The sequence below is a fragment of the Pyrus communis genome, chromosome 15 (assembly GCF_041283825.1).
Source record: "Pyrus communis isolate YQ-2024b chromosome 15, ASM4128382v1, whole genome shotgun sequence".
Classification (NCBI taxonomy): Eukaryota; Viridiplantae; Streptophyta; class Magnoliopsida; order Rosales; family Rosaceae; genus Pyrus; species Pyrus communis.
This window is the reverse complement of record NC_142579.1, coordinates 8,764,143-8,836,231: the sequence shown is the minus strand read 5'-3', so window position 1 is coordinate 8,836,231 and position 72,089 is coordinate 8,764,143. Positions and strand designations below refer to the sequence as shown.

Here is a 72,089-nt window from a genome sequence, read left to right as displayed (position 1 = left end):
CTTTGACCGCGGCCGCGGTCGTGGTGGATATGGAGGGAGAGTTGGCGGAGGCGGTTATGGAAGGTTTGGTGGAGACCCTGGAGGGTATAATGTAGCGAGAGGCGGCGGAAGGCGTGGCGGCTACGGCGGAGGTCGTGGGGGCGGCGGCGGTGAGTGCTACAACTGCGGTGGTATTGGACATTTGGCAAGGGACTGTACTCAGAGTGGTGGTGTGACTGGCGTCCCGAAATTTGGCGGCGGTGGACGCGGTGGTCGGGGATATGGTGGTAGAGGCGGCGGCAGGCGTGGTGGTGAATGTTATAATTGTGGAGAGGAAGGGCATTTGGCAAGGGAATGTCCCAATGATCAGAAATGATGATTTGGTGTGCGAATTCCTGTGGTTTCCCGCGCTTTTGTGTGGTTGGAGATTGCTTTTTTCACGAATCGTTGCTTCTTCTTGGGTAATTTTGTTAAGTTTTGCATGACTTGGGTGATTGTTCTGCATATATTAGATTAGATGGTAGTTTGTTTCTCCTTCTCCCATTCATTATTTTGGGTTCCTCAATTTTTATATCTATTCTTGTTGTTCAAATATGGAACCTGTGAAGGCTGAAATTAATGATCATGTTTTGGTGTCATTTACCACTTGCATTCGTTTAGTGTTTGAATTAGTTTTCGTTTTTCGTTCTTTGATTAGTGTTTAACTGGATTTTTGTTGGACCTTATAGATTATACTTGGAGCAATGTTATTTAGACACAAAATTGGCTGCACTCTTTAGGCAAGTCGCATATACAATGGTACGAGTCACATTAGAGAGTGTATCAACAATGTTATCAGTGTTGGATGTCTATAGGTTTGATGCATTTGAGTATTCGTAGTTTGACACCACGTACTGATTTTATCTATGTTCCGCTAGGATATCTCTATATTAAGTCTTAACAACAAAAATTGGCCCTCCTTTTGAAAGGGACGTTTAACTGTTATCACGGCCTTCTCATTTTTCTGGCTAGTAGTTGCGGATATAATATCTCATCCTTTGAATTGTTGTGGATGTTGTGGTCGCTGCTCAAATTTTGTCGTTGGAGGACGATTTTATGGTTTAGCTGTTCTATTGAGTTATCATCAATTGAATGGTAGCGGAAGGGCGGACCAACAACATGCTCATTAATTCATTTCATCCGCTTCCTTTGGAAAGAATAAGAACCACTTATCCTAGTTGATAATCCATGAGAGGTTAATATTTGACGAGTCGAGATTAGATTTTTCCCTTTTCGGCATGATCAACATCACTTTAAGTGATTGCCTCAAGTGTCCTTGTTCATCTCAAAATCTTAATATTTCATGACACGTCATTTTCCTTCGCATTGAACATTCACTGTCCCTTTTTTTTTAAACGGACACAGAGATGTATCCACAATTCCATGTGTGTATATCTATCAGAGTAGGGTGTGTAAGTGAAAGGCTATTTGCTGCGATAACTTGGTATTCGTAGGTTCAAGTCGAATGTTCAAGCTGCATGGTAGGTACATAGTTATGATGATCTGATCACGATAACAAACTTCAAGAACATTTTCGATCATCCGTCAAAGAGCTTGTGCTAATGTATGTACTTGCTGATGCCCTTCTAGAGCTACTTATCGTGAAGATGCACCTGCAAGTGTTGTTAATGTGTAAATTGATGAATTGATCAAAGAGGATTACAAGGTTACTTAGTGTTGTGTCTTAGCTTATAGGCTGAGATTGAGTGATCAAATTGTAATGTGCTAGTTAAGTCTTATAGGGCTTGATAGTGGACAAGTGTCTTAATCTAAATGGTGTATAAATGGATGGTTGAGATTGAATTGAGGATCTCTCTCTCTCTCTCCTCCGATGGTTATTTTGTTGGTATGTGAGCTCACATGCTCAGTGAGCACATTCTGAGATATATGAAAGAAGTTGCAGAGTAACATTCTCTGCGTTTTTTGTTCGAAATTCCTTGCTTCTTTTCTTCTTCTTCTTATCTGAGTAATCTGCATTTTTCTTAGTCACTAACATGGCCTCAAAGCCAGGTTGGGTCTAAATTTATGGGCGTCGTGTTTGTTAGGGTTAAGCTCAGATTCACAGCAACAAGATTATTGCAGTGATTCAAGCTCATATCAGTGATCGAGTCTAACATGGCTAGATCTAGAGGATGAGAACTTAGAGCGCCAGTCTTCAATGGCGAGAATTTTGATTTCTAGCAAATCAAAATGAAGACCATTTTCCGTTCACACAAACTGTGGGGTCTGGTTAAAAATGGGTACGAAACTCTGATGAAGAAGAATGAGGAGCTCACGGAGACAGAGAAGAAGCTGATGCATGAGAATGTGGTCAAGGATGCTAGAGAACTTGGAATCATCCAAGGTGCCGTTTCAGATCAAATTTTCCCAAAGATTGCAACACAGGAAAGTGCAAAGGCTGCGTGGGACATTTTGAAACAAGAATTTGTTGGTGATAAGCAAGTAAGATATGTGAAACTTTAAGGTCTTAGGCGAGATTTTGAATATACTCGCATGAATGATAATGATTCTCTCTGTGTGTATATTGTTAAACTGTTTGATCTGATTAATCAAATGAGAAGCTATAATGAAGATCTGAGTAATCAAATAATTTTTCAGAAGTTATTAATCAATCTACCTAAGTCATATGATAGTATTGCACCTGTGATAGAGAATACTAAGGACTTAGACACCATACATGCATAGGATGTAGTTGCTATCTTGAAGGGTTATGAACAAAGACTTGATAGACATGGGGAAAGTAGTATGGAGAAGGCATTTGCTAGTTTGAATATTACACCGAAATCAAACAGGTTTAATGATTAGACAAACAGTAGGAAACACCAGAAGAATTTTAAGCCAAAAGGGAAACAGTGGGGAAACAAGGCTGATTAGGGTAATAAGGCTAGTTTTCCTGTGAAGAATGATGCAAATAAGAATGGAGATAAGTGTAAATTCTGTGATAGATTACACTATGGGGAATGTTGGGTAAAGAACAAATTCAAGTGTCACAAGTGTAGCAAAATTGGTCATATTGCAAGATACTGCAATACAAACAAGGTTGTGCAACAAGTGAATTTTGTTAATCAGGTAGAGGAAACTAGAAATCTATTTTATGCTAACCATTCTGGGGAAATGAAGAAGATAAGTGATGAATGGTACATAGATAGTGGATATGAATGAAAGGCAAAAGATACATAAGAGAAGTAATGCTTGTACCTAGTCTTGCAGAAAACTTACTCAATGTAGGACAAATGACAGAGCATGGTTATTTTCTGTTGTTTGGAGATTATAAAGTGGATGTGTTTGATGATAGGTCTCTAAGAAATCTTGTGGTTAGTGTGAAATAGAAGGGAAATAGGTGTTTTCCTTTGATTCTCAATACCAACAAAGAACTAGCATTGACAAGAAATGTGCAAGAAGATGCAAAGATATGGCACAAAAGATATTGGCACCTAAATTTCAGGTGCCTCAAGTTATTACAGAGTCAAGGAATGGTATTGGGGATGCCTAAGATAGTGATGGTGTATGTCAAGTTGTGTACTTGGGAAGCATCTTAGGGAGCCATTTTCCAAGGAGAGCACAGGAACCATTGAAGCTGATACATTCTGATGTATGTGGACCTATAAAGGTTTCAAGCACAAGTGGGAACAGATACTTCCTCACATTCATTGATATTCACGGATGTGTTGGATCTATTTTATGAGGAATAAATCAGAGTTGTTTGGGATATTCAAAAAGTTTAGAGCAATGGCTAAACTGCAATGTGGTTACTCGTTGAAGAAATTGAGAAGTGATAGAGGTGTAGAATTCACTTCCACTGAGTTTAATGCATTTTATGAATCAATTAAGATGGAAAGACAACTCACTATGCCCTATACTCCACAGCAAAACAGAGTTGCAGAAAGAAAGAATAGAAAAATAGTGGAAATAGCTAAAAGCATGCTGCATGAGGAATGACTACCCTACAAACTATTGGGAGAGGCAATCAACACTGCAGTCTACTTATTGAACAGATGTCTTACAAGTGCATTAGACTGTGTTACAGCATTTGAAGCCTATAATGGAAGAAGACCAGGGATTAAACATCTCAAGGTATTTGGAGCTGTATGTTATTCTCTAATACCTGGAGATTTGAGACATAAACTGGAAGCATCAAGTGTAAAATGAGTCTTTATTGGATATGGAGCTTGTGAAAAAGGATATAGAATTCTAAATTCAACCACAATGAAGGTGATTGTGTCTAGAGATGTGGTGTTTGATGAGAATGGGAAGTGAGATTGGGATGAAAACAAAGTGGGGGAAATCTGTGTTCCTCTAGTTCCACCTGAGTTTAAAGAAACAAATGTTAGTGAAGTTAGATAAGATATCATCTCCTATTTCTTGTGAAAGATCAAGTGCTTAGGGTGCAAGTGTACAAATACATTCTGTGGAAACTGAAGCATTTGACTTAACTCCTTTGAAATAGAGAAATCTGAGTGAGTTATATGAACATTGTAATCTGTGCATTGTTGAACCTGAAAGCTTTGATGAGGCTGCACAAGATGAAGCTTGGAAGGTTGCAATGCAAGATGAAATTAATATGATAAAGAAAAATCCCACAAGATGAAGCTTGGAAGGTTGCAATGCAAGATGAAATTAATATGATAAAGAAAAATCAGACCTGGAACTTGGTGAATAGACCACTTGACAAGCCAATGATTGGGGTAAAATGGGTATACAAGACAAAGCTGAATTTAGATGGATCTATGCAGAAACACAAAGCAAGGTTAGTAACCAAGGGATATGCACAAAAGCCTGGTGTGGATTACTACGAGACATTTGCTCTAGCTGCAAAGAACAATTGGCAGCTATTTCAACTAGATGTTAAGTCTGCTTTCTTGAATGGTGTACACCAAGAATAGGTGTATGTGGATCAACCAAATGGATTTATTGTACAAGGGGAAGAAGACAAGGTGTACAAGTTGCATAGAGCTTTTTTATGGACTGAAACAAGCACCAAGGGCTTGGTACAGTGAAATTGATGCTCATTTTGAAGAGTGTGGTTTCAAGAAGAGTGGTAATGAAGTAACTTTGTATACAAAAGGAAATAAGGGTAAAGGAATACTCATTGTGTCAATTCATGTTGATGATATCATTTATACTGGCAGTAATATTGAAATGATAGAAGAATTCAAGGCTGATATGATGCATAAGTATGAAATGACAGATTTGCGTTTGCTGCACCATTTTCTTGGAATGGGGGTTATGCAAACTGAAAGCAGCATTTTCATTCATCAAAAGAAGTATGCTACTTCGCTACTTAAGAAATTTGGATTACAGGATTGTAAACCTATTAGTATTCCACTTGTTCCAGGTGATAAACTGAGAAAGGATAATGATAATAGAGCTGTTGATGTAGCACAGTTCAGAAAAATTGTTGGCAGTTTGTTGTATCTTACTGCAACTAGGCCAGATATCATGTATGCTTCTTGCTTATTAGCAAGGTTTATGCATTGCTCAACTAATAAGCATTATGGAACTGCAAAAAGGGTGTTGAGGTACATACAAGGAACCTTAAACTATGGTTTGGAGTACAAGAAAGGTCAAGGTGCCATGTCATTTGGATTATGTGACAATGACTGGAGTGGATCCGAAGATGATATGAGAAACACTTCAGGATATGCATTTACCTTTGGAAGTGGAGTATTTTCTTGGTCCTTAGTCAAGCAACATTGTGTTGCATTATCCACGGCTAAAGCAGAGTACATCAGTGCAGCAGAAGCTACTGCACAAGCAACTTGGCTAAGGTTTGTGTTGGAGGATTTTGGTGAAACACAGACTGTAGCAACACCTTTGAATTGTGATAGCACCTTTGCTATTGCAATCACTAAGAATCCCATTTTTCACCAGAAAACTAAGCACATCAACCGAAGGTATCATTTTATCAAGGAGGCTTTGCAAAATGGAATCATTGATTTAATGTATTGTCCAACCAAAGACCAAGTAGCAGACATATTCACAAAGGCACTGGCCAAGGAACAATTTTATCATCTCAGAGAGCAATTGGGAGTAAGATCAGTTCACAATTTAGAGGGAGTGTTAATGTGTAAATTGATGAATTGATCAAAGAGGATTACAAGGTTACTTAGTGTTGTGTCTTAGCTTATAGGCTAAGATTGAGTGATCAAATTCTAATGTGCTACTTAAGTCTTATAGGGCTTGATAGTGGACAAGTGTCTTAATCTAAATAGTGTATAAATGGATGGTTGAGATTGAATTGAGGATCTCTCTCTCTCTCTCTCTCTCTCTCCCTCCCCTCCAACAGTTATTTTGTTGGTATGTGAGCTCACATGCTCAGTGAGCAGATTCTAAGATATATGAAAGAAGTTGCAAAGTAACATTCTCTGTGTTTTTTGTTCGAAATTCCTTGCTTCTTTTCTTCTTCTTCTTCTTATCTGAGTAATCTGCATTTTTCGTAGTCGCTAACAAGTGTTACTGAAACTTCGCATCTCATTGTCTTTTTTATCCATTTTAACTCCACAGCTCCACAGCTTGAATGAAAACTACCTCCAAAAATAATCCGAACGAAAATTTTGCTGACTGATGGAAGTCACCTTTCGTATTGAGAACAGAATAGTGTTTTGATGTTAGCTATTCTTATTAACAATACCTTTTTTATCGATCATCCAATGGAGTTCAGCGATGAAATATTCTTGAAGTTTCACTTATTGTTGATGCGAACTAAGACATTAAGGGAAAATGGGTGTGGATCTGTCTAATTCTTCATGCGCCTACTACAGCCATATTCCTATTACGCATCCAGTTTGAGTTTGTTGATTTTGACGCTTGGTAAATCAGAATGATCTTTAATGCCTCCTATGATTCTTATTTTTCTTTGTGATCTTTAGTGCCTTTTTACTAGGATGGAAAGAAGGCGTGACCTGGACGTGATCGTGAACAATTTGATTCTTCGTGATCTTTATGATCGTATAAAGGGAACAGGATTTGTTGCTAGCTACTCTTACAGGAGACGTTGAAGAGGGATACGCCGAGCGCTAGTGAATGGTGATTCATAATAAGCAGAAATGTAGAGGAAGTTTGTGTAATTAGGTCAAATATTGTGTCCATCTTTGGTAATGTGATCGAAGAGGAGAGGGATTAATAGATGTCTGAAAATATATCTGCAGCTCGTGCAAATATGAAATGAGTTCCTTACTACTTACTAGTGAATCATGTATGAAACAAAGGGTGTTAATTGATCAATTGTCCAACGGCCCAAATGGATGCCTCACTAGGCCTGGCAAACGGGTCGTGTCTGTCGTGTTCGTGTCGTTTTCGTGTAACACCTGTTATCTTAACGGGTCATGTCGTGTCACACCCGTTATCTTAACAGGTCGGGTCACTTTACCCAACAGGTAAAGTGACCAGACCCGTTATGACCCGCTATGACCCGTTAAGAAAAATGTTTTTTTTTCTTAAATTTGCACATACCACACATTGCCACAGAAATATTACTTCAAAACATTAAAACACATTTATCATTTAAGCACTACATCTACACTTGAAAATAAGAGTCTAATAAACAAACATTCATACACTACTAATCTAGTACAAAATATTCAATGTGCAAGGATATGCAAAATGAAAAAGTTTTTGTTTTCAAGGTTGTGAAGCCTTTCTCAAAAGTTTAAACCTTGCCAATGGAACTCAGAGCTTGCATGTTATTCCTTTTACAAAATCCTCAATTTTCATCGATTATCATGACATAAGATTTTGTGGTATCAATAGTGTAAATATTTTAAATTGAAGATCGAATTCATCTCTGAATGTTTGGTTTTTGCGATTTTTGGCGTATGCAATCTTGAAGTATATACAAACAAGTTTGACGGTTGGATCATTGAAATTATTTTCGTAGAATGTGTATCCCATCAAAACGATAGATTCATTAAGACTTGGAGTTTATTTATACTTTCATTAAGTATAACATAAGATTTTGTGGTATTTACTAGGGTAAATATTTTAAATTGAAGATCGAATTCATTCATTGTATTCATATAGGGTCAAGGACTGTAACTGTAAAAAATCATCAAAATCAGAGTTAAAATAACCGTTAAATCGTGATTTTTCATTGATAACCGTCAAAAAGTTTTGTCCCATTACTTGATCTCTGAACGTTTGTTTTTTGAAATTTTTGGCGTATGCGATCTCAAAGTATATACAAACATGTTTGACGGTTGGATCGTTAAAACTAGTTTCATAGTATGCATATCCCATCAAAACAATAGATTCACTAACACTTAAGAATTTATTCATACTTTCATTAAACATAACATAAGATTTTGTGGTATCCACTTGTGTAAATATTTTAAATTGAAGATCGAGTTTAGTCATTGTATTTGTATAGGGTCAAGGAGTGTAGCTATAAAAAAAACATCAAAATCGGAGTTAAAATAACCGTTAAATCGTGATTTTTCATTTATAACCGTCGAAAGGTTTTGTCCCTTTACTTGATCTCTAAATGTTTCTTTTTTTGCGATTTTTAGCGTATACAATCTTGAAATATATACAAACAACTTTGACGGTTGAATCGTTGAAATTAATTTTGTAGAACGCGTATCCCATCAAAATGATAGATTCACTAACACTTAAGAGTTTATTTATACTTTCATTAAGTATAACATAAGATTTTATAGTATCCACTAGTGTAAATATTTTAAATTGAAGATCAAATTCATTCATTGTATTCACATAGTGACACACCCCGACCGAGATCGGAGCGTGCTGGCCGTCACACGAAGGTGACGTAGCCATGTGCACGTGCGGAAGCTAATTAAGTAGTAATATAAAAGTACGAATAAATTAAAAACTAGCATACAAAGTGTTAAGACAAGTGCTAGTAAGTGAAATACAAAATCAGAGCAGGTCTATAACAGTCCAAAGGAAAAGTTGCGATAAAAGTACACCCGAAGGTGACCCTACGCTGGTGAGTATCTGTCAGAAAACCGGGAGAATCCTCTGGGAAAACCACCGAACTGCTAATCAACTAGAACCTGGAGAGGCGCAAAACAAAAGCGTGAGTGGGCAAAAACAAAGCTTTCGAAAACCATTTATAAAATACTTTCTAACCCCTCGCCGTAAAACCTGTATACTTCCCAGAAGATATATACACATAATACATATGCCAAACATGCTCAAATAATATGCCATGCCAAAATCTCATAATGATATGCATGTGCCCAGGTATAAACATATCAATATCATGTAATCTGGCAGCCGGAGTCACCTAACGTGACCTGTACGGCTGCATTTAGAGCTCAAATCTCAATCTCAATATCTAAACCTGCCCATGAGTCGGAACCACCTAAAGTGGTCTGTACGACAGGCCTGGGTGTAAATAAGTGCTACGATCACGTGAAGACTGGGCGAATAATCGCGGGTCACCTACGAGTCGGAACCACCTAAAGTGGTCTGTACGACAGGACTGTGCACCTACCTTAAATCCAAGGTGAGTATAAGGTGCGGGAGGTGAACATCACGTGAAGGACTGTGCCCTGGCCACGGGCGGGAGCACTAACACCGGGGGTGCAGGTTATGAGCTCTCTAACTATCTCAAACCATTACTGAAACATAAACGTGAATAACGCTTACCTGGCACTTACCTATGCGTCCACAGCACCCAATATGCATATGTATAAATATATGCAACTAATAACGTACTCAACGATGCACGAAAAACGATAATGTAATGCATGGCATAATGAATAAACATTTATTCAAGTTCTGGGAAAATATAGTATATAGGTATATACGGAAAACCAAAAGCCCACTCACTGGTATGTAGAAGGGTCGTAGCCCCCCTGCCTCGCGTGTGCACGCTCGTCCTCGGGGTACGTGTCACCTATATGCGAAAAAGCTATAAAAACGTTAACTTTAAAGCACATACCCAACTTCTCGTAATAACTTCTCATACATTGCTCAAAATGGACAAATGAATATACCAACGTGCTCTACACAACCTCAGGATCACAACCATATTTTTAAAATAATTTTTGGACCCCTCACGCGCCCCCATGCGCCAAAATAGGCACGGTTCTACGCGCCCCCACGCGCGGCCACGTGCCATGCACACTGACGGTGTCAACTGACGCCGTCAGGAATATTCCGTTAAAATTCCAGAATATTCTGTTAAACTTAACTGGATACCGTTACTGCCGTTAGGAATATTCCGTTAAACTTAACGGAATATTCCTGTTTCTTCTCCGGCCTACCCTCGCCGGACTCCGATCACCGGAAAAACTGGGAAACTTAAAACTCACTATTCTCCTTCGTTTTTCATCCATTTTTCACGTACATTATACCAAAATGAAGCCCTAATCATAATCTACCACGTTGGACAAGTTTTAGGGCCTAAAAACAACGGAAACAAACTTTTCAAAAACATGAAAATTTGGCCAAACTTACAGTTCTTGGTTCCGACGTCCAAATCCGTCCAACGATGCACTCCCAAGCTCCTTGGGACCTCACCAACACATCTACCAGCTTCAAAAGTCTAAAAACTAACTAGATTAATCTTGCATGAACAGTGCTCAAAACTGCCATTGTCGAAACGACGTGAAAACGTTAGAGTTCCTACCTTAAAATGGTATGGCTGCGCTCGTCTCGACCTCACGAGTCCAATGGTACCCTTAGTTTCTTCAATCTGTGAGAATTTGGTGGGTTATGGGTTTGTCCATACGTCGAAGGAAGAAGAAGAAGGAAGGGAGAGAGAGACATGGGACAAGGACAGAGGGAGAGTGAGAGTGTGACAGTGTGTGTGTGTGTGTGTGTGTGTGTGGTCCAACACATGCCACACCACACAAACAACCAAAAACGTGATAAAAACGAACTAGGGGCAATAATGTAATTTCACGCGTGCATTCTAATAATCCCGGGACGGGATGTCACACATAGGGTCAAAAAGTGTGGTTGTAAAAAATCATCAAAATCGGAGTTAAAATATTCGTTAAATCATGATTTTTCAATGATATCCATCGAAAACTTTTGTCCCGTTACTTGATATCTGAATGTTTGTTTTTTGCAATTTTGGTTTATGTGATCTCGAAGTATATACAAACATGTTTGACGGTTGGATTGTTGAAATTAGTTTCGTAGAATGCGTATCCCATTAAAATGATAAATTCGCTAACACTTAAAAGTTTATTCATACTTTCATTAAGTATAACATAAGATTTTATGGTATCCACTAGTTTAAATATTTTAAATTGAAGATCGAGTTCATTCATGATATTCATATAGGGTCAAGGAGTGTAGCTGTAAAAAATCATTAAAATCGGAGTTAAAATAACCGTTAAGTCATGATTTTTCGTTGATAACCGTTGAAAAGTTTTGTCCCGTTACTTGATCTCTGAATGTTTATTTTTTGAAATTTTTGGCGTATGCGATCTCGAAGCATATACAAACATGTTTGACGGTTGGATCGTTGAAACTAGTTTCGTATAATGCGTATCTTATCAAAACAATAGATTCACTAACACTTAAGAATTTATTTATATTTTCATTAAACATAACATAAGATTTTGTGATATCCACTTGTGTAAATATTTTAAATTGAAGATCGAATTCATTCATTGTATTCATATAGGGTCAAGGAGTGTAGTTGTAAAAAATCATCAAAATCGGAGTTAAAATAACCGTTAAATCATGATTTTTCATTGATAACCGTCGAAAAGTTTTGGCCCGTTACTTGATCTCTGAATGTTTGTTTTTTGAAATTGTGACGTATGCGACCTCGAAGCATATAAAAACATATTTGACGGTTGGATCGTTGAAACTAGTTTCATAGAATGCATATCCTATCAAAACAATAGATTCACTAACACTTTTATTTTATTTATACTTTCATTAAGTATAACATAAGATTTTGTGGTATCCACTAGTGTAAATATTTTAAATTGAAGATCGAGTTCATTCATTATATTCGTATAGGGTCAAGGAGTGTAGCTGTAAAAAATCATCAAAATCGGAGTTAAAATAACCGTTAAATCATGATTTTTCGTTTATAGTCGTGGAAAAGTTTTGTCCCGTTACTTGATCTCTAAATGTTTGTTTTTTGCGATTTTTTGCTGATGTGATCTCGAAGCATATTCAAACAAGTTTAATGGTTATGATCGTTGAAATTAGTTTCAGAGAATTTGTATCCCATCAAAACGATAGATTGACTAACACTTAAAGTTTATTTATACTTTCATTAAGTATAATATAAAACTTTGTGGTATCCACTTGTGTAAATATTTTAAATTGAAGATCGAATTCATTCATTGTATTCATATAGGGTCAAGGAGTGTACTTGTAAAAAATCATCAAAATCAGAGTTAAAGTAACCGTTAAATCGTGATTTTTCGTTTATAACCGTCGAAAAGCTTTGTCCTGTTACTTGATCTCTGAATGTTTGTTTTTTGTGATTTTTTGCCGATGTGATCTCAAAGCATATATAAACAAGTTTGATGGTTGGGATCGTTGAAATTAGTTTCGGATAATTCGTATCCCATCAAAACGATAGATTGACTAACACTTAGAGTTTATTTATACCTTCATTAAGTATAACATAAGATTTTGTGGTATTCACTTGTGTAAATATTTTAAATTGAAGATCGAATTTATTCATTGTATTCATATAGGGTCAAGGAGTGTAGTTGTAAAAAATCATCAAAATCGGAGTTAAAATAACCGTTAAATCATGATTTTTCATTTATAACCGTCAAAAAGTTTTGTCTCGTTACTTGATCTCTGAATGTTTGTTTTTTGTGATTTTTTGCCGATGTGATCTCAAAGCATATACAAACAAGTTTGACGGTTGGGATCGTTGAAATTAGTTTCGGAGAATTCGTGTCCCATAAAAACAATAGATTGACTAACACTTAGAGTTTCTTTATACTTTCATCAAGTATAACATAAGATTTTGTGGTATCCACTTGTGTAAATATTTTAAATTGAAGATCAAATTCATTCATTGTATTCATATAGGGTCAATGATATGTAGCTGTAAAAAATCATCAAAATCAAAGTTAAAATAATTGTTAAATCGTGATTTTTCGTTTATAACCGTCAAAAAGCTTTGTCTCGTTACTTGATATCTGAATGTTTGTTTTTTGCGATTTTTTGCTGATGTGATCTCGAAGGATATACAAACAAGTTTGACGGTTGGGATCGTTGAAATTAGTTTCGGAGAATTCGTATCCCATCAAGTTCAATGGTGTGTGTGTGTGTATATATATATATATATATTTATTTATTAAGTAGATTTAAATCTATTTATTTTGTACGTATAATTGATTGTTATGCGGAGTAGTACATCACGTGAGTCATTATAAAAATAGTGAGATATGTCATATACGTGATAAAAAGTTAATAACTTAAAAAAAAAAACAACAAAAAAAAATTCTCACCACTTCTATTAATTTTCATTTTTCCCTCTCCTTTTTGTTTCCTTTTCAACTTTTCTTATAATTTTCACTTTTCCCTCCGACAGTCTACGATGTCTACCCATCTTTCCCTAATTCCCTCTCTTTTTTGTTTCCTTTTCAACTTTTCTTATCACTTTCATTTTCCCTCCCTTTTTCTTCAAAAAGGGCAGCACTGCAGGGAATGGAATGGAATTATCAATTGTGGAATCAAATCAATGAATGCATATTAATTAATAATTATTATAGTTTTTATAAAATTTAATTCAAAATTTAATATATATATATATATATATATATAATTATAGATAGTTAATATTTTGGGGTTATAATTATTATAGTTAATTTAATATATATATATATATATAATTATTTATTTATTATAGTTTTTAGGGGTATAAAATTGTTAAATTAATATATATAATTATTACAGTATTTTTTTAAGGTTATAAAATTATAAAAATGATATTCTGCTTATCGTGTATCGTGTTACCCACATGTATACCCAAATCAACCCGTTATCTTAACAGGTGTTTATAGGGTTACCCGATAACGACCCGATTCGTTATCGTGTCGACCCGAACACCTGTTAATTTCGTGTCGTGTCGTGTCAGGAATTGCTAGGCCTATGCCTGACCAACAAGAAACCTCTCTTTAAAAGGAGAAGGAAATTGGTGACTATTTGGCTGACCTAAGTATAAAACAATGATCGGTGCTAAGGTCACGAGCTAGCGTATGGGTGACCAACTGTAGCATTCTTCATAAAATAATATATCTTAGATTAATCATTTTTTTTAAGTAGAATTGGTATTTCGATCTTTCTTGGTTGTATAGTTAGTGTTAATCAAGAGAAATAATTTTCGCACACTTTATTCTCCTTTTGCACATATCTATTTATGTCTCCTTGATTTATTCAATCAAAACACACAAAAAAAAAAAAATTGACAATTATCATGAATGATCAGTGTTTAAGATTTTGGTTGCAGAGTTGATCAACTTTAGTAATGACAACATATTGATGACTCAACGATGGTATAATAACCATGCAATGATGTTGTAATGATGACATAATAAATATTGATCATTTCTGCAATCAAATTGTCAAAAACTAATCATTCTTACTAATCGTCTAAAATAAATAACGGTATACAGGGAAAACAATATATACGAGCATGGGCATGGCCAGTCCAAGCGCACAAAAAAGCTGGAGTAAGGGCAAGATTTCATTTTTGTTGAGAAGTCAATGATATCATTCCTGATATCTTGGCTTAGTTTTAGGAAACTATCTTGTAAATTGTTTGTAATTTATTTGTGATTATCTGTAAACCCTAGAATGTAGGATAGGTTACTTCTTCGGCAAGTACTCTCTTTGTATAAAGTCTCTTAGTATCAATTGAAGAAATTAATCTTCTGCAAAATATTCTTTGCACTTTTTTTCATGGTATCGAGAGCTAGGCTGAAAACCCAGTTCCTTCCGCTGCCTTTTGTTTCTCTGTTCTTTTCCGTCGTTTGCCATGGCTACCGACGCTGTTTCTGGAAGCAATTCCGATGCAAAGGCTAATGTTTCCAATCTTTTTTTTATTCATCATTCTGATCATCCAGCCATGATGCTGGTTTCAAAGCCCTTGAATGGGGATAATTATTCAACTTGGTCTCGTGCTATGAAGATCTCCTTGAGTGCCAAAAACAAACTTTGTTTTGTTGATGGCACTGTCCTTCAACCTTCTGTCAAGACCAAGTCGTACGATCACGCTTCATGGCAGAGATGCAACGACATGATTGTAGCATGGATTATTAATTCCATTGACTCAGATATTGCTGACAGTATCCTTTATATGACTGATGCTCATGCAATTTGGGAAGAATTATGTGAGCGCTATTGCCAAAGTAATGCTCCTCGAATTTTTCAACTACAACGGGACATTGCTTCACTTACACAAGATCAACTCTCTATTGCTGCATATTATACGAAGATGAAAAGTTTATGGGATGAGTTGTCGTCTTACAGTGACTCCGTTTCTTGCACTTGTGGAGCACAGAATGAGAGGAACAAGTTGATGCAGTTTCTCATGGGACTTAACTACTCCTATAGTGCTGTTCAAGGGCAGCTTCTATTGATGAATCCTCTTCTAACTGTTCGTCAAGCCTATGCATCGATTTCCCAGGAGGAGAAGCAAAGAAGCCTTGCTTCTTCCCGAGTTACTACAGGCACAGTAGCCATGGCTGTGCGTCACAGTGGTTCGAAATCTTCTAATCGCAAACCCTTGCATTGTACTCATTGTGATCAAGACTACCATACCATTGATACCTGCTATCAACTTCATGGGTATCCACCAGGACACCATTTGCATAAGGTTAAGCCACAGAAAGGGAACCATCGTCCTAAGACGGAGTGGGGTTCTTCCTCGGCAAATCATGTCTCGAAAAATGCAGCCACCAAAGAGGAGATGCAGTCAGTTATGTCTAGGCTCTCTGATGCCCATTTTCAACAGATTCTTCAAATCATGAATGGTCAGGGTAGTGATGAACAGCCACAGGCCAATGCCAATGTCGCCAAGACAGGTTTGTCGAATCCCTCTTTGCATCTCCATCAATGGATAATCGATAGTGGTGCAACAGATCATATCACTTCCTCACCAGAATTGTTAACTAATGGTGTTGAAAATAAGAAACTGTCACCTGTTTTGTTACCTAGTGGAGAGACAGCCCGCATACTTTCCACTAGTCATATTCCTTTGAGTTCTACTTTTAGATTGCAAGATGTGCTATGTGTGCCTACCTTTAAAGTAGATTTGATGTCAGTAAGTCGTATTACGAGTGGATTGCATTGTTCAGTAACTTTATTTCCTTCTTGGTGTGTTATGCAGGACCTAACGACGAGGACGGTGATTGGTTTGGGTAAGCGAAGAGGCGGGCTGTACTACTTGGTGGCCTTGGCTCCTGCGCAATCTCAACATCCTCGGCGATTCTGCAACCTTGTGCTTTCACCTACGGAGCTATGGCATCGGCGTTTGGGTCACTTGTCAGCCCCTCGTTTAGATTTCATGTCCAAACAATTGTTACATTTCCCTTTTGCATCTAATAATGCTTGTGATGTTTGCCCTTTAGCCAAGCAACATCGATTACCTTTTCATGTTAGTTCTATTTCTTCTAATAAACCTTTTGTTTTGATTCATTGTAGACAATTATTCTCGCTTCACATGGATTTTCCTTATGCAACACAAAAATGAAACACAATCTATTCTCAAGAATTTTTTTTCATTTGTCAAAACTCAATTTAACACTTCTATTCGTCAAATCCGTGTGGACAATGGTGGGGAATTGTTTTTCTCTTCGTGACTTCTTTAAAGATCATGGAGTGATTTACCAACATTCTTGCGTTTATACGCCTCAACAAAATGGGGTCGTAGAACGCAAGCATCGCCATATACTTGAAACCGCTCGTGCCTTGCGTTTTCAAGCTAATCTTCCCCTCCATTTTTGGGGTGAATGTGTGCTCACAGCCGTTCATCTCATTAACCGTCTTCCCACACCCATTCTTTCCAAGAAAACGCCTTTTGAACGTTTATATTCTACACCTCCTACTTTTTCACACCTTAGAGTCTTTGGTTGCCTTGCTTTTGCCACTGATGTTAATGTGAATCACAAATTTTCTCCCCGTGCCCACCAATGCATTTTTATAGGATATCCTATTGGTCAGAAAGCCTACAAGTTATATAACCTCACCACTCACCAAATCTTTAATAGTCGTGATGTTATCTTCCATGAAAACATATTTCCTTATCAAACCTCGCCTTCTTCCCCTCAACCTGTGTTTTCACTTGTCCTACTTATTTCACCTCACTTACCTGATCCTGTGTCACCCCCCCCCCCGACCCTATGATTCCCCTTGAGTCGTCCCCTTCCGCTGATGCCGGCTCTCCCACGCCTCCTACACCGCTTCCTGCATCTACCGTTTCTGACCTCCCAACGTCAGCGCCTGCTCCTGCCCCGGTGCCCCGTCGCTCTAGCCGTCATTCTTCTCCGCCACCCAAGTTACGTGATTATGATTGTCCTACTCTCAAGCTTACCCAACCACATCCTCCATCATCTTCGTTGTCTGGTCACACTCCAGGTACACGGTATCCACTCACTAATTACCTTACTTACCATCGTTTCTCACCTACACAACAATCTTTCCTTGCCCATATTACTCAACAGGTTGAACCCCGGAGTTACGAGGAAGCTGCTCGTTTTCCTCATTGGCAAGCTGTCATGGCTTCTGAATTAGAGGCATTGGAAGCTAACCAAACTTGGTCTCTTACTTCCCTTCCCCGTGGCAAAACTCCCATTGGTTGCCGTTGGGTTTACAAGATTAAGCACCGTTCTGATGGCTCTATTGAGCGCTATAAGGCATGTTTGGTTGCCAAGGGCTATACCCAGCTTGAAGGTGTTGACTTCCATGACACGTTTTCTCCTACTGCCAAGATGGTCACTGTTCGGTGTTTATTGGCTCTTGCTGCTTCACGACAGTGGTCTCTTCATCAGTTAGACGTTAACAACGTTTTTCTTCATGGTAACCTTCATGAAGAAATTTATATGACTCCTCCTCCAGGTTTTCGGCGACAGGGGGAAAATGATGCGAGAATTATACGCACACAAATTAAACCCTCTTTTTGTCAAATTGTAGTAAGTATGTAAGTAGGGATCGTTCTGGACCGGGGATTATGAGGGATTTTTAATCACTTGGATTTGACTCAAAAACGTAAAAACACAATATAAAACACTATACTAGACTCAAAGAATGCAAAACTAAACTTTAAAACACTAAGACAAACCAAAAGACTCAAAACAAGTTCAAAAGACTCAAAACTGCCTAAAAACACTAACTAGGTAGTTTCTGACCTTAAACCCAATTTTGGACGAATTTAATATTATGGCTTGATTCAAAACACTTTAAAACATAAACTAAACAGATTCTAAGCACTAAAGAACAAGAAAGTAAAGGGGGGTTTTGATTTGACGAAAATTGAAATAACGAAACAAGTTAATAAACTAGGCAGAATGTAAATATGAATTTGTGATAGAATTGAATGGATGGATGCTAGCCAAGGGGTTCATCTCCACACATGTTATACTTGCATATAAAAAGATTTCCAATTGCTTTTCAATAAACCATGAATTCTCAATGCTCCAAGTTAATTAGATCCACTTAAATTAACTTTCAGATTTCCCTAGATTCATTGGATTGAATGGAATACGCATTACAACCAAATTATTCCTAATCAAAGTCCCTAACTATGGAATACGCATGATAGAGACATTCGACAAAGATCATTAAGTTCAACGGAAATCATAAACATCGACTAGGCATTCATAACTATGGAATACGCATGAAACTTATGCCAAGAATTCGTTTAACGCGATTGTTTATAAGCAACCTCCACTACTTGTGAATATAAGTTCATAACTATTAGGTGAAACTCACTTATATTCTAGCGTCATATTCATGCATGAAAATTAAGCGTGCACTCTCAATAAACATTCATAAATAAGTTATCAATCAAACAGTTAAACAAATTGAATTCACAACTTATGAAAGTAATTAGAAGTAATCAAATCATAATGCAAGCATAAACATATATTTCGAATCCCCCCCTAGCCAAGGGGGGTTTAGTTCCTCATACGTACAAAACAAAGAGAATTGAAATTAAACATTGAATTCAAAGGAAAAGAAACACCTAAACATTCCAACAACTCAAACTTGAATTGTATGAACGTTTAGGCCCGCTTCTCTTCCTCTTTGTTGTAGCACAAGGTCTAAGGATTTGTGTGGAGTGAGAGGCACGGCAATGGAGAGAAAAGATGCAGAAAATGGAATGGATTTACTCGGCATTGGTTGTGTGATTGTGATGGTGTGTTGTGTGATGATTTTCTGAATTGAATCCCCCCCTTGTGGCTGCAATGGATGTTTATTTATAGGTGAAAAAGAGGGAATATGACAGCTAGGAACTTGGTGGAAAGTTGGAAATGCAAAAGGGGAATGCATGTGGCTGATTTATGAAGGGAATGCATGTGCAAAACAGCTAGGAAAAGTTGTGGAAATCTGGAAATGGGATGGGAGTGTGCACGGCAGAGATGGGAATGAATGTTTGAATGTGCATGGCTGGAATGAATGTGTTTGCATGTGAATTAAAGCTAGGGTGAATGATGATAAATGCATGTGGATTAAAGAGTGAATGCATGTGTTGAATGATTTCTTGGTGAGGGGATGCACGGCATGGGTGTTGTTGTTGGTGTGTGAATGGAAATGCAATCTGAAATGGGAGAGCATGTGGGTGGAAATGCATGTGGGTGAATGTTTGAATGATTAAAGGGGCATGTGGGTTGGAAATGCATGTGGAGTGGCTGGAATGAAGTGTGTATGCACGGCAATGATGGGTATTTTCTGCAATGGTTGCAATGATGAAATGGATGGGAGTGCATGTGGCTGCAATGAATTAAAGAGTGGGAGTGCATGTGGCTTGGGTGCATGTGGAGTGGCTTGTGCAGCTAGGTTATGATGATGAATGCATGTGGATTACAGCTATGGTGGGAAAGATATGTGAATGTGGCTGATGAGAAGAATAGGGTGAATGGTATGCACGGTTTTGGGAGAGAATGGGAGAGAATGGTGAAGAGTTGTGGCTGAATGAATTAGGTTCTTGGGTTATGGGAGTGACGGCTTAGAGAATTAGGTTGAGGGTGGCTGGATGAATAGAATGAACGAATGAAATTCTAGGGTGAAAAATAGAGGGTACGGCTAGATGTGGAACTAGGTTTATTAGGGAGAATGAATGGGTGGCAACATGGTTGTGTTGGTGATGAATGTGAACTCTTTGTTCTTCATTTTCATTTCTTCATCTCTTTATTTATTCCTAGCCTCCTTTGGTCTTCAATTTCGTCCATCTACTTGGCCTAAAGCATATGCAATCCATTTAATGCCCCAAACTACTCCAAAATGCACCAAAATGCACTTTCTTGCTCCTTTAGCCCTTTGGACCTACAAACACACGAAAATAGCTTAAAGTACTAAAATTACTAAGTACTAGCAACATAAATGCAAGAAAACAAGCAAACTAAGGCGCATAAATATGCTCCTATCAAATTCGCCCACACTTAGCTTTTGCTAGTCCTCGAGCAAAACAAAACAAAAGAAACCAAAAACAAAACAAAATGAACAAAACACAACCTATACCTTCCAACAATTGCCTCAAGGATTTCCAATGCACATGACAAGTTAAAAATCATCATTCCCATAGATTTTAGTCATCTTCACACTTAAGTACATTCTTAATCATAGTCACCACATACTAGTTCACAATTAAGCATTTAAAACCATGTTTTGAATGTAGTAACATGCCTTAGAGAATTTGCTCAAATCCTTACAAGATATGCACTCAATTTTCACACAGATTTTCTAACTCCACACCCTACACTAGTTACATGTGAGAAGATTGATGTAAACATGAAAACGAACACTCACATATATGTATCATAAAGAGAGCAATTTCTGGAGTTAATAAGCATGTTTAGGTATGATCTCATGAATGGATTGCTACTACTTAGAAGCGAGAACCAGTGACACCATATGCTCATACCAAGTTCAAACTCCACAAATTGAAATACATAACACTCAAGATTGAAGTCACGGGTTGTAATGGGGCTTGGGGTGTGTGGATAACAAAGAAGGGATATGGAAAACAAAGGTTCTTAAAGAAATAGTGAGCAAAGCACTTGAATCAACTTAGAATTCACTTTTGAATGAAAAATCAACTTTTGAACAACAAAGGGGAACAAGCTCTTTTTCCTTTCTTTTCTGTTTTTTTCTTTTTCATATGTTTTTCACACTTTTTTTTTTCTTTTGAATCTCAAAACATACATATAAATTTAAGAACAAACATTCCTTCCCCCACACTCATTTTCTTGCATAATGTAACTCAAAAGGAATTCATTTAAGTCATGCTCACTATCTTTTAAGAACAAGGGTGTGGACAATCCTAAACTAGGCTAGGTGAGGATAATGTGGGTTAACAAAGAATAAAGACTAAACAAAGCTCAACGGGGGTGAAACTTACAACATATACGAAATATGGGAAGTAAGGCTATTTGGCTATGGTGGCAACTACACAACTTCATCTTGATATATGTTATGCAATTCAATGTCATGCTTTGAATGAAACGGATATAAGTTCTAGCATTTAGTTCTATCATGATATAATTGCATTCTAAGTAGCAATCAAGCAAGGAATAATGAGATCATGCAACAACTTTAGAAAACAAAGAATCACATATTATAACTCTCCAAAGAAGGTAATGGCTCGAGTCTCACAGGGTTGTAGCGTTTGTTTGAGTTCCTTCCTTCAAGCATGTTACAAAAAAGAATTTTTCTTTTATGATTGCATGTGAAGTCATACATTATAACCATAACCAAGCATATACCAAGAGTATATCAAACTTTTCTCTATGTTTATAACTCTTTTTAACAGTCATGCAATTACAAACCAAATCCTTATCATTGTGTTGGAAGGTACCCTAAGACACAAACACACAAAAACGACTCAAAACACTCTTTTTAGGCTTTTCAAAACATGTTTTTCAAATTTTTATGTGATTTTCAGAGTTATCAAAACAAAACATACTAAAACACTCTAAAACAACTTAAAAATACCTTAAAACAGCAAGGAACAACATTTGAAGTTATGGGTGATAAAATCCCACGAATTTGCATCAAATATACTTAGTTACCCCCCCCCCCCCCCACACTTAAATCACACATTGTCCTCAATGTTTTAAGCATAGATTTACATAAAACATAAGTAAACACACAAACAGCATTTATACATACTAAACATGGCAGAATGTAACTAACAAAGAGAAGAGTTTAGGGACGCAAATCTGGAATTGGAGTGCTTTCTCGGTCTTCCTTTGTTGAATGCATGGGTTGATCTTGGTGATTCCACAGGCTAAATCTTGAACTGGTTTCCTCCCATCGTTGATTTTCCACAGGCTACTCTTGAACTGGGCTGCAGGATTCTTTTAGTCTCCCCCGAAGGTCTGAGCTTACCCCTTTTATCTGTTTCTTTGTTCAATCTTTCCAATTCGTATTGAAGAGGGTTAGAGGATAGCTCAGCATATGCAGTTGTTGCTTGTCTCCACATGCTTCAATGTATCATTTTCACTTGCCTTACTTGCTCCCCTTTGCAGAAGTGGTCCCTTCTCTGGAAGTGTATCAACCGTTGAAGATGACTACTCGAGAGCAACGCTAGGTAAGCAACCAGGAATAGATTCCAGGCAGTCGGTTCCAGATCGGAAGACTGACTCCAAGTGCCGGCTGATTGCTTCTTTCACTTTGCCATGCGAGTAAGAACAAGGACAAAGAAAAAGACAGGGAAAGAGCATGATATGAGATACTTTTGCTTTTGACCTTGATGATATGAGATACCTTTGCTTTTGAAGAAGCGGTGAATGAATCAGCACATGTATTTGTTGTGCTTGTCTCCACATGCTTCAATCTACCGTTTCCTCCTAGGTCATCTGTACTTCAGGCATCTGGTATCATATTTGGGGAAGAAGAAAAAATTGAGTATTTCGAAAGGCTTTGCTGGGAGTGCGCCCTCAGAGGTGAGGAAGAGTTGGGCATTTTCTTCAGGTCTGCCTTGCCATAAAAGATGAAGGTCGATATATATAGGGATTTCCCAATAGAAAGTGGTGGTACTGTTCTTTTACCATTGTCGACAAAAAATTTTGATCCAGCAAATCCGGCTTTTTGAAAAAGAGTGATGACTCTTCGATTTCTGAACGAACGCCTATTTGCTTTCTGAGCTAGCGCCTCTTCGATTTCTGAACGAACGCCTCTTTGCTTTCTGAACGACACGTCTCTTCGATTTCTGAATGACACGTAGTAGTGAGGATGCGGCTCTGTCAGAGATCTTTTGACAAAGTTGCACGCGTTTTCTGAAAAGCAGAGAAAGCGTCGCCGAACTTTACGCTTGTCGGCAAAAGTGTGCAGTTGTGATGATGACCTCCACGTGTTTTCAACTTTCTCAGAGATCTTTTGACAAAGTTGAACGCGTTTTCTGAAAAGCCGAGAGATCGTCGCCGAACTTTACGCAGGAAAATCCGGATCTTTGAATCGGTGGTCGTGTCGCCTTGGCTTTTTATAGAGGTATCGATCACCACCAACATGCACACTCTGAAGATTTCCCATTCTTGAAAATTGTCTCCGGCCCTTTGAAATTTTACTCCATCCAACCCTTCTCTTTGAACACCTTTGAAAAATGACTAACCCATCGAACCTTTGCTTAGATTTGAGTCTCAGCAGCGATCCGGTTGCGCCCCGTCAAGGTAATGTATGGCGCCCTTCTTTTTTATCTTCTAATGGCCCTCTTACAGGTGAAGACTCCATGATGACGGATGCAACAACAGCTACGATAGTAGCTAGGAACCTTCTTACTCCTAAAGATAGTAGGCTGCTTTCAGGACGGTCCGATGAGTTGGCCGTTCAAGAGTCCCTCGCTCTCAGTGTTCAGTGTGCAGGCTCTGTGTCCAACATGGGTCAACGCCTACTTGCTCGTTCCCGTCAGGTTGAATCGTTGATGGCAGAGGTGGAAAGTCTCAAGCAAGAGATCAAACAGCTTAAGCACGAGAATAGAAGTTTGCACGTGCTTGCCAACAATTATTCGACGGGCATGAAGAGAAAGCTTGATGAGCTGCAAGAATCTGAAGGTCAGATTCAAAGTGACCGTCAAAGGCTTGCTGCTTATCTCCAGAGGCACCTTTTTCCTGGGTCATCCAGCGTTCCACCAAGTATTGTGGCCTCGAATGATCTAGCTCCGATGCCTCCTGCTTCGATGCCTCCCGCTCTGATGCCTCCTAGTGGGGCTTCACGTAAACAACCTTTGTGAAGGCTACATCTGCTTTTTTTTTTTTTTTTTTTTTTTTTGAATCAAACGGCATGGAATTTATCTTTGAATGGAAGGTGATACTTGAAATGATCCGGTAATAGCTTAAATTCAAGATTGGGTGCCTGAATCATTAACAACATATTAGTATAAAAGAAAATTGAAATTCGGGGAGGTGGCTTACCTGTGTGCTCCGACATGAACTCAAGGATAAACACATCTTCTTTGAACATTTCAGGAACTTTGCCCTTGGACAGATTATGTGTGAGGACTGTTCCTTGTCTTGTGTCATAAAATTCAACTTCTTTGGGGTTGTTTATCTCAAGAACGTCCTCTTTGATGAATTCATGATATTCCATACTTTGCACCTTTGGAAGGGCTTCCAAGATGTCTTTTTCACTTTCTTCTTCCTTGGAATTCATGAACCTGCAAGAAATAGGGACATTAGGTGGAATGGGGTTAGAACTAATTAAATTTGGAACAACCTTACTTGAATTAGATGGCGTAGGAGCAATAGGTGCCTCCGGCAAAGGTGTTTCTACCCTTGCCGTGGGTTGGGTGTATTCCTCTTCCTCAAATTGCAATCTTTCATCTTCCTTGTGATTTGATTTTGATGGTTGAGGGTCCGTTCCAACCTCCTTGTCACTTCTTAACATGATAGCATTGGCGGTTTCAAATCCTCCCGGATTTACAATGGTTGAACTAAGGAGTTTGCCTTGGTCGCAAAATTGTCCTACGAACTCCGCTATCTGCCCAATTTGCTTTTCCAAGTGGTCCAACCTTTTGTCTTGATTTTGCCTCTCTTTGTTTTGAGTTTGGACTCCCTGCGTCAAAGTAGTAAGTAATTGAAAAATCGTATTCATTTGAATTACCTACATTACTTTGGGCAGGTTGTGGTGGCTGCATAGGCGTTGAATAGAACTCCTCATATGGCTGCCAATATCCTTCTTGTTAAGCCTCATTGTCTTGATTTTGTGAGCCCTGCACCAAACAAATTAATTCATTAAGCTTTTGATTATAATCTATTGACGAACTTGAGTTTGGTTGGGCATATTGAATATGAGGTTATGGTGGCTGCATAGGTCTTGAATAGAACTCCTCATATGGCTGCCAATATCCTTCTTGTTGAACATGTTGAGGTTCCCACCACATAGAGTTTGAATGATCACTCCAATCCGAATTGTAAGTATTGGAAAACACGTCGTTCCTTGATTGAAGATCAAATGTACCAACGCTTTGCATTTGGGACCTTTCCATGAGCCGTGACAAAAGAGAAGCATTATCAAGTGTCATTTTGTGCTTCTCTAATACCTAAAATCAACAAACAAAACACAAATAAAAAACTAAAACTAAAATACATAACAGAAACGAACAATCCAAGAGATTAGCAAATTTGCTAATCCCCGGCAACGGCGCCAAAATTTGATGCGAGAATTATACGCACACAAATTAAACCCTCTTTTTGTCAAATTGTAGTAAGTATGTAAGTAAGGATCGTTCTGGACCGGGGATTAGGAGAGATTGTTAATCACTTGGATTTGACTCAAAAACGTAAAAACACAATATAAAACACTATACTAGACTCAAAGAATGCAAAACTAAACTTTAAAACACTAAGACAAACCAAAAGACTCAAAACAAGTTCAAAAGACTCAAAACTGCCTAAAAACACTAACTAGGCAGTTTCTGACCTTAAACCCAATTTTGGACGAATTTAAGATTATGGCTTGATTCAAAACACTTTAAAACATAAACTAAACAGATTCTAAGCACTAAAGAACAAGAAAGTAAAGGGGGGTTTTGATTTGACGAAAATTGAAATAACGAAACAAGTTCATAAACTAGGCAGAATGTAAATATGAATTTGTGATAGAATTGAATGGATGGATGCTAGCCAAGGGGTTCATCTCCACACATGTTATACTTGCATATAAAAAGATTTCCAATTGCTTTTCAATAAACCATGAATTCTCAATGCTCCAAGTTAATTAGATCCGCTTAAATTAACTTTCAGATTTCCCTAGATTCATTGGATTGAATGGAATACGCATTACAACCAAATTATTCCTAATCAAAGTCCCTAACTATGGAATACGCATGATAGAGACATTCGACAAAGATCATTAAGTTCAATGGAAATCATAAACATCGACTAGGCATTCATAACTATGGAATACGCATGAAACTTATGCCAAGAATTCGTTTAACGCGATTGTTTATAAGCAACCTCCACTACTTGTGAATATAAGTTCATAACTATTAGGTGAAACTCACTTATATTCTAGCGTCATATTCATGCATGAAAATTAAGCGTGCACTCTCAATAAACATTCATAAATAAGTTATCAATCAAACAGTTAGACAAATTGAATTCACAACTTATGAAACGTAATTAGAAGTAATCAAATCATAATGCAAGCATAAACATATATTTCGAATCCCCCCTAGCCAAGGGGGGTTTAGTTCCTCATACGTACAAAACAAAGAGAATTGAAATTAAACATTGAATTCAAAGGAAAAGAAACACCTAAACATTCCAACAACTCAAACTTGAATTGTATGAACGTTTAGGCCCGCTTCTCTTCCTCTTTGTTGTAGCACAAGGTCTAAGGATTTGTGTGGAATGATAGGCACGGCAATGGAGAGAAAAGATGCAGAAAATGGAATGGATTTACACGGCATTGGTTGTGTGATTGTGATGGTGTGTTGTGTGATGATTTTCTGAATTGAATCCCCCCCCTTGTGGCTGCAATGGATGTTTATTTATAGGTGAAAAAGAGGGAATATGACAGCTAGGAACTTGGTGGAAAGCTGGAAATGCAAAAGGGGAATGCATGTGGCTGATTTATGAAGGGAATGCATGTGCAAAACAGCTAGGAAAAGTTGTGGAAATCTGGAAATGGGATGGGAGTGTGCACGGCAGAGATGGGAATGAATGTTTGAATGTGCATGGCTGGAATGAATGTGTTTGCATGTGAATTAAAGTTAGGGTGAATGATGATAAATGCATGTGGATTAAAGAGTGAATGCATGTGTTGAATGATTTCTTGGTGAGGGGATGCACGGCATGGGTGTTGTTGTTGGTGTGTGAATGGAAATGCAATCTGAAATGGGAGAGCATGTGGGTGGAAATGCATGTGGATGAATGTTTGAATGATTAAAGGGGCATGTGGGTTGGAAATGCATGTGGAGTGGCTGGAATGAAGTGTGTATGCACAGCAATGATGGGTATTTTCTGCAATGGTTACAATGATGAAATGGATGGGAGTGCATGTGGCTGCAATGAATTAAAGAGTGGGAGTGCATGTGGCTTGTGTGCATGTGGAGTGGCTTGTGCAGCTATGTTATGATGATGAATGCATGTGGATTACAGCTATGGTGGGAAAGATATGTGAATGTGGCTGATGAGAAGAATAGGGTGAATGGTATGCACGGTTTTGGGAGAGAATGGGAGAGAATGGTGAAGAGTTGTGGCTGAATGAATTAGGTTCTTGGGTTATGGGAGTGACGGCTTAGAGAATTAGGTTGAGGGTGGTTGGATGAATAGAATGAACGAATGAAATTCTAGGGTGAAAAATAGAGGGTACGGCTAGATGTGGAACTAGGTTTATTAGGGAGAATGAATGGGTGGCAACATGGTTGTGTTGGTGATGAATGTGAACTCTTTGTTCTTCATTTTCATTTCTTCATCTCTTTATTTATTCCTAGCCTCCTTTGGTCTTCAATTTCGTCCATCTACTTGGCTTAAAGCATATGCAATCCATTTAATGCCCTAAACTACTCCAAAATGCACCAAAATGCACTTTCTTGCTCCTTTAGCCCTTTGGACCTACAAACACACGAAAATAGCTTAAAGTACTAAAATTACTAAGTACTAGCAACATAAATGCAAGAAAACAAGCAAACTAAGGCGCATAAATATGCTCCTATCAGAGAACTTGGTTTGTCACCTCAGCAAGTCTTTATATGGGTTGAAACAAGTTTCCCGTCAATGGTTTGCAAAGTTTTCTGACTCTATTCAATCCGCTGGTTTTGAACAATCCAAGGCTGACTACTCGTTATTTACCCGGAAACAAGGCAAGTCTTTTACAGCCCTCCTAATTTATGTTGATGATATTTTGATTACGGGGAATGATTCGAATGCTATTGATGCCCTAAAACAATTCCTTAATGGTCGTTTTAAAATCAAGGATCTTGGCAATCTAAAGTACTTTCTTGGGATCGAAGTATCACGTTCTAAGAAATGAGTCTTTATTTCCAAACGAAAGTATGCTTTAGAAATATTAAAAGATGGAGGTCTTTTGGGAGCTCGCCCTGTTGAATTTCCCATGGAACAAAATCTTAAGTTATCAGACAATGGTGCAATTCTTAAGGACCCGGCACAATATAGAAGATTGGTGGGGCGTCTGATATACCTAACAATCACTAGGCCGGATATAACCTATTCCGTGCATGTGTTGAGTAGGTTTATGCATGAGCCTCGCACACCACACATGGAAGCAGCCCTTCGGATTTTGAAATATATCAAAAATACACTTGGACAAGGTTTGTTCTTCTCTTCTGAAAATGATTTGGCCTTAAATGCATATTGTGACTCGGACTGGGCAGGTTGTCCAACAACACGAAGATCAACTACGGGGTATTGTATTTTTTTGGGCTCTTCATTGATTTCTTGGAAGTCAAAAAGACAAAAGACTGTGTCTTTATCATCAGCGGAGGCCGAGTATCGAGCCATGGCTGGAACTTGTTGTGAATTATCATGGCTACGATATTTATTGAAAGATCTAGGTATACTGCATCAAAGACCGGCTCTGCTCCATTGTGACAATAAAGCAGCCCTTCACATTGTTGCTAACCCAGTTTTTCATGAGGGAACTAGGCACATAGAAATGGACTGTCACTTTATCCGGGACAAGATACAAGACAGTTCAATTGTTACGAGATTTGTTCCTTCTTCCAATCAACTTGCAGATGTACTCACGAAGCCATTAGGGAAGGAAACTTTCTCAAAGATCATTCACAAGTTGGAAGTTCTCAATATCCACTCTCCAACTTGAGGGGGAGTGTTGAGAAGTCAATGATATCATTCCTGATATCTTGGCTTAGTTTTAGGAAACTATCTTGTAAATTGTTTGTAATTTATTTGTGATTATCTATAAACCCTAGAATGTAGGATAGGTTACTTCTTCGGCAAGTACTCTCTTTGTATAAAGTCTCTTAGTATCAATTGAAGAAATTAATCTTCTGCAAAATATTCTTTGCACTTTTTTTCAATTTTACCATGTTCCATGGGGTCAGTTACTGTTACACTCACAGTTGCAACACCAAAAAAGATTGCAAGTGGCAGCACATTGCCAAAGACAGGTCCTTTCAGAAGCACTATCAAACTCTCAGTGCAGTGCAGGTTACAAAGTGGGAGTAGAATTCTTTTCCCTATCTTTTTTTCCTTTTCTTTTCTCCTCTCCTATTTAAACAATCACGGTTAAACTACGTCAACATCTTACATTAATTTTTTATGGCAAGAGAATATAAAAGAAGAGGATAAAAAAAAAAGAAGGAAGAAAATCCTAATCCTACAAAGTGGCTGCCTTTGCCCCTTGTACCAATCTATCTATCTCACCATCCCAAGAAACTGCCATGGGTCCTCGGCTCCCAGGGATTTTGACCAACACCATCCTCAGCCTCCGCCCCTCAACCCTACCACCACTCTGATAGCTTTTTTCCTCTCTTTTTATCTTAAGTGGGGCTAGGTTCCCTTCTCTTTCCTATATCCTTGTTTGGATTCAAAGGTCCTGAAAGAAAAGAAAAAAGGCGTGAAATCCTGACAAAGGATTGCCACAATCTAAATCTCTACTAACTAGTCACTTCATAAAAGCTCGACGATAATTTTTATAATACGTGTATTGTAATGTCTTGTGTTAATAATATAATGTTATGTAAAAAAAAAAATTGTACATGTAATTTTGTATCATTGAAATGAAATATCAAAAGTTGCTCTCTCTACAAAAGTCCGACTATAGTCATTCACACACTTGCATCGAATCAAACGAAATTCATAAAAAATAAAAAATAAAAAATAAAATTAGTTAAACAAGAATGATTGTTATATGAACGCATCTGACACATGAACACAGTCAGTCATCAGATTTGCAGAATCTATTTTTAACACAAGGTTTGTACGTCATGTATGTTGGTAGGATTGAATTTCCCCAATCCAAGTTTCAAGTTCCAACCATGTGGTGACACAGTTGCTACACATAATATTCACATTATATTTGCACTTCCCTTCACTGCAGTGATAATATATAGGACCCTCCACACGTTTTGCCTTATCTACACTGTCAATCTGCTGGACCCTCATCAAGATTTGATTCTGTTTTCACAAGCTTACAACTTGAATGGCTACAAAAGGATTGCTAATTGTTGATTTGATTTCAAATCAACCCAGAAGTTTCCTCTCTTTAATTAACTTGTTAACTGAAATAAACATATGGGAATTCCAGTCCATTGGCTGGTCAAAAGCATTTTCTGAATGCATATGGGCAGATTCAATGATTTTGGAGATGCAGAACTATGAAAATAATTGAAACATTCCCATCCCCTTTCCCATGACAAGTCCTCATCTTCGAAAGTTCATGTGATCTCATTTTTTTTTTTTAATTTCATCGAAAATCTAATTTATATATATATATATATATATATAAACTATAATGGAGGAATTCGAATTATGGTCCAAAAAACATACATACCACTCTATCCAACACTGTTACGTTCAAAATTTCTAACCTCCACTTTAAAAAGTTGCATCGTACAAAATTTTCATCTCAATGTCCCTCTAATTTTAACTATTTACCTTATGAGTTGAGATACGAGGGCTCTCCCTTTTTTTTCCCTTGCTTGTCTTAAAATCAATGATATTTCTTTGCAAATGTCTAAGAGAATATATATATATATATATATTGGAGTTTCATAGGCATTAAAAAGGTGGAGTACTTGGGCAATGGCATCCACTTCGTTGTTTTCCTGGTTTTTTCCAGTTCTTCCACTTTATATTATGTACTTTTTTCCTTCTCCGCACTGGAGATTTTAGCTCCTGAATTTCAGGCGTTGGAATCAAATTCGTCAACCACCATGTGGAGAGGAGATGCACATACTCAGCTACCTGTAAAAGAACAAATGATCGTGAACAAATTTGGCACATGTAAGGTTCGGCCAAAGATCCTCCGACAATCAAGTTAGTAAGCAATATATGAGACTCAAGCAATGGGCGAGAGAATAGAGTATGTTATAATTGTGTTACCAAAGATGAACCTAGATGAGTGAATTTATATTAATTGGGACAGAGACCTTTCCAAAACATAGGGTGATGTGACATCGCTGGTTTGTTTGTGCAACTCAAACCGATTGGAGCTGTTGAGCCCATGACAGAATTTCTAAAGTATATGTATTCCAATCAGTTTGACTCCGGCCTAAAAAATCATGATCCCACGCCAGGGTCTCATTATTAAGTCCAAGTATGGAGTATGGAACCGACCTTGTAGAATCAATATCAATGGTGGGTAATTTCTTGGGCCACAAGCCTAAAATGTATATAGCTTTCTTTCGATATAATTATTATGAAAATAACAATACTTGTTTATTGAAGCTCTCATATTTATTTAATAGGTTACATGCTAACCTATACAATGATATAAGCCAACGCGACAAAGAGATTTTCTTTTTCTTTTTTTCTTTTTTTCTTTTTTTTTTTGGATAAAAAAACAACTACATTAAAGAGAAAAGCCCCTAGGGCAACCAATTTGGATACAATCAAAGAGGAAGGCCTGACGGACTTCCAAAGGGAGAGTTCTATCCCAAACATGAAAATCCGAGACCGAATAACCTACACTAGTTATAGCATCTGCCAGAAAATTGGCTTCCCTAAAGACACGATTCCAGCAAATCTCCTTAAAAGAACCTGCTAGCCAGCAAATATCCTCCAAGATGTTCCTTAATCTCCAAAGAAGCTATAGCCACCTCTAATAGACTCAATCACCAACCTTGAATCACCATCCACCACAATACGAGTCAAACCTTTGGCCTTAGCCATCCACATGCCATCTCTCAACGCTAGGCATTCCGCAATCGAAATCGTGTTTTGGCCAACAAATCTAGCTCCCGCAACAATAGGCTCTCCATTCTCGTTTCTAATCACAAACATAGCAGCCGCACCTTGATGCACAACTGAGATATCGAAGCTAAGTTTCACAAAACCTGCTTCGGATGGGACCACCAGATAGGAGAAGTCAGGGAGGGCTTACTACCATTGCAAACCCCAGGCATTGCTCCATTGGCATCAATGAAATCCCTCCCAAAATTGAGGGCAGCCTTAACGATCCATGTAGGATTTGGAATTTTATTTTGGAAAATCACCAAATTTCTCTCTTTCCAAATCTGCCAACAGGTTAGTAAAAGTTTATTGAGATCACACATACATGCATCATTCTTATCAGTTAATTCATTGAGCCAATCATCGAAAGGAAAAGACTGATTTAGTCTTATGTTATTAGATATAGTTTGACAATTCCCCACTAGTTGTGCGAATCTACAAATTAAAAACAAGTGAGATTTGTTCTCATCCTCTAAATTACACAAAGGACAGGTGGACAGGATGTTATTAATGTATCTGGATAATTTGTCTCTTGTATTTAGTCTTCCAATTATGAGAAGTCAACTAAAAATTTTGACCTTATGGGGAAGCTTAAGCTTCCACATTTTCTTAAGAAGGTCACTTGAAATAACATTATTACTATCACTATTTTGTATCCAAGTTCCTGACTTAACTAAAAACTTACCATTTGCATTAGATCCCCAGCAATAACTACCACATTGGGGGAGTTAAGGGGAGGGGGATACTACGAATGCTATTCACAGTATCTTTATCAACCAGTAACCGCAAGTGATCTCTATCCCAATGTCCATTATTAATGAATTGACTCACCTTTAGGTTCAGATCAATATCATTAGCCTGATTTGAAGGAACAAGGTTGGAAATAGGGAAAGGAAAAACGCAGTTATGGGTCTAGAAGAGGATGTTCTCCCCATTTCCCCCAATCCACCTCATCCCCTTTTCAATAATATTTCTCGACTTAAGGATGCCTTTCCAGGCACAAGAGTGGTTTTGTCTAATTTTAGTATTAAGGAAATCCTTGTTCTTCAAGTATTTATTCTTAATAATCTGAACAAACCAATTTTGGTTATCTGTTAAAACTCTCCAACCGAGTTTTGCTAAACAAGCATTATTAAAAGTGATCATTTTTCCTAAAACCCAGACTCCCATTTTCCTTCAAGCTGCAAACTCTATCCCAAGCCACAGGGACAAGTTTGCAATCTTTACCCCAAAAAAACTTCCTACTTTCTCTATCTATAGTTTTTGTGATTTTCTCAGGGCACTTAAAACAAGACATAGTATGATTGGGAATGCCTAAGAGGTTGGCCTTAATGAGAGTTAGTCTTCCCGCTTTGGAGAGAGTATTTGCCTTCCAACCAGCAAGTTTGTTCTTAATCTTGATAATTGGCTCCTTTGTATTAACTTGATCCTTCTAGAAAATAATATTGTGAATGCCTAAATATCTACCAATGGTGGTTTTATGCTGGATAGTAAGAATATTAACAATTTCACTTCTAACATGGTGATTGGTGTTATTTGAAAAATAAAAAGACAACTTATGATAGTTGATCTTTTGACCAGAAGGTTGAGCGAAGTTATCTAGAACCTTAGCAATATTCCTGGCTGCAGTTCCAGTAGCCTTAGCAAAAATCAGACAATCATCCGCATACATCATATTAGCAATTCTAAAGCCCTTAGGTGCAGTCAACATACCAACATTGCCTTTGGAAGATTCTCCCAACTTATTCAAGTTTCTAATTAAGGGTTCCATACAAAAGATAAAAATATAAGGTGAAGAGGGTCTCCTTGCCTAATACCTCTAGAAGGACAGAAATAACCATGGATTTTGTCATTAATAAGGATAGAAAAAGAAGTTGAACTAATGCACTCCATGATAAGCTTAATCCAGTGATTATTAAAGCCAAATTTAGCTAGCACACCCTTAATATAATCCGAATTGAGGAAATCATAAGCTTCAAGCTTAATGACCATAGCACCCTTTCTACCTTTTTTTTACTCTTAAAAGAGGCAAAAAGTTCATGTGCAATGAGGATGTTATCCTGAATGGATCTACCAGGGGCAAAAGCTCCCTAGTTCTTGGATATGCAATCATTTAACAAAGGCTTAATTCTACTCACCAGAATTTTAGTAATGATCTTATAATTACAAAGGCTATTCGGTCTAAAGTTAGATACTAACTCGGGATTTTCCACCTTTGGAATGAGAGCAATATTAGTGTGGTTTATCAATCTGAGGCTCAAGCCACTATTGAAAAAAAATCTTTAACTAAATTAACCAATGAGGGACCAACAATCTCCCAACAGTTTTGATACAAGGAAGCATGAATACCATCTGGTTCAGGTGCTTTCAAAGCACCAATGCTTTTAACAGCTTCATACACCTCACTACCAAGGATAGGCCTATTTAAGTTACCATTTTGCTCATCACTAATACAAGGATCAATAATGTTAATGAAATATTCCAGAGCTCCTTGAGCAGGTCTGAAATAAGCAGAGAACCTAGCTTTAAAATCCTGAACAAAAACTCTCTCCAAACCTTCGCCTTTCCACCACCAATTACCTTGGTTATCTTTTATTTTATTAATTTGATTTCTTCTCCTTCTTATGTTGGCCACCGTTTGGAAATATCTAGTGTTCTTATCTCCAAGTTACAACCAGTTAGTTCTAGCCTTCTAGGCCCAGAACAATTCCTCACTCTTTAACACATCACTCAGCTGATTTTCACTTTCAATCGCTCTATTAAGGAGGTTACTAGGATCAGAAACAATCATAATCTCCTATTGAATTTTGTACAGGTCCCAAAGAAGGCTTTTATTCTTCTTCTTTTTTTCAAATAAATACCCGAAAACTTCTTTTTTCCAATTTCTAACCAGAAACTTAAAAGTCCTAGGTATCCCCTAACCTTTTCACAAGCACTACCAAAAATATTATGCTCCCAAGCTTTTCCAACAACAATCCCGAGTGGGAAAGGCACATAGCTTCAAATTTAAAAGAGCTCCCACCCAGATTATTCTCACTTCTATAGCTACTAGTCTCAAGCAAAATCGGGCTATGATCAGACCCAAATATAGGGTAGTTATGAAGAGTAGCATTAGGAAAAGAGTTAAACCAGTTCATGTTAGCAATGGCCCTATCTATTCTTTCGAAAATAATGGTATTATCCTTATGTCCATTACACTAGGTGAACGATACACCAGTGGTAGAAATAGCAATTAAATTTCCTTCATTAAGGAAGTTATTAAAGTTGATCATGTGAATATTTACATTTCTGTCGCCTCCAACTTATTCTTCCATATTAACAATGTTGTTAAAATCACCTAGAAGCATCCAAGATTGGTTGAAATTATTACTTGGAACCAGAGAAAGAATTTCGTTCCACAACTAGGGTTAGAGACACTTTTGGGGGTAAGCATACATACAGGTAAGAAGAAATTGCCTATCCAAACACTTTTCAGTAACTTCACAATGAATAAATCTAGAATTATGAGCAAGCACAACTAGATAATATTTAAATCATTCCAACACAAATAAAGGCCTCCAGCCCTGCCAACCCTCTTAGCAAAAAACATTTTAGTGAACCTCTTAGAGAACACAGAACAAAGACCACTATCAAGGTCAGACCTCAGTTCAACAATACAAAAACCATCTAAAGCATTTAAACAACAAAAGAAATTAAATTGATTGGCAAAATCAGGTCTGCCCCAGCCCCTGCGGTTCCAAAGCAACAACTTCATTAGTCAACATCTTCCAGATTGTAGCTTGGTCCCATTCCTCCTTTAGCCTTACTTCTTATCCTCTTCCTATTACCCCCAACTTGCACTTGTTCAAACTCTCCATCCTCGGTTTCCATAAACACTTCATCCCCAGCTTCAAGGTCTGTAATCTCCTTCGCACTCTTCCCCTATCATTCACAAGCTCTACTGCACCGCTCTTCCCACCACTAGCCCCAGAAACAGAGCCCCCATCAACCATAGGGCACCACTTAGACACCAAATCCGCCCTCGAAACCCAAGTTCTAATCCCTCTAACTACATTATCATAACTTCTACCATCTCTACGAACAGAACCTCTCCCCCCTACTGTTATTCTTAGTCCACCTCACAGGCACTTGAGTCCACCTCTCATCCTCCACATGCTGCTCCTGAACGTTGTCCCCACGAACCTGAACATCCCCATCCACAGAGCTGAATTCATCAACCAGAGTGGGCTGATGGAACAAAAGCATAACCCCATCTTGTAACTCGTTTTTGGTCTCCTCACTAACTGGGAAATCAGCTGGGCAAATCACAAGTTCATCCTCAAATATCCTATCCACTAGTAGACAACCAGAATCATCTTAAGTGGTAGCCTAAGGTCTACTTCCAGTAAGACTCTCACAAAAAGGCCATTTAGACCAGACAAGGTGGTCTCATATGCTCGAATAAAATTTCCCACAGGCTGAGTAATTACTTTTAGAATCTCAGCATCCCTATATTGTACTGGTACCTTTGGAATCCTTAACCAAACTCTCAGGTTGGAAATAAAGTCCATGTCCCGAAAATGGACATTCCATCTTTCCATATGAAAAATTTTCCCTCTTACATATCAGGGCCTATTATCCAAAGAAAACTCCTCCTCATCAATAAACTCAATGGCATACCACCTATGACCAAAGTGATCAAGATAAATTGGATTCTTAACTTTATCCCCCCAAGTTAGACCAAGCTTCCATTTAATGGTCCTTGCATCAAGCTGTTTTCCCACAAGCTTGCCCATAAGGACTCTACTATCCATGTACTCGACATTAAGGTTGGAATAAAGATTGGTAAAGACTCTGGTAACGCCACTTTCTAGTGTAAAGGTACTGAAAGCACCTTTCACCACCACCGGGGGTTGTCCAGGCAAAGGGTTGACAAACTTATTAGCCCAAGAAAGAATTCTGGGGTTAGTGGGAATACAAGCTTGCCTAGAGGAGGAGACTTCGAGTTGGGAAATGACCATCATGGTTGAAAGAAGAAGGTACAAGCAAAGAGTAATAAGAGTTAGGATGGAAGTAACACCCAACTCCAAACCCCTATAAATACTAGCGCAAAAGTAACACCAAACACTTAACGGTTGAAGATCAATAGTCATACACAAGTAAAATCTAATAATGAGCTGAATACTAAAAGAGCCAATCCAAGCAACAAAGTAAGCATGCTCAGCCTCGAGACTCATAAAGGCAAACCAATTAAACACGTAAAACCTAATAATTAACTGCTCGAAAACATAATTTGAGCTAGAAATCGAAAAACCAGACAAACAATAGCAACTCCTTAGCTTCCTTCTATCACCATAATTAACAATGCAGTAGTAAGCCTAATAAGAAATGAAACTTACCTTGCACAACCCTCTTGGGAAAACACTCACCTTGCAACAGCCATCGAGCGTTGGCTTCATCGGCCAAGATTATTTTCTTGGGAGAGTCCTCGGCTTCTGCATATCCCCAACTTCCTTGCACACTCTGAATAGCAAAACATCCAATATACGGTAGCAAACAACAGCTCGCGTCACCCCCCAACTCACCCACCTTGGGTAAATCCCCCGTCTCTTTATCTTCTCATTGTGGATTAGCTCTTCACACTCACCTCTCCTAACATAATGATTATAAAAAAAACCTTCCGAGACACTACCTCATTAAGACAAACAACATCATGAACCTTATTGGAAAGAAAAAACACTAGTTTCTCTTGAAAATCTACCTTAATTGAAATTTCCCTCCCCTCCTTTATCCAACTAGTTAGCCAATTAATTACAACCCAGCTGAAATTTGCAAAACAAATCCAATTATCCAAGTGGATTAATTGTACCAGAGTGGACCCTAACCCTAGAAATTTCCCCCTTGTTCCCCTCTTGACTCTCATCCCGTCTCCCACTAGGTTTTTTTCAAGAGATTTTCTGTTACGTCACGGTCACCGCATGTTTTACCCTAAAATATTATAAATCAGATTAATCAATTATAAGTGCTATGATTTTAATTTAAACATCATATAACAGTGTTACAATTACATATAAAACTTCTCGACCATGCTATGGATAGATTGTTTGTAATATGTACTCAAATGGGTCTACAGGGCCTACAAAATTTTCTTGAATTGGTTGGTCGAGACTCAAAAAACCAACTTGACCAATGTGTTTTGATGGGCTAATTAGATTCTTTTTTAGTCTTGGTATGAACATGTGATTCGGGCTTGGTCGGCAAACTATTTTTAATCCTCCTCTCTCTTTCACATGTGTCATGCCAATAATTTAAGTTCAACTGGTCTAGTTCTGCCAAGTACTAGATGATTGAAGTTCTCAAACTTATTTTGCTTGTCGTTTAAGGCGTGTACAAATGCATATTTGGGGGTAAGGAACGTACATAAAGAACACATCAAATCAAGAGTTGTGTTACTTGCATGTGAGCATCTATTAATCATGGACGAGCTGTGATACTTAGACCTGGTTTGGTACTGGTTTGGTAAACACTCAGCTTCAGGTTTTTTTCACAGTTTTAGATGAAAAAAAGCCAAAAACAAGAAGCTGCAAAACCTAGCTTTGAAAAACCGGCTTTTTTTCACATCTGTTTTACATAAAAGTTTACCAAACACTCTAATACTGCTTTTTTTTTTTTCAAAAGCACTTTTACAAAAAAGTTTACCAAACACTCTGATGCTTTATTTCACAGCTGCTTATTCTCACAGCACAGCAGAATCAGCTTTTTTTCAAAGCATAGCAATACCAAACCAGCCCTTACTTTTATTAACGGTTGATATTCATATGCACATGTAAACGAATTTTTAATAGCAATTTTCTTTAATTATAATTGATACGAGAAAATACCATAAACTTTTAACTTTTGCAGCAGCATGCTACTGTTTCTCACGCAATGCAAAGTCCAAGAGAATCCTCGCTGGATTCTCTTTGTGAGGATTCTGAAGATCCTCTAATCACATATGTTCATCGTATATCGTATGAATAAAAATCATTATAAATTTTTTTATTTAAAATTAAATATAATGAGTATCTGGCAAAAACTAACAGCATGATATAAAATGAATAAATGTGATTGGAGAATTCTCAGGATCCTCATAAAAGGATCCGACGAGGATCCTCTCTCATGCAAAGTCCAAGAGTTGTACCTTATTGCTGACACATGGGGCCTTCTAAGCACCCAATCAACACACAGCTAGCTATCTCGCCTATTGAGGTTGATGTGGCCGGCATCCATGCCAAAAATCTAAGTCTTTCTAACTATCTATATATATATATATATATATAGATACATACATACATACATATATATAGATATATATATATATATATATATCTATATATGTATGTATCTATATATATGTTCTTCAAGGGTTGAAAGTTGCGGATGTGGTGCTACATAGTTGAAGGCAAAGCGTATACTTGGTATGAACTTATTGCAAAATATTCAAGTTATGACCACGTAAGATGTGATTTATGACTTAATAACAAGTCCAATTACAATATTCATTCTCATATACAAAATCTAATCATTCATTTTTCAAATCACTTAGTGCTATGTGCTGCAAAAGAAAATTGACTTAATAAAGTTTTGTTAAAAATGATGTACAATAATAACATTTCATGGAAGAATGATTACTTCAACTATCGGCAAAAAGCAAAGTATTACAATCATTCCTAGAGAATTTAAACCTTAATTAAGTAGATATAGAGATATGTCAATTGGATTATAGAACTATAATTGATAAATTAGGTCCCGGCCACAAGAGAAAAATCAGGGGGGTTTGCATTTGTTAATTAAAAGAAGATTAATTAATCAACACATAAGGGTACAACTGTAGGGTCCGTATAAGGGTGGCCATGATAATTGCCATCACACCTTTTCTGAAAAAGCCATCAACAATAGGTCTTACAAAATAGCTAAAATATATAAAAATAATAATAATACAAATCAAGTAAGGAAAAAAAGAAAGAAAAGAAAGGGTTGCAAATGCCAATCTCTTTACACACACTTACATATGTATCTTAAAATTGTTAAAAACTTTTGGAAGGGGAATCTACTACTCAAGTTTTGTGAGGGGGGCATTGGTAGCACTTTGTGAATAGACCAAATGTATTAACTTGGTTTATGAAGTTGAGCATGCTTGCCCATCCTCCAAACCCAAATCCCACTATCAAAACCCATACCACCACAAAGATGTTCATGGTGTATGATCCTGCCCAGCCTCCTAAGAATGATGGTGGTTTCTCCACAGCATTCTGCATATGTGCCATAAAAAACAACAACTAGTCAATATACCTGCACTCATATGTCCGTTCATATCTTCTTAACACGGTTTGATAAGTTATGTTATCAAACTGTCAGTTCAAACCATGAATTGTATATCATATGCCAATTAATATTTTCATTTAACGAAATGAAAAACAACAATGAATATATCAAATTATCAAACAAAAGTACTTACTAATTTGATTATTCTTTTTTCTTTTTTTTTTTTTTGATGCAAATGTACGGTATTCATTAAACAAATTAGAATACGTAACTCATATTCTTTGAATGGTCTAAATTTACAATTACATGTTTGATACATGGTATGAGAACGTTACTCTGCTTAGCAATTATTCAAACTTATATTTCTATATATAGCAACATAAAGGATTAGTATGTCATGTCAGTCAATTATCAATCTAAATTATGAATTAAGTATGTTCTTATATGAATATACAGTAAAAAATGATAGTTTAATAACATAACATGTATGATATATTTCAGATATATTTGAGCATTATCGTTAGCAATGATTATGTAAGATATATTCGACCATTATCCTTAGCAATGATTCGACCCCATGCAAAGAGAAAAGGAAGACTAACCTCTCTAGCAGATGCAGAAGCAAAGGTGACCATGTGAGCTAAAGCAGGAATTATGTAGACAGTAAAGCTGACAAGAAGAGATCCAACAGTTGAGTTGATGGGCCCAAAGAATGGGAATATGATGGCAAGGAACCATATCGGGATCACCACTGGGAGCCTCGCCAGTGCCCTCTTCACCATGCTCTTGGTCTCATGCATTTGAATGAATTTCTCCCACACAAAGTACAAGGGAGTGCAAGCAAATCCAAATGTGATAAACTGCATGCACAAATTAATCCAATTATATATGTAATTCAACAATTAATATTTAGAAATAATAGATGTGATTAAGAAACCGCGTTAATTAATTACCTGATGAATGAGCATTAGGACTACTGCAGTGTCTCTAAACCTAGTCTTTGGAAGCATGGCTAGGGCATTGGAATGAGTCAAGAGATTGTCCCCGAAAGCCCAGTAGACAGCAGACGCAGATGGTAGGGTTAAGGTCAGCACATACAGTGTTGCCATCAAGTATATTAACTTGAACTTCTGTGGCTTCCACATTGCATGCATAATTTCCCTATATATGTACCACACCACATTAATTAATCCTTGTTAATCAAATTAATTAATTAAAACCCAGGTTATTATCATTACTGCTTATTTATTCATTATAATTACTGAAAATGTGACTTTACCCCTTCAAACTCAATTTTTTTTTACATAAAACCCACAATAACATATTTTTCTAATAAAAACTCAATGACTAGGCTCCACCTAAGCAAATTACCTAATCGAGATTGTGCGTCATATTTAATATTATTTGGATTCCCCAAATTACCCTTAGTTAAGTCATTATAGCAGTTTATGTTGATATCAAAATTAAAATGGAAAGCTTTTTTAATGTTCTTGTAACGTGTGTACTGGCTTTGAAATTTTAGTTGACGTAGGAATAAAAATTCAAAACTTTTTGAATTCAACAATAAATTTTCAGATTAATGTACCCTATTGCGATTTAATAAAAACCATGCTTTTGTTTTCTTTAAAACAAAAGGGGTAAAAAATGATGTGTCTAGTATGTTTTGTTTTATTTTTCGAACATCAATGTACCTATTTTTTTTGTTTTGAAAAGATTAGTGTACCTACTTAGTACTAATAGTTTTGGTCATTTTGAAAAATAATGCACCTGTTATTAAATTTTTGAATCTGGAAAATATAGGTAAATTAATTTATGTAGGTAAATTAGTATAAGATTTCATACATGTTTATCATGGATCCTGAGCCTCTATTAGGTGGCATATTGTTAATATTTCTCGTATAAAATATATTTATCATTTAAATTAGTGTATCTACAAAATATAGGTAAATTAATTTGTATAGGTAAATTAGTATAATATTTCATACATGTTTGTCATGCATCCCAAGCCTCTATTTGTAGGCATATTATTGGTATTTCTCATATAAATATACTTATTAGGCAAACTATTGATGTTTCTCGTATAAAATATATTTTATTATTTACATTAGTGAATCTACAAAATATAGGTAAATTAGTATAATATTTCATACATGTTTATCATGCATTCTGAGCCTCTATTAGTAGGCATATTATCGATATTTCTCGTATAAATACACTTATTAGGCATACTATTGATATTTCTTAGATAAATAAACTTATTATTTAATCAACAAAATATAGGTAAATTTGTTGGTATAATATATTAACAGTATAGGAGCTTGTTGCTCATCATAATTAGGGTGAGTTATGATAACCTTTATTGACTTAATTAGGGAGTTGTGGCATAAGTTGTAAATATGTTGTAACAATAGGTCACTTTTTTGCTTACATGTCAGTTTGTTTGAAAATTGGGTTTTATTTAGAGATTTAAATTTATATGGGTTTTTGTTTATGAAATGTAATTTGTCAGGGCTTATATCTAAAGAACCCTTATAATTATTTACAAATGCTCACACTGTAACAGCATGTCCACCAAATGTGTAGAGAATGTTGGTAGCCCCAGTGAAGTAGAGAACCATTGTGCTTGGACCAGAGTGCTTCACTCCCTCAACCTTTGTGGACACATAGAAATTAATTATAATTAGGGTTGACTGCAAAAAGAACTTCTAAGATTTTTGCTGATTTAAATTAATTATATAATGAATTCATACTGTATATATTTATATAATTAAAATACCTGCCCATGGATAAGCGAAGCGATGGTGAGATACCAAGCAGTGTAAGTAGTCATAATAAGGCCCAAAAATGACCAAATTCTGTAATTATGGAATGAGGGGATGAAGACAGTTGTAGCACAGCAAGCTCCAAAGATGTAAGTCCAAGTTCTCTTGTCGAGATTGTCGTTTATGTAGTAGATGTTACTGGGATTAAAACAAAAGCATCAGACAAACCAATACCAACTTTTATGTAATTCATAATATCTATATAGTTATGAATACTTACCTTGCACAGGCAATTAACTGAATTACAGATCCAAAGAGAAGAAAAGTGCAGTTGAAAAAGAGGCCTACATTCCTCCAATGTTTTCCCAAGAGCCCATCAAGAACTTCAAACCACTGCAAATTAATTACCAATCAGTATTGACGTTTTGCGTTGGAAGTATTTTTCTTTGAAATCTGAAGTGGAATGTTATCAAGGGCTTACACATGAATCCCGAATTGAAATTATGTGATATTAAAGAAAATGGATTATGAACATTAACTGTACAACAAAACCCTCAACATTTCATGGCAGCAAGATTGATAGGATAGAGAATAAAAAAATTATAGATTATACATACCTGAATTACATGGTTCCTAAAATCCACCTTTTCTCTCTCCTTTCTAGTTCTGTACTCGACATATAGTAAACTGATGAGGTAAGCAGTCCAGCTTCCCATCAATCCATAAAAAAGCTGAAATAGTATTCCAGATAACAAACCCAGTTGGGAAAATGAGTATGGCAGTGTGAGAAGCACTTGAGCAACCTGCAATATATATTAAATATTAATTCCATTAAAACCAAATGAAGATAATTAGCTACATACATCAAGTTGCATAGTTACATTAATACAATGATATATATATATATATATATATGTGTGTGTGTGTGTGTGTATTTTTGTAATTAAGATTAGATTTGTGCGTGCCTGGTTAGAAGCGCAGCTAAACCATGCATCATATGCTGAGCCACCATGCCAAAGAAATGTTGATAGCTTGCTCTTAGAACTTGTCTGGGCATCACTCTCTTCCCTTTCCATTTCGACGTAGTTTCCAGCTATAACAGTCTCAACCTTCTCGGAAGCCATTGTTATAGTTTTGGTGGTGTTGGTGTGGGAGGAAGAAGCAATGGATGAGTGGAAGAGTAGTCTAAAAATAAATAGAGGGAGTCCTTTTCACTCTTTCCACTCTCCTTAAGCTTTAGCTTACAACACCCTTTGCTTTTTGTAGATGTAAATTTGTGATCAATAATTGAGTCACCCAAGTGGAGATAGCTAGATCATCCCCCTAAGTGACACACTCCGACCCGGATTGTCTTCTAAGACTCCGAATCAAGCTATGCTGGCCGACACCTGGAAGGTAACGAAGCCATAAATATGTGATAATGTGTAAACTATGAATAAATTTAAACCTAAAAATGCCTCAATGTCCCATCTTTCTTTAACAACTTTTTAGCCCTCACAGCAGAAATAACGCCATGCCTCACCCCACTCTGCTTGCCCACAAATGTAACTTTAGACAATCCAGGACGATGGAAAGTAACTGTTCTCCCGCAGCAATCTACATTGGCACGATTGTACACGTGATACCGAGCACTCGTATATTGAGGCACTTTTAGGTTTAAATTTATTCATAGTTACATTATCACATATTTATGGCTTCATCACCTTCCAAGTGTCGGCCAGCATAGCTCGATTTGGAGTCCTAGCGGACAATCCGGGTCGGCGTGTGTCACTAAGCCCTAAAGGACTGTGATTGCATATATGTATATACATGTTAGTGCATAAAAAAATGAGTTGTTAAAACTCTTTAACTATTGCAGTTTAATCAGCGTTATTAATACTCTCAATTTGTTACTTGAACACTTTCAATAAAATATGTTCTAAGTTTTTATATACATAACGTAAAAATTTTCACCCAATAATCAAGTATCACAAATTACTATGATACTTTTAAATCTTCATATGTAGAACCTGGTAATATTTACTTATAAATTGCTATTAATGGGTAAGCTTCTAAGTGGACAGTGTTATTCACACACCTATTTTTACCTCCCACATACCTTTGTTAATTTTGGCTATTGACCTTATTCAATTCATTGGATCTGACAATCAGAAATTGAGAAGTTGTGTGTGAAGTAAAAATAGGTGTGTTGACAGCACACCCTTTCTAAGCACAACAAAACATTCTACCTCAAGTAGCTAATAAGTAGACCTAGCATTCGTGTGTGTTTCTCGTGTTCGTGTTGTTTTCATAACATACCTGATATCTTAACGGATCGTGTCGTCTAACACTTGTTAAAATGAATGGGCAATATGACCCGACCCGTTACCAGTTAAAAAAAAATTATATTAAATTGATAAATAATCAAATAAAAAACGTAATACTAAAAACGTAAGTGTCACATCCCGGCCCGGGCGGGACCACTTCAGTGAGATCAAAGAATCCAATGGTAGGTGAGATTAAATCCTATGACTATTATTGTAGTAAGGTTTTTTTTTAATAGTTTTTAATTAATGTAGAATTGTAAAAGATATAAAAAAAGAAAAATATATAAATGCTCATAATAACAAGCTCTACAACTATTGTAAGGAGATCAACTCTGAAATCAAGGGTTTATGGATTATGGATTGTGGTGTCGAATTTCGGAGTTTGTCTCTTCATGAAAGTTGTAAAGTTTGTCATTACAAGAGTTGTGTGTGTGTGTGTGTGTGTGTGTGTGTGTGTGTGTATTTATCTTTTTACATTTTTCACACTTTTGCATTAATTTTTAATAATTTTGCTTTCAAACAATAAACACTATTCATGAGGGTTTGGAGGGTTTTAAAATCTAAACGACGATGTAACCATCGTCTAAGTGTAGAAAATGCAATCACAAGCGTTTGTATATTCTTTTCACGTTTTTCACAGTCTTACATTAATTATTATAAATTTTTATTTATTTTGAACTCCCCTAAATATATTGTTCATGAGGGATTGAGGGTTTTAAAAATTTAAACAACAATGTACCTATTGTCAAAGCGTAAACGATGTGATCACAAACATTTGTATATTTTTTTGACATTTTTCACACTTGTAAAGTAATTATCATTTTTCGCACTTGTAAAGTAATTATTATGACTTTTTTAATGTACTTTGGTATTTACAAATTGCTTCAGTATTTTGTATGTTTTGTACAAGTTTTTAATCTCACTTCTCTACTATAGATAGCTATTGTAGTAAGGTCTTTTAGTAGTTTAAAATGATCAAATTAACTTTTTGTTCTTATTGGATTGAAATAGGTTGCTCGCGGATAGATCTGTCAAGAACCTGTTAATAAAGGTTTATTAATGTGTGACCCGATAACGATATAATTAGTTAACATGTTGACCTGAAACCCGTTATTTTCGTGTCGTTTCGAATTGGACTTAACAAGTTATGTAACAAATTGTCAGGTCTACTAATAAGCATAGGTAATTACTCATGCACCACTCACACAATTTCCTTTATAAGATATTTTTATCTCATTGTGTTGGAGAAGATCCATTGGTTGGTAATATAGATACGTACCCACCATGTAACATATGTATTCTACTTTTCTACCAAATTTCACCTTAAACTTGTTATCTGGACAAGAAAAAGCTGTTGATGGGCCATTCCTAGCATGCACTTGCACGAGCGGCGGTGGCCCAGGTTTGGAAGATGTATCGATTGGTGGTTACAGCATACTGATGGAAGGATGATGATGATAATTATAGCAAAAAAGTGAGATAAAGCATAATAAAATCTCTATCATCTGTTAAGATTTTTAATGAGATCAACTTATATATAGAACGAGTTCATTGGTATTGTATTATTCTGACGTAATCGCGCAGTATCTTGTGAGAAAAAATTTAAACATAATAATGCATTATTATTAAATTGAAACGTCATGTAACACTAAACTCATTTCATGCTAGTCCTTTTATTTCTTAATATTTGGGAGTGGAAGACGGAAGAAATGAAAGTTTTGAAGAAGCAGTTTGTCTGTGATTTGAGCGTGAGTTTGTGTTACGTGGGGGAGCCTAAGAAATGGAGTGAATGATTGCTTTGAGGTGGGCTTGGTGCTAAACATGATTAGCACCACACGTGTGCCAACTGGCTTTATAAAAAGAGATCTAAAAACACCTTTTCTCCTTTTATACAAAAAGATTAGGTCGTTAAAGGGTTCTTTGGGCCATTGATTCGGCTTCTAAATCATGAGATTAATTGGTAAAGTGTCTTCTAAATTCACTGTTTTAGCGGTGGCAAATTTTGAAAAGAAATAGGATTCTCTTTCTCTTTATTCCCTTCTTATTCGAACAGTTATTATTAAGGTACGTTAACATTTTGTGTTAATTTTTTTTTATAGAGAGATAAAAAAAGAGGAAAGTGAGAGAGGAGAGGAGAGGAGAGGAGAGGAGAGGAGGGGAGGGAATGGGATTCGATGGGGAGGGGAGGGAATGGGATTAGGAGGGAAGGGGAGGGGATTGGGAGGAAAGAGAATCATACTCCTTTTGAAAAATGTTAGTTGGAGTTCTTTTCCGTGTCCAACGCACTATGTTGGACTTTACTAGGTATGCGAAAAATATCATACAACAATAAATCTTATTAATCATTTAATGATTTTCGTACTCCATTTTTTCATCTTGTACTCTTTTACTTGTTTACGTCTGATAAGGATCCTCTCCAGATCCTCTTTATGGGGTTCCTAGGGATCCTCACATCTTAACCGTTCATTGTATATCGTGCGGTCAGTTCCATTAGGTACTATTTGTATTTAATTTTATAAAATAAAATTCAAATGATTTCTAGCAGCATGATGTTCAATGAATGGTTAAGATGTGAGGATCCTTAGGATTCTCACAATTTGGATCCGGATGGGATCCAAATCTGTTTCTGCCAATCAACGCAGTTGGTTGATTTAGTTTTGTGGCTAGAAACAAGATAAGGAATGAAGCTGATAGAGAGAGAGTGGGAAAATCACTTCCCATGTTCTATTTTTAAGATCATATATTTCATATCTTTCTTCTTTAAATTTTGTTGTCATATTCTCAGTTAAGCTTGCAAATGTCTTTTGAGGGTTTAGCTTGTACTCGAATATGAGAATATTTTTTGAAGATGATGCTTTATTTGGCGGAAACCAATGATGTCTATGTACTATGATACGGATTCGATCTCCACATATTCTTCCCTAACAGCTTAAAATTTAATCCACTAATATTATCATTTGTTAAAAAAATAAAAAATGGGATTTTGGTGCATCATATTGTGATTAGCTTTGACAGACTCATATTAAGTTGTTGTCAAGGGTTTGTATTTCTTATTGACCTCGTAAAAAACATGGAAATCTTAATATTAGGGTCTATTTGATAATCATTTTGTTTTCTATTTTTGCTTTTCATTGTTTGAGCTTGAGATGAACAAAGTGTAATGAAGGGTAATGGGATGAAAGGGAAGAAATGAAAAAAACTAAACGAAAATAAACTTTAAAAGTAAATGCATTTCTTCTATATCTTTGTATCACCATTTTTGCTTTACTCTTTTATATCTGATTTCTCTTATGTATATTTTTGTTTTTCTTTAATTGGCTATTTATATATAAATGAATTACTACAAATTATAAGTCAAAGGACCGGTCGACTACCAGTATCACATGGAGAAATTATTGGGTGCTATGTCAACATCAGCTGGTGATACTTTCCACGTAACATTTTCCTGAACCATACCAAGCCATCATGCTTACTCTCATTGCCTTGGTAATTCCATATAAAACCATCCTCTAATTAAACCTTCCTATACTGGCCTTTCAACCACTGCATATTCATCCGATGGAAGCGGGAAGCTACTCTCTTAATCCAACTCGTTCTTTTATAACATTGATACAACAAAATTCTTGATAAACCCCATTGCTTGAGATTACCATCACCGTCATTTATTCAATTCTCATGAGGAAAATTCCATTACACGTCCTGAAATGTTCCAAGCATTAACAAGAACATAAAAACTCTTCTTTCTAACTGTTGAAATAATAGTTTCCAGCGTTAGCTCCAGTGTGACTTCCTGCACATAACTAATATTTCATCGTGTATCCAACAAAAAGTCAGAACCTCACAAGTCAAACCAACGCAAAATTACAATAGGCCAAGCAAAACTCTTATTTTACAAGTCATGCAAACCATTCGAGCAAGCCAAAACCAAGCAAATAAATTGGGAAATCTCAAGAAAAAGTTTAAAGCATGCTAATAAACTTTCAAGTTATGCCTATGCAACATGCCAAGCAAGCCACTCAATGATTCGAACGTAATCTATGCATCATGCCAAGCCAAAGACAAAACTACTTAGTGTCACACAAGCTCCTCAACTGTTCAAACGATGCACATGCAACATGCCAAGCTAAGAAATTAAGAATGAGACATGATAAATTACAACTTGCCATGAAAACCTTTCAAGCCAAACATATCAACCCAACCAAGAAGACCGTTCCTAGCTCATGCCATTTATCCAAGTCAATTGCCAAAAAAACCTCCCCATTTACCATGACAACTCCCATAAGAGTAATTGAGCAACCTGTGAAAAAGCTTCCCCAATTGCCTAAACTTGAGTTGTTGCAAAATCCAACCGCTGTCATCACATTTTTACGAGCTACGTAACTCCATGCTTCATTTCCAAGAACATATCACCTTTAGCACAAACCACATTCAAAATTCTTAGCCTTTCTAATCACACTTTTTCTCCCACTTAACATATGTTTTAATCCATATTCCATTTTTCATGTTTAAGCCCTGCTCCATTGCCCGAGTTTAGTCTCTGTAACTCAACCTTCGCCTATTGAAAAATCTAAAATGCACCAACTCTCATCTTAACTTGCTAATAATACATGCCATGCAAACCATTTGAGCCAAGCAAATAAAGGCAAATTTATGCCGAGCAAATAAAAGCTTCCAAACCAATCAAGCTAATCTAAGTCAAGCACATCAAAGCAAAACCAAGCCAACCAAAGCCAGACAAGCAATTCCACGCCAAGCAAAAGTGGTGCAACCTGCAAATTCCAAGGGGAAAAGATAAAAATCTATGTTCACAACAAAGCCCAAGTTGGCATTCAATGCTGGAGAGTGCGAAACTCGCTGCCAGAAAGTTAAAAGTCATTCATGTTGGGCACTGTCTCAGCTAGACCTCAACCGTGTGGCCTATGTCTGCCCCAAGAGATAAGAAAATCATTAAACCTTATCTTCCACTGATTTCATTTCAATACCATGTGTTTACAGAGTCAATCGGATGCCTATCTTTAATGCATAAATTGCTCGTTATACACATAAAGCATGCTTATAATATAAATTACGATCAAGTTTATATATGCCATGCCATCAATTTATATAAGTTATGATTTGGAGTGTATTAATTTCTTTTGTCAAGAAGGTGCATAGGCATGCATAAATTGGTTCTCCAGGCATACTTATCATGCCTAAAATCATTAAATAGTTAAGACTTGCATTGCTCGCTCTATAGATGATTGCATGTATTTTTATTTCATAGTTTCACTCAATGCTTACCATGCCCACTTAGTATGTAACGGCTCACTACATGAGTTAACTTACATGCTAGAAGTTTGCTCATGTGACCAACATATTTGTTAATGCTCAAATATATCTTGTTAGGTCATGTTTGGAGCTAAAACTTTCATGAACAGCTCGAGTACTAAGCCTAAACTATATATTCTCCACTACAAGCATACATATTTATTGCCGGAAAGAAGAAAACAAGCAAGCTTATCAATGCAATATGTGCAAAAACTCACACCCAGCAAGGCTAGATAAGTTAAATCAAACTTGTCGTGCCAACAACAAACATGCTAATCATGTGAAGTACGAGTGCATACCAATCTGTTAACCTTGCGACTGAAATGCTTTCGAATGGCAGAAAAAATGGTATTTCCTGCACCAATGGTTCAAGCAAGAGATTTGAGTACTTTAAGCCATGCAAGTATGCTGATTCAAGAATTCCTAGCTGTATGTATTTCAACATATCGAGCAAGTCCCAAGCATTATCAGCCTCAAGTAATTCAAGAAATTCAAGCATTATAATTGACTCAAGAAACCTTAGGCAAAATCAACAATGCCTACACCCTATACCTTTTAAGGTTTAAGTTGGTTGCCAAACACCATGTCGATTGTTTACTATAACTACCGCTTCCCCGCCTAGATTTAGTTGTTTCCCTATCCAACTGTTTCCACTATAGTCTTACATGCTAAGCAGCGTCATGCCTTCATATCCAAAAACCACAATTTCAATGAGCAACTTTTTGCGAACACCATTTTCACCAGCAACTTTATGCGAACACCCTTTCTACCAACAACTTTATGCGAACACCATTTCCACTAACAACCATGAGAACCTTATTATCTTCATCATGCTCAGAGCCATCCTCGTCGTCTCCTACATCTAGGTCGTAGTCAGGATAGGCCAAATTCACCTTTTTGTAGAACTCCACGTAGCCTTGGAAGCGGAGTTTGTTGGCGAGCTCCTGGCCAATCGGAATTTAAAAGTAGTTGTCCATGTCTTAACCACCAACCTAGGAGGATTCATCCAAGTCCTTTTGCATGCATTTTTTCTCCTTCCTCAAAGCCTAAGCGGCATCTTAAGCCTCGCCCAACTCCATGGTAGTCTTGAGCTTGCTTGTGGAAGATTCGCTCAACTGCTTTCTTATGCACTTGGTCTTCATCTGCAGTTGAGCAGCCTCTTTCTTAGCCGCCTTAACAACCTTCTTGGTGGATCCGAACTCCATCTGTTTGGCCTTCACAGCATCTTGCAACCTCTTCATGTCTCGCTCGTAATTGGCGCTCTGTTTTCTCTTCTTGAAGAGGTGTCTAAGCCTTCAAAATTGGCGAAAAGAGCCTGCAAAGGGAAAAATAATGAAGATTAGCTAAAGGAAAAATTGTATAGATCATGACATGCATGAGGGAAACATGGAACCTGATGAAAGTTTACCCCAGCCTGAAGATCAAAGGCAAGGGCCACCTGCTCATGGGTGTCCCCTTCAAACCTCGCATGGCGTCCGCGATGCTCTCCCCATGAAAGACTCCCTTACGGATGTTCAAGTATGAGTAAATCTCTTAGGGAAATGCATCCTCAAAGCACACGACAATCACATAGGTTGGATCCTACCTATAACCGCTAAGGGGCGGAAGAAACAACCGCCAGCCTCTTGCAGTAGGGGCGTCCGAGCCGCCAGTAATCAGGCACTTGCCCGAGGATTTGTCCCTCCCCACACTCGGAGGAGTACTCAATACCAGCTTTAGAAGTAGGTTGGGACTGGCAAGCTAAGTGTTTGGCCCGCTCTTACCAACACCTCAGGCGACTATCTACTTTTAAACGCCACCGGGAGCGTTCTTTTTGTGCATAGCTCGGCGGGCGATCTTTTCAACCTCAACATCCATTTCTCCATTTGTAAAGTGAAAAGAAGTGTTGAAAAAATGAGCAACAAATAATATAAATCCACCAAGACCAGACCATAGATGAAGGCATTGAGGTTTGGTTAGTTTACCTCCTAAAAGATCAATCATTCTTAAACGAGATTCGGTATGTATGGTGGCAATGGAAAGCTCTTTAGAAGGCAAGGAAGTGATGACTGTCAACTGAAATTCTTCTTCTTCAGAAAAAGAAACTTGGCCAAACTAATCAACTACAAAAAAAGAAGATATTTTCGTTAAATTAGAAGACTCATACAAACCACGAGATATGGAAAGTGTTAGTTTTGTTTCAACCCTTGTCCCTAAAGCATCTAGCGACTCGAGCGCCAGTCGCCTTGACCTCAGTCGAGCTCACCCAGTTACCGTTTACAAGGAACCAGTTTTCCTTATAGGGCCTTTCGTTTGAAGGGTTGTCGGCAAAAGTAAGCAAGAGCCGAACACATGATAAAACCCAACATGGCCAAGACTGTTCCTCAGTTTATAATATGGGATTTATTTGAAAATATTGCCACCAGAGCACGTACATGCTAAGAAAGAGACAAAAGGCATTAATTGATTGAGTGGGGGCTAAATTGGAGTGGACTATAACACGGTGAAGGAATGAGTGTAAAGGTAGCCGAATGCTAGACTTGAAGAGTTCAGCAGAAAAGGCTACCCAATTGTGTGGTGGCTGGCTAGGTTATTCTCCTACAACTGGTGCTCACATGACAACATCGTTGGGAATGCTATATTGGTTCTTCAACTCTTCCAAATGGGTTATGATGCTGGGAATGTGGTCGACACTATGGTCTCAAGCGTCATAATAATTAAAATACAGTTTTTACAAAAAGACTCTTCTATTCCTATGCCAACTCCTCTCTGAGGAAGAGAACTTTGGCCACGGCTGATATTTTTTTTTTTTTTTTTTTTTTTTTGGGGGGTTTCCACAAAGATCTTTATCATTAATGCAACGAGTCAACATCTTAGTAAGATTTAATCCCCCACTTTACCGATTTCTCAGAACCGGAGGAAGATCTAATAAGGGTCGGATGAGACACCAACTTGGTACATGTATGAAAGGCTTCTAGATCTTCTTTTTGAACCCACAAGAGGATCTTCCTTATCAACTAAGTCTAGCAATTCTTTATCCCCCATCTCGCTAAAAGCCATTGGATCTGTGTCACACTTTAGGTCATCTTCATAGTAGCTAGAGGAGGATTCTTCTCCAAGAACATAATTTGGTAAGTCTGTGATGACTCATCCCTAATTTTTCATGTAACTTTCTCCCTGAGTGTGTAAATTGATGTTTGTCCTTTTTGGCAAAAGTGAAACCTAACGTGGATGTAGTTATTCGACTCTTAAATTATTTTTCTCGTTATCGTAATTAAATAGTACTCGTTGTTACAAATGCGTGAGCACGAGTTAGATCCGAATCGGAGTTGTAACGAAAAAGTTATTCACAGTTAAAGTATGTTAACAACAGGAAAATTTGGTACACGCGTGTGTTAATTTGTCAGTGTGGGCGACACTATTATTGATAAGGAGATAGATTTTTTATGTACGACTTACTGTACAAAATTGGAAAATCTTATCTGCTTCTTCTTTTAAAAATTGGACCCATGCCCTTTTCCTCACCACCAATCAATTACTTTCCCATACTATTGCACCCAATCAGATTTTTCTTCTTCTCAGCGAATCAGAACTCATCTTCTCTCTTTCTTCTAATACTTCTCTCTCTATGCCAAGACTCTCTTTTCTCTACAACCACTAAGATCAACCACCAAACTCCACGGATTTCCTCCATCACACTTCTCCCATCCTTATGAAGCCAACCATACAAACCGATCGTGAAATGGTTGAGTTTTGAACACCCAACTCGGAAGCTCCGACTCGAACGAGTTTTCCCCGATGTGTTCCCGACTGAGTTACAAGCTTTTGGGACATTTGGAAGCCTCCACACAACTCCCTCGAGTCAATAGTCTAAGTTTAAAGTCGAGTTGACATGGAAACACATGGTTTCAAGGCGAAGAAAATAAGTCTGAACCTTTCGAGGCTTTTTCAAGCCACTTTTGTCCACCTTTTAGACTTTGAAAGGTACAATCTTGTTTTGCTCCTCAAGAGCTTCAAGTCGATATATAGTGCGTTGAAAATGGTTGAGAAATGAGCAAGTTATAATGTTTTGAAAAATTTTCCAGAAACCGATGACTTTTTCCAGTTTTCGGGGAAACCAGACAGAGGCGAACGACAGAAGCCACCTGAGAAGAAGGAGAATATTCCGTCAAAGTTGACAGAATATTCTGACGCCGTTACGTTTCGTTACTATTTAACGGAATATTCTGTCAAGTCTGACGAAATATTCCCTAGGTCTATCAGTTTCTGACCTGCGCGTGGGCACGCGTATGGCCTCCGGCCAGTGTGTGCTTGACATGTACGGGTCCGTGACATCGAGTAGAACATTTTCGTATATTTAAATCCTCCATTTGAGCAAACTATAGGGGTTTATCCTAGCCTCTTTGTGTATATGTTAATTAATTAATTATTTTAGTTATTTCACATATAGGAGAAAATCATCCTGAAGAAGTACGAGTTCAAGTTAGGCAAGGAGGCTACAATCTGACCACGTATCAGTGAGTGGGCATTTGTTTTTATATATATGATATATAAAGTTTTATATTTTCCACAAATGCTTTTGAATTGATTCATGCCTATTATGCCATGATTAAATAATGTTATAAGAAATGTTGTACTGTTGTGAAATGCTAAAGTAATACTACGGGATGCGCATGTAAGTTTATTATGTTGACTAGAATTTTAAATTGTTATGGCATGCTTATATTTATGTAGTTTACTCATCATTGCTGCACACGGTGTTAGTGCTCGCCCAGGGCCAGGGCTAGTCTCTCATGTGTATGTTCACATCCGCACCGCACACTCGCCTTGGATCCAAGTAGGTGCAAGTCATGTCGTGCAGGTTGCAATAGGCAACTTCAACATCTTGTCGTACAGGTTGCAATAGGCAACTCCAACTCGTATGTGACCATGAATAGCGCCAGTCTTCACGTAATCGTAGCACTAAAGCGCATACTATTATTACACCCAATCCTGTCATACAGGTTGCATTAGGCGACTTTAACTTGTGTGGTAGCATAGATCGATGAGCATCTGATTTTATTATGCTGCTGTTGAGATATTGTGATTATCATATTTCTGGAATTATTGTTGATTTGCATTTGATTTCATACTTAGACATAGTATGATTTTCTGGAAACTATACATGTTTTACAGTGAGGGGTTAGTATGTTCAGATAATAAATGTGTTTTATAAACCTTTGTTTTTGCCCACTCACCCTTCTGTTTTTCGCCCCTCCAAGTCTTAGATAGCTGAACTCTCTGTGACATATGAGGAATCTCCGATGGTTCTGACATATCTATAATTAAATGTAGGAATTGTTCCTGTTCTATATTAAGTACTTAACTAGTTTCGACTGCACTACCTATGCTATGAACATTTGTGTTTTTTGGGTTCTTCCCACTACTGCACACACATTTTATTAGCTTAAATAAATCCTAGTTTCAATTTAAATTTATCCATATTTTTATGCATCACTTTCCTTTATGGTTACGTCACCTTCGGGTGTCAGCCAACACGCCTCGACTTCGGTCGGGTTGTGTCAGTTTAGTATTAGAGCATAGGTTTGGCAGTCCTGCATCTTTCGTATATGCTATAGGTTCTAATAATTTTGTATCCCTTATGTCAAAATCATGCCACCATGTAAAGCACCATTTGTCCCTCCTGAGACTAATTTTCCCAATTTTGGGCAACTTGGTAAGGCTATCACCAGCGCCATTCAGTCCACACTTCATCCTCCTTAAAAGACTACCCTAGAGACCATGTCTCATCTTCAGATAAATATTTTGTTTGGCAATAAGGGACCTGAGAAATTCAAGGTTTGGATCAACCATGTTGTAAAAACTTTCTGCATTATGCAGCGACAGGGGAATCTTCTAACAGAGAAATAGGTCGAGATAGCGACTTGGTTTTTCCGTCTGGGAGCTGGATCATGGTGGGGTCAGGAGTCACGCCTATTGTCTGCTTAAGATGTCACAAATTTGGATTTTTTCAGGTGCCTATTTAAGGCTAGATTCACACCTCTGGAGTTCAAGGATCGAAAGAGAAAAGAATTCACAGAGTTGAAGCAAGGTAAAATGTCAATCATAGAGTACCACTAAAAATTCACTGACTTATCCCGTTATTGTCTCGAGATCGCTGGGAATACCAAAGAGATGCTCCATTATTTTAAGAAATGGACTGGTAAGCAACTACGTTCTTTGGCAACTTATACTTCATGCTCCACCTACCATGAATTCTTTGAGGTTCTGCTTCGTGTTAAAGATTCTGAGAATACTCCTAATGATGATGATGATGATGATGATGATGATGATGCGGATAACAGTAATAACCAAAGGAATAATAACAGGGGGCAGTCATCCTTTGGTCTTTGAAGAACTCAAAATTTCAAGATAAGTGGTAATAGTTCTGGATCGTCGAGCGGTGGTTCAAGTTCCAATACGCCGCAAAAGGGCGACAAGTCATAGGCAATTCCCACTTTCTGGTGTTTCGCTCTGTCACAAATGCACTAATCGTCATTTTGGTGAATGTAAAAAGGGAAATAGTGGGTGCTATACTTGTGGTCAGATGGGGCACAGAGCTAATCAATGCCCTCAGAATCAAAAACCTTAACCTTCTACTCTACCACCTGCAATTCCTCTCCAACAAATTCCAGAACCTGGTACCTATCAGCAAATAGGTTATGGTGGTGTTTTCCACTACCAAGGCGATGTAACCCAGCATCCAAAATGAGTGTATCAATACCTACCTGATGTTCCCTATTACCAAGGTCGCTATCCACAGCTCTAGAGGGTTATATGCTATATCAGGGTGACGGAACACATTGGTATGTTGAATGACAGTACTAGAATGTTGATGTAGCTTCCAGCAGTGGTGGCTCGACCAGGCAAACTAATCAAACCAACCAAGGTTGAGGTAATCAGGGATGCGGCAACCAGGTAAACAGAGGTCGAGAAGGCAGACAACAAATGCAAGATCGCCTCAACAACATCACCTAGGGTAACCCCAGCTTGATTATGGGTATGTTGAATGTTCTTGGCCATTTTGCTAGAATTTTAATTGATTCAAGTGCTACTCATTTGATCATTTCCCATATGTTTACTCAAAAGACTCAACATCACCCCACTCCCCTCGGTTATGATTTGGAGTTATCGATGCCTAAGGGTGAAACTTGTTATGTTAGTTGGGAGTACCGAGGATGTCCCGTCCTTATCGAGGATGTCGTAATGCCAACTAATCTTGTTCTCTTGGATATCGTTGATTTAGATGTTATCTTGGGTATGGATTGGTTAGATTATAATCGTGCCATGTTGAATTGCCACCAGAAAATAGTTACTTTCCATCGATCGGGCATACATGTTGTAACTTTCGTCAGTAAACATAACGACTTGAAGCACGGAGTTATCTCAACCATGAGGGCAAAGCGAATGTTGAGAAAGGGTTGTCAAGGCTACTTAGCTCATGTAGTGATGACTAAAGATACTCTACCTCGTGTGGAAACATTCGGGTAGTCAAACACTTTCCTGATGTTTTTCCTGACAATTTACCTGACTTACCACCAGATCGTGAAGTGAAGTTCACTACCAACCTAATTCCAGGTATCGACCCTATTTCTCTAACTCCTTATCTTATGGCTCCTGCGGAATTAGGGGAATTAAAAATCCAGTTGCAAGAACTTGTTGATAAAGGTTTTATTCAGCCAAGCACTTCCCTTTGGGGAGCTCCAGTCTTATTTGTAAGGAAGAAAGACGGAACTTTGAGGCTATGTATCGATTACAGACAGCTGAATCGGGTGATGATTAAAAACCGTTATCCATTGCCTCGTTTCAATGATCTTTTTTATCAACTTTGTAGTGCTTATGTTTTCTCGAAAATCGATCTAAGGTCTAGCTATTATCAATTGAAGATCAGAAGTGATAATGTTCCGAAAACAGCCTTCCAAACTCGGTATGGTCATTATGAGTTTCTCGTGATGCCATTCGGGTTAACGAATGCTCGAACAGCTTTTATATACTTGATGAATCAGGAATTCCGTCCGTACCTTGACAAGTTCATAATTGTTTTCATTGATGACATTCTAGTGTATTCTAAGAGTGAGGCTGACCATGTTAGACATTTGCATCTGGTTTTGAAGAAGCTAAGGGAGAATCAATTGTACACCAGATTCATTAAGTGCCAATTCTGGCTGGATCAAGTGTCCTTCTTGGGACACATGATATCAACTTAAGGTGTTCTCGTGGATTCTCAAAAAGTAACAACATTGGAGAATTGGGAGCAACCTTAGACGGTTATTGAAGTTCGGAGTTTTCTTGGTCTTGCGGGCTACTATCGACTCTTTGTGAAAAACTTCTCAGCCATAACCCTGCCTCTGACAAGGTTGACCAGGAAAGGAGTTAATTTTGAGTGGAGTGATGAATGGGAATAGAGTTTTTAACAGTTGAAGTACTGTCTCACTCATGCACCTGTTTTGAAACTTCCCAATGACAGTGGGAATTTCGATATCTATAATGACGCCTTTCTGAATGGTTTGGATTATGTGCTAATGCAGCATGGAAAGGTGATTACATATACTTCACAACAATTAAAGTCCCATGAAATGAATTACCCTACTCATGATCTCGAATTGGCAGCTATTGTTTTTGCTTTGAAAATTTGGCCGCACTATCTTTATGGGGAAACGTGTCGAACCTTCATTGACCATAAAAGCCTCGATTATATCTTTACTCAAAAGGAACTTAATCTCCAGCAACATAGATGGATGGAATTGATCAGCAATTATAACTGCACTATTGAATATCACCCTAGTCGTGTGAATACTGTAGCATATGCTCTTAGCAAGAAATCTCACGATCGATCAATGCTCTTTATGCATGTCGTGTTCTTCTTCTCACCGACCTAAGATCTACTGAAACCACTTTGGGAGTGGATCACTAGAGAGCTCTGCTTGCCAACTTTCAAGTTAGACCCATTTTATTGGATCGTGTTCTTGAGGCTCAGATGAATGACTCCGAATCCCAGGAGTTAAAGTAAGCGATGTTAACTGAAGAAAGAAATACTTGATGAAGCGCATATTTTAGCTTATGCGATGCATCTTGGAAGTACTAAAATGTACCATACTATCCGACCTTTCTACTACTAGCCAGGAATGAAGAGAGAAATTACGGAGTACGTGAGTAATTGTCCGATTTGTCAACAGGTCAAAGTAGAAAGAAAGAAACCATTCGGGTTGCTGCAACCACTTCCCATACCCTAGTGGAAATGGGAAGTTATCATAATGGATTTTGTGTACAAGCTACCTTGTACACGTAATGGCTATGACGATATCTGGGTGATTGTAGATCGGCTTACCAAGTCAGCGCATTTTCTACCCGTTCGTGAAAACTACTCTTTGAGTCGGTTAGCCAAACTTTTCATCTCTGAAATTGTCAAGTATCATGGTGTTTTAGTTAGTATTATTATGATCGGGACCCCAGATTGACTTCAAAATTCTGGGTAGTTTTTCAAAGAGCTTTAGGTTCAAAGTTCCTCTACGGCACCGCTTATCACCCTCAGACCAATAGGCAGTCAGAGAGAACTATTCAAATGTTGGAAGACATGCTGAGATCTTAAGTTCTACTGTTCAGAGACACGTGGCATAAGCCCTTACCTTTGATAGAATTCGCCTAGAACAACAGCTTTCACTCCAGTATTGGTGTGTCACCATTTGAGGCGCTTTATGGGAAACCATGTTGTACCTCGCTGTGTTGGTCCGAAGTCGGCAAAAGAGTTTTGGTGGGCCCTGAAATCATAGATGAGACAACACAGAACATCCAAGTGATAAAGGGTAACCTAAAGGTAGCCCATGATCGACAAAAGAGTATAACTGACAGACATTCGACCGACAGAGTATATAAGGTTGGAGATTGGGTATTCTTTAAGTTGTCACCCTGGAGAGGCGTTGTACATTTTGAGAAGAAATGAAAGCTAAGCCCTTGTTACATCAGACCATATCAGATCATTGAGCGAGTTGGTGAAGTTGCTTACCGACTTAATCTACCTCCAGAGTTGTCAAGAGTACATAATGTGTTCCACGTGTCCATGCTAAGGAGATACGTTTCTGATCCGTCACATGTGATTCCTCCTCACTATTAGAAATTCATCTAGATTTGACTTATGATGAGGTTCCAGTGACGATTCTTAACTGGAAAGACAAAGTTCTCAAAAATAAAACCGTTCGTATGGTGAAAATCTTATGGAAAAACCACTCTATTGAGGAAGCTACCTGGGAGACAAATGAGCGTATGCGAGATCTTTACCCACGTCTATTCTTTAACTATGATCTTTAGTAGTGTTGAAATTTCAGGGATGAAATTTTCTTAAAAAGGGTAGATTATGACGACCCGTCCCTAATTTTTCATGTAACTTTCTCCCTAAGTGTGTAAATTGATGTTTATGTCCTTTTTGGAAAAAGTGGAACCTGACGTGGACGTAGTTATTTGACTCTTAAATTATTTTTCTCGTTATCGTAATTAAATAGTACTCATTGTTACGAATACTTGAGCGTGAGTTAGACCCAAATTGATGTTGTAATGAAAAAGTTACACACAGTTAAAGTACATTAACAATGGGAAAATTTGGTACACACATGTGTTAATTTATCAGTTTGGGAGACACTGTTATTGATAAAGGAGATAGATTTTTGATATACGACTTACTGTACAAAATCTGAAAATCTTATCCCCTTCTTCTTTTAAAAATTGGACCCATGCCCTTTTTCCTCACCGCCAATCAATTACTTTCTCACACTATTGCACCCAATCAGATTTTTCTTCTTGGAAGCCAATCAGAACTCTTCTTCTCTCTCTCTTCTTCTCCTTCTCTCAATATCCTAAGACTCTCTCTTCTCTACAGCCACTAAAAACAACCACCAAACTCCACGGATCGAGCCTAAAATTTCATCCATCACACTCATCTCATCCTTACGAACCCAACTATACAAACCGATCGTGAAATGGTTGAGTTTTGAACACCCAACTCGGAAGCTCCGACGACGAGTTTTCCCCGACTTGTTCCCGGTCGAGTTACAAGCTTTTGGGAAGTTTAGAAGGCTCCACACAACTCCCTTAAGTCAATAGTCTAAGTTTGAAGTCGAGTTGACGTGGAAACACATGGTTTCGAGGCAAATAAAATAAGTATGAACCTTTTGAGGCTTTTTCAGGCCACTTCCGTCCACCTTTTGGACTTTTGAAAGGTACGATCTTGATCTACTCCTCAAGAGCTTCAATTCCATATAGAGTGCGTTGATAGTGGTTGAGAAATGGGCAAGTTATGAAGTTTTGAAAAAATTTCCAGAAACCGGCGACTTTTTCCAGTTTTCAGCGAAACCAGATGGCGGCGGACGGTAGAAGTCACCGGAGAAGAAGGAGAATATTTTATCAAAGTTGACGCAATATCCTGACACCATTAAGTAACGCCGTTAGGTTCCGTTACCATGTAAAGGAATATTTCGTCAAGTCTAACGGAATATTCCCTAGGTCTGTCAGTTTTTGACCTGCACGTGGGCACACGTGTGGCCGTGGGCTAAGAGGCGCGTGAGGGCGCATCCGGCCTCCGGCTGGTGTGTGCTTAACGTGTATAGGTCTGTGACGTCGAGTTGAACATTTTCGTATATTTAAACCCTCTGTTTGAGCAAATTATGGGGTTTTTCCTAGCCTCTTTGTGTATGTGTTAATTAATTAATTATTTTAGTTATTTCACATATACGAGGTCAAGCAAGGCAAGGAGCTTATAATCTGACTACGTATCAGTGAGTGGGCATTTGTTTTTATATATATGATATATAAAGTTTTATAGTTTCCACATATGCTTTTGAATTGTTTCATGCCTATTATGCCATGATTAAATAATGTTATAAGAAATGTTGTACTGTTGTGAAATGTTAAAATAATACTATGGGATGCGCAAGTAAGTTTATTATGTTGGCTAGAATTATTGAATTGTTATGGTATGCTTATATTTATGTAGTCTGCTCATCATTGTTGCACCCGGTGTTAGTGCTCGCCCAGGGTCAAGGCCAGTTGCTCATGTTATGTTCACATCCGCACTGCACGCTCACCTTGGATCCCAGTAGGTGCCAGTCATATCGTACAGGTTGCAATAAGCAACTCCAACATCTTGTTGTACAGGTTATAATAAGCAACTATGACTCATATGTGATCGCGAATAGAGCCAGTCTTCACGTGATTGTAGCACTAGAGCCTATATTATGACTACACCCAATCTTGTCATATAGGTTGCATTAGGCGACTTCGACTTGTGTGGTAGCATAGAACGATGAGCATTTGATTTTATTATGCTACTATTGAGATATTGTGATTGGCATATTTCTGGAAACTATACATGTTTTACAGTGAGGGGTTAGTATGTTCATAAAATAAATGTGTTTTATAAACCTTTGTTTTTGCCCACTCACCCTTCTATTTTTCGCCCCTCCAGGTCTTAGATAGCTGAACTCTCTGTGGCATACGAGGAATCTCTGACGGTTCTGACATATCTATAATTAAATGTAGGAGCTGTTCCTATTGTGTATTAAGTACTTAACTAGTTTCGACTGCACTACCTACGTCATCTATGCTCTGAACATTTGTGTTGTATGGGTTCTTCCCACTACTGCGCACACATTTTATTTGCTTAAATAAATTCTGGTTTAAATTTAAATTTATCCATATTTTTATGCCTCACCTTCCTTTATGGTTACGTCACCTTCAAGTGTTGGCCAGCACACCTCGACTTCAGTCGGAGTGTATCAAAGTCCACAAGTAAAGGTTGGGTTTGTGGTTAGCAGAAATAGTTGGTAACTAATTTGACTAGAGGTTCGTCAAGGGTATCAATAAAATCAATAGAGTCGTTAGAACTAGATGTGCCACTACAACTGATTGGTTGTAGTCGTAGGCCTCTAGGCCATAACTTTTCGGCCTTGAAGCGGTCAACATTGCATGTGTGTTCGATATCAACTAGTAGCCCAGGGATCTCAAAGAAATAAAGGTAAGTCACTATAAATTAAGGTGCAAGCGCTTGGGTAAGTGAGCGCTCATTCAAGTGAGATATCCCAGGCTACTTAATCTACTTATGTCAGGGAAGTCTACTCTATCCTGTTCACTAAGGGTATCAAAGTTAGTCTCTTCGACGTGTGCGTGTGACGGCGATAATTGGGAATTTTTATTCTACTACGAAAATAAGCAATTATAGGAACATGTTTTCAATGATCCACAAAATACAACAAACATAGGAAGAGGAAATTTACTTGAAGAAGAGATAATGAGGGGGTAAAGTCTTAAGGAAGCAATTTTCCAGCCACTGAATGAATCGCTAAGGAAAACTAACAAAGTCTCAGTAGAGAATGTGAAGTAATGGGAAGAAGTTGTGACGGGGGAGGTTATATAGACCCAAGTGTATGATCTCAGCCATTGATGATGGAGCACCTGGGTGATGAGATTGTGACACGTGACAAACCATTTACTTCTTTCTGAGAACTGAAAGTCGTCAAGAAACATCATGGTGCACAAGGCCACGCCTATTTGCTAAGTCTTCAATAAATAGACGCCTCGATTACTCACCTAGTATGTCATTGACATGTGCATCGAGCACCCAAATGTCTTTTGAAGTTGCTCTGGATGAGGCACATAAGTGACATAGTCAAGCGACTGATAGAACGATAGGTCAAGAACACTTGAGACACTTTTCCTAATAGAGCACATTTGGGGTACATAACAACTGTACAACTCCATGCCCAAGAAGAAATCATTGACCAAGAAGTTAGGGGACTTGTTAACGTTAGGCACTTCACTGCCCACAAATGGTGCAGGCCTGGAAAAAAGATAGAAAAAGCCCAAAGTAAAGCCAAAGCTCAAGGATGATCAAGAACCCCAAGGTCCAAGGGGTTTAGAGGAAGATACTCTCAAGCACTAAAGCCAACTGCTTACAAGCTCAGCTGACTAGGTTGTATAAAGTACTTTCTGACTGCCAGAGGCACGTAAATAGCCTAACAACTTTCTAGCGCAAGGTTTTATGAGCAGGTTTACTTAGATGTCAATCAGTCCACGTGGAGACTCATGACCATAAGTAAAGGCCTGGGATGAGATATAAAGGTGGCCGGGTTGCTACTCGGAGAAGCAATGATGGATAACCAAGGTCGAGCAAGCCGCTCAATGCGCATCACTCTGAAAAGGTGTGCTAACTAGACTAAGAACCTATCACTTCACCATCAAATACCCAGTCGATAGGTGAAAATGTGTTAGTATGCTTGTCTACATAAGTGGCGCATTAAATGTCATATTAGCGGAACCCAAGCATTCTGAGTCATTGAGGGAAGACCTATATAAAGGTATAGGATCCTCTTGTAATGGAGTCAGACGATTGAGAAAACAGAGAGTTCATGTAATTAGTCAAGCTCTATTTGTAGTCTTGAAATAATACAATCCAAGCAACACAGTTGTTGTAGCTTAGTTTTAAAGGGTGAACCACTTAAGTCTTTGAGTTCATTTCATTTTAGTCACTATCCCAAGCCCGCTAAGAATTTATTATTTTAATTTGTCAACCTGCAAGTTTTGAGCGTTAATAATATGTAGCTACATTTTGGTATCAAAATATCTTCATTGGTGCATGTTTAAAGAGAATAGCCGAGTAGAGTCGACCCCACTTCAACCGTTGCATATGCAACTTTAAGAATAATAGACATATAGGATTGCACAATCCTAGGAGAAAAGGATTGCAGATTTTAGGGCTTCTAGAAGAGGGAGAGGCGCCACCTTTGTAGGGGTTCTAGAAACAATGTGTTTTGTGGCAGAAATTAGGACTTCTAGAAGGGATAAGGGGTGCGGCATGTATTTAGGAACAGATAGGGTCCTTTAGAAAGGGAATTATGGCAGATTTCTAGAAGAACAAGGGCTAAAGGGTGCAACACCAATGTAGGAGAAGGATAAGGTAAGGTTGTTTGGATAATGTTCCATGTTTCTTGCTCTTTCCTTATCTTCTTTGTCTTAAACTTGTTTCTCCAGATTTGTTGCATGTTCCTAGCCTCTTTTGACTCAAAATTCGTCCATCCACCATGCTCCATATGCAAGCTATCCATTCCATTCCCAAAACTGCTCTAAAAGGCTCAAAATTGCCTTTTCTTGCCAACTTTGTCATTAGGACCTACAAACACATGAAAATAGCTTAAAACACTATAATAAGTAGCAATTAGCTAACTAAATGCAAGGAAACAACATAACTAAGTAGCATAAATATGCTCCTATCAATGATCCAAACAATATCAAAAAATCGAAACAGATTACCAATAGCTATAAACTAATCTTAATATAAATTTTCCATCTAATACACATCAATGTCAACATCCTATATGATGAATTTAGACTAAAATAGAAACTTACTTAAATTCAAAAATTAGGGGATTAAGTGGTGGTGGAGATTGGAGAGAAGTGAACTAGGTGTTAGTGGTTGTGGAGAGGAGACATGTGGAGGCGTGGAGCAGCTATTAGTGGCCCGGGGATCGATTGGGTGAGTTAGGAAAAAGGGAATTAGAATTGGGAATTACCCATTTGGAGAAAGTGAATGCAAAATGGAATTGGGTGGAGATCTCAGGTATGAGGAAAGAGAATAGACTCTCCATATTTTTTAAATTAAAAAGGATCCCCTTCACATGGCTTGACTGAAAACTACGTGTTTTGGTTGTCTTTAAAAAACATAATAGTCTTCTTTCTCTTTAATCAATCATTTGTAGAAACTGCAACTGCTGGTCCGCCACTACACTCTACTCCTTCACTACATAGCCAAGCTTGGATGGTCCTCACAGATCCTCATAGCCACTTATCCGGGCCCCGAATGATCTCGTAACCACCTGAATTCCTTAATGCATCTGCCACTGCATAAGATTGAACATTATGCAACAAACTGGGCCAGGAGATTGTTCCAATTGGGTTCTATAGTACACTACCCTCCCAGCCCATGTAAAATCACTACCCGCCGATTCAAGCCGATAATTCAACTCCAACTGAGGTATTGCTTCATGGGGTTTTCTCATATTTTGCTTTTATTGTTCTTTTTCTTTGCCAAAATATGCCTAATTTTGGACCTCAGTTTTCCCATATCAAACAACAGTAGGTACTAGGTCTGTATTTAAGTTATTAAGCGATTTTTCTATAGGGAAGCTTTTGTCCACTAATGTACATTTCGAATCTAATTAACTTATTATGTCAACAGTTTACTGAGCTTGGAAGTTAAATATTTTGAAAAAATGTTAAATAAATTAAAAAGTCATCTCACAAACAAATTACAACTTATATTAAATGATTCTACTTTTGATTATATCGAGACTTTTTGCATAAAATCACACACCTAGTTATTGCGCAGTGGTAAGTGAGAATAGTATCAATGAGATCAGTGGTAGGCCGCTACCCGTCTATGAAACTTTAACAAAAAATGGTGCCTTTCATTTGAAGTCGAGTTTATAGTTTGGCAGACCCAACCGTAGCTAAGTTGACTAAAACAATATGTTACTCACTCTACAGTCTACACCCAAGTTCCAATCATCCGTCTTCATACTTCGGATTAGATAAAAATGTCGAAGACCAAATGATTAAAAAGGAAAAAGGAGTGGATAGTTTCTGCAAGCGTGGATTTTTTAGATGGATTAAGCTTTGATGTGGGAAAAAGTAGAAACGGTTGTAGGGAACCTTAATAAACTTGCAGGAAAGGAGTGGGGAAGGAATCAGATTAACTAGCATTGCCAAAAAGCATCCCATGAATTGCTACTGCTTTGGTCTACTACTGCTTTCTCCACACGTAATCTTCTCCACCCTCATCCTTTATATTGCATATTGTCAAACTTTCTTAGCTCAATGCATTCATGTAATTTCATCTACGTAAAGTTAGAAAGAACGAAAGATTGAAAGATAGGCAGAGGAAGTAAGAAAAATGACAAAACGCTTCAATATGTTAATTTTACCGCTTTTATCTGTTTTTATGGTTCTTTCAGGTATTATTTCTAGACCTTGTCAATTTTTCTGGTTTATGTTTCTTTCACAATTTGTATGGATAATGACAGTGATTAGAATTTAGCATCAGTTCTTTTGTAAACAAGCTCGAATCCTACAATATGATCGAAATTTGAAATATTAATCTGTCACGTCCTTGGAGTAAATTGAACTGTGGAAAAAATTAACTACCCTTTTAGTTAATTTGTTTCATGTCAAATTTTAGAGCAATTGGTTTCTTGGATGTTTGCAGGAGCAAAGTTATCCGAGTCTGCTAGAACTTTCACCATTATAAACAATTGCAAGGAGACAGTCTGGCCTGCAGTGACTCCTGGGGACAACTTCAATGGTGGTGGTTTTGTGCTAAAACCGGGCCAGTCAATGGTGTTCACTGCCCGGGTTAGCTGGTCTGGCAGGATATGGGGTCGAACATGCTGCAACTTTGACAAAAATGGCAATGGCTCGTGTGAGACTGGGTCCTGTGGCAGCACCCTCCAGTGTGTAGCCTCAGGAAAGCCCCCAGCAATGCTCACCGAATTCACATTGGCCGCGGTAGACTTTTATGATGTGATCCTTGTGACGGATTCAACTTGCCATTGGTTGTGATACCTCTAAATGGTACGGGAAACTGCAGTGTATCTGGTTGTGACGGGGACCTAAGACCAAATTGCCCGAATGAGTTAGCTGTCAAAGCAAATGGGAAGAAAGTTGGATGCAGAAGTGCGTGTGATGTGTTCGACACAGATGAGTACTGCTGCAGAGGGCGTTATGGCAATGCTGCTGTGTGTAAACCCACATATTATTCCAAGAAGTTCAAAGAAGCATGCCCTACTGCCTACAGCTATGCTTATGATGCTCCGAGCAGTATCTTTGCTTGCTCAGGCACAGATTATGTCGTTGCTTTCTGCTCAACGAGGTTTGTCATCAGCTAATTACATGCACTAAAAACTGTTTTAGATCTCTCTTTGGAATTTGGATACAGTGATTCTAAAATCCAGGGTCCAAATAAGAAAAGATTTTGAACATTGAAATTTGATTCTCTTGCCAAATATATGTCCGCTCTTGATGGTGCGTTCTTGGCAAATAAAAATTGATCAATGTTTTAGCATTTTCTATCCGATTTTTTTCCTTGTGGTGTCAGTTATCCACTTTATTGTTGATTATATATATGCAGGAAGCAACAGGTGTGCACATATCACCACCACAAGCTTGTGTGTGGTCATGGATCTGGATCAGTAGGTTTAAAGTCATTGAGATGGTGGGCTGTGATGATTGGATTGTTAATGATGACTAATTTATGGATTAATTTTTAAAAAATAAGCTTTTTTATTCCTCTCTAAGTTTAGAGGTGTGTTTTACTTCCCCTTTGAAATTAGAAGCAGCACTTTAAAAGAACGTCTTTTTTTCAGAGAATTGTCCATGCTGGTTGGTTGTAAAGGATGAAGTTGTTCATTTTATTCTTTTCTTTTCAAAGAGAGAGAATATACTTGAATATAGTTGCTTTACACAAACTTTGTACGTATCCACTCTCTCATCATCAACTTCTTATTATCAAGATAGAAGGTTGAGTTAGTTTGGTATTGTTGTACTTTTTTTTTTAAGTTGTAAGTATGATCAGCTTTGAAATAAATCAGTTAAGTGTTTGTTCTTTCCTAACTACCCATCTCGATCTATCTTTCCTAACCTACAACCATACCCGTTTCAATTTTTGTTTTTTTAAATTTTCACTTTCATTTTCATAAACCTATTTCGATGTATCTACGTGCAATCTCACAAAAGGGGGAAGTAGACTCTTCTCTCTGACTGATAATTTTGGCTTGTCATCCCAGCAAAGGATTTCGATCTCACGAGATACCAAGCTCAAGCTTGGAGGAGACGGTGAGGAGAAAGAAAGGGCACGATGCACAGAATGAAAGGGTAGGATCACCATTAAAAATTCATTAAAGAGTCACTGTTCATCCGCGTTTTAGAAAGAACAAAAAAAATTCAAAAAACAAAAAAAAAAAAAAAAAAAGCCTGCTGTCAAAGCATGTTTTTGCTGCTTCTGCTTGCCTTTGAAAGAATCTGCGATTCTCTTTACGAGGATCTCAGGAATTCTCAAATTATGTTCATTCATCGTAAATCATATGGTCAGAAATTATTTTAAATATTTTTATTTAAAATTAAACATAAACAATACATGTCAAAAACTAAACGCACGATGTAAGATGAATGATACGATTTGAGGATTCCTGGAATCCTTACAAATAGAATCCAGAGAGAGGATTCTCATTGGCTTTGAATGGCCTTAATTGTGAAAAAAGTAGAATGTTTTTGTCTACAAACATATAATACAGCCCAGTTTTTTTAGACCTTCTTTTGAAGAAAATTAAGCACTCCCAAACTAGTACTAAATCTTTCAAATAAATAAAATCAACTTATTCTTGACAACGCTTCAAAGGTGGTCCTATATAGAAATCTCATGGATGACAGTTGTTGATTAATTAAAAAGAATGAGTCATAAAAGACCTGAGTTTGTCCATACTCTCTGAACCCAAGTTCCAATCCCATGAATTTAATATTATTATCCAGTTGGTTGTAAAATAAAAGGTGGGTCATAAGTTTGGATCTTTCAAAACGCCGAAGAAGTTTCGCGTAAAACAAAACTTCAGTTCCGCATTATTCACCCCAAAAACTGTGACCAAAGCAGACAGAGAAGAATTAAAAATAAAAAATAAAAATGAGACGGCAACTCGCGATCTATCAATATGGATCAGAATTGCATCCCGAGCAACCCACATATTTTGATCCTAACGATTGGATTCAAATTTCCGTCTAATAAACTCAAACCCAAAGTCTCATACCACTTCAATGTGTTTAGTTTGACCATGTTGAATAGGTTGTGAACAATAGAAATCGCTTATTTTATTATCACTATACAAAAGCATAAGGATTTAAGCTTAAACCTCAATTTTATCATAGCACATTTCATGTTTCGTCCATAATAACTCAAAAATACAATATGGTATATACATCTCGATGCTCAATCTAACAACAAAATTTTGTTTTTAGTTCATCAAGTGACAATATTACCTCCAACAAATATAAGTAGTTCAATGTTGAATGTCGAATCAATCCCTATTTTGCATATGTTCCGATAATATCAAGATGTCCATGCTTCAAAAATATAAATATAAATATAAAGAAAAATTCATAAAAAAAATATCAAACGAAGTATGTATACATGTGTAAAATTGTAAGTAGCGGGTAGATAGATATACCTACTCAAAATGGATTTAGCCAAAGTGTTTTCCTTACACCGTTTACCTGCCAAAAAAGAATCATAAAGCATGGTGTCTGTTTGCGTTAGAAATACGAAATTATTGTGTCCTATAATTAACTGAGAAAAAGAGAGAGGTGCACAATAAAGAAATAGCAAACAGGTTGTAGAATGTTTAAGAATTCTTGTGTTGTATTTGTGACATCTCACATCGTTTAGGGGAGTAATCCTTATATGTATATTTCTATCTCTACGTAGCACGAGACCTTTTGGGAGCTCACTGGCTTTGGGTTCCATCGGAACTCCGAAGTTAAGAAAGTAGCGCGCGGGAGCATTTCCATGATGGGTGATCCACTGGGAAGTTCTCGTGTAGCATTCCCATGATGGGTGACCCACTGAGAAGTTCTCTCGTGTGAGTTCCCAAAAACAATTCTCGTATGAGTTCCCAGAAACAAAACCGTGAGGACGTGGTCGGGGTCCAAAGCGAACAATATCGTGTTACGATGATAGAGCGGGTCCGGAAAAAGGTCCCTCCCGAGCTGGGATGTGACAGTATTTCTTCCCATGCAATGTTTTTATTTATAATAAAATAAAATAAAATTTAACTTATCCTCCGAATAAATACAATCTTAAAACTAAAAAATAAAATGGT

At 37.6% G+C, this 72,089-nt stretch overlaps 2 protein-coding genes, 1 long non-coding RNA gene and 2 pseudogenes across 3 annotated transcripts in view; 3 read left to right on the top strand and 2 right to left on the bottom strand.

The window, feature by feature from the left end:
- The window catches only part of LOC137715725 (cold shock protein 2), a 1,017-nt gene extending 400 nt beyond the window's left edge, over positions 1-617 (top strand). The window contains exon 1 of the mRNA XM_068455070.2: positions 1-617. This exon is cut by the window's left edge and continues 400 nt beyond it. Coding sequence (XP_068311171.1) covers positions 1-355 — 355 coding nt within the window. The 3' untranslated portion in view covers positions 356-617.
- Positions 618-14,953: 14,336 nt separating this feature from the next.
- LOC137726298 (uncharacterized) lies at positions 14,954-29,418 on the top strand (annotated as a pseudogene).
- Positions 29,419-40,310: 10,892 nt separating this feature from the next.
- On the bottom strand, positions 40,311-44,840 carry LOC137708891 (auxin transporter-like protein 3). Its single transcript, XM_068448056.2, has 8 exons — positions 44,521-44,840; positions 44,173-44,358; positions 43,836-43,948; positions 43,570-43,753; positions 43,347-43,444; positions 41,747-41,954; positions 41,396-41,653; positions 40,311-40,780 (listed from the first exon to the last, which is right to left on the bottom strand). The coding sequence occupies exons 1-8, from the start codon at positions 44,677-44,679 to the stop codon at positions 40,586-40,588; spliced, it is 1,401 nt and encodes a 466-aa protein (XP_068304157.2). The 5' UTR covers positions 44,680-44,840; the 3' UTR covers positions 40,311-40,585.
- A 4,390-nt stretch (positions 44,841-49,230) lies between these two features.
- LOC148690490 (uncharacterized) lies at positions 49,231-53,792 on the bottom strand. The gene is made up of 3 exons (XR_015956445.1): positions 52,577-53,792; positions 51,468-52,483; positions 49,231-49,651 (listed from the first exon to the last, which is right to left on the bottom strand). It is a non-coding gene; the product is annotated as an uncharacterized LOC148690490 (long non-coding RNA).
- A 14,327-nt stretch (positions 53,793-68,119) lies between these two features.
- LOC137730646 (pathogenesis-related thaumatin-like protein 3.5) lies at positions 68,120-69,714 on the top strand (annotated as a pseudogene).
- The last annotated feature ends 2,375 nt before the right edge of the window (positions 69,715-72,089 follow it).

Bases quoted from the DNA above. Each gene is read 5' to 3' on its own strand.
- LOC137708891 (XM_068448056.2), bottom strand. From the start codon at position 44,679: ATGGCTTCCGAGAAGGTTGAGACTGTTATAGCTGGAAACTACGTCGAA. The intron at 44,359-44,520 runs GCACGCACAAAT...TATATATTGCAG, and splicing joins TTAGCTGCGCTTCTAACCAG to GTTGCTCAAGTGCTTCTCAC. The intron at 43,754-43,835 runs GTAAGTATTCAT...TTTTAATCCCAG, and splicing joins CAGTTAATTGCCTGTGCAAG to TAACATCTACTACATAAACG.